Source organism: Nelumbo nucifera, chromosome 4 (genome assembly GCF_055504915.1).
Source record: "Nelumbo nucifera cultivar China Antique chromosome 4, China Antique-T2T, whole genome shotgun sequence".
NCBI classification, from domain to species: domain Eukaryota; kingdom Viridiplantae; phylum Streptophyta; class Magnoliopsida; order Proteales; family Nelumbonaceae; genus Nelumbo; species Nelumbo nucifera.
In genome coordinates this window covers 69,922,298-69,994,386 of record NC_142652.1, presented here as the reverse complement: position 1 = coordinate 69,994,386, position 72,089 = coordinate 69,922,298, and the positions used below count along the sequence as shown (strand labels likewise).

The 72,089-nt window shown below is 41.3% G+C and overlaps 2 protein-coding genes across 2 annotated transcripts; both read left to right on the top strand.

Moving 5' to 3' along the window:
• Positions 1-46,979: 46,979 nt before the first annotated feature.
• Positions 46,980-50,808, top strand: LOC148800693 (uncharacterized). Its single transcript, XM_088903825.1, has 6 exons — positions 46,980-47,325; positions 47,440-47,516; positions 47,781-48,108; positions 48,954-49,159; positions 49,373-49,644; positions 50,142-50,808. Exons 1-6 carry the CDS (start codon positions 46,980-46,982, stop codon positions 50,806-50,808), a joined length of 1,896 nt encoding a protein of 631 aa, XP_088759951.1.
• Positions 50,809-54,752: 3,944 nt separating this feature from the next.
• On the top strand, positions 54,753-56,901 carry LOC104590999 (pectinesterase/pectinesterase inhibitor-like). The gene is made up of 2 exons (XM_019196612.2): positions 54,753-55,816; positions 55,917-56,901. Exons 1-2 carry the CDS (start codon positions 54,811-54,813, stop codon positions 56,612-56,614), a joined length of 1,704 nt encoding a protein of 567 aa, XP_019052157.2. The 5' UTR covers positions 54,753-54,810; the 3' UTR covers positions 56,615-56,901.
• The last annotated feature ends 15,188 nt before the right edge of the window (positions 56,902-72,089 follow it).

Sequence of the window (72,089 nt, the reverse complement as noted above, 5' to 3'; positions counted from 1 at the left end):
TCATGGTATGCTGCTACAGCTAGCAGGATCCTAATGGATTTAAGCATGGCCACAGGCGAAAAGGTTTCCTCATAATCGATGCCCTCTTTCTGAGTGTACCCTTTCGCCACCAGACGAGCCTTGAAGGTCTCAACTTTACCATCGGGGCCCTTCTTCCTCTACCCCGGAGGGCGGATCTACTAGAGTCCAGACTCCATTGGTCTCCATTGAGTCCATCTCTGCCCTCATGGCCTCCACCCACTTCTGGGAATCTATGTCCAACATAGCTTCTGCGTAAGTCACGGGATCCTCCTCACTAGTCAAGGTTTCCACCAGGTAACTATCCTGGTCATAACCATAACGGACTGGTGGCCTGGATGCCCGAGTGGATCTTCTAAGTTGGTCACTACCTGGAACTTGTGGGACATCTCCCACTGCTCCTGAGCTCTCCTCATCCAGAATAACTTCCTGACGATGGGTGTCCAGGATATAGTCGGTTTCCAAGAACTGTGCATTTCGACTGCAGAACACTTTCTGCTCACTTGGGTCATAGAAAAGGTAACCTACAGAGCCTTTTGGGTAGCCTACAAATAGGCAACGGCTGGTCTTAGATTTCAACTTGTCTGCACTCGTTCTTTTAACGTGTGCTGGACAACCCCAAATCTTCAAGTGTCTGACACTTGGTTTCTTTCCGGTCCAAAGTTCATATGGAGTATTCGGAACCGATTTGGTTGGAACCCGATTCAGCACGTAAATCGCAGTCTCTAATGCGTAACCCCGAAAGGATGTGGGTAACTCTGAGTGTATGAGAAGCGACCGGACCATATCTAATAAGGTCCTATTCCTCCTCTCTGAAACACCGTTAAGTTGTGGTGTAGCAGGAGGAGCTAATTGTGATACTATCCCATTGTCCTTTAAGTAGTCCCTGAATTCGTCAGAGAGATATTCGTCACCTCGATCGGATCGAAGGGCTTTAATTTCTCTCCCCAACTGTTTCTCGACCTCTTGTCTAAACTCTTTGAACTTTTCAAAGGATTCAGACTTGTGTCTCATTAGGTACACGTAACCATATCGTGAAAAATCATCTGTGAAGGTGATGAAATACACGTGTTGATTTCGTGTCCTAACACTCAGGGGACCACATACATCAGTATGTATTAGGTCAAGTGTGCCTGTACATCTTTCAGGCTTACCGTCAAATGGCCGTTTCGTCATCTTGCCTTGTAGGCAAGGCTCACAGGTGGGAAGATCTTCTACAGCTAGAAAATCCAAAGGACCATCCTTTACCAACCTTGTGATTCGGTCAACACCGATGTGGCCAAGTCGGTAATGCCACAGACACGTGGGATTAACTGTATCACGGGCTCTCTTCTTGGGGTTTTCAACCGACGTAGTTTCGGTTATGTTAGTTTCTAGAGAAGGATGTAGAACATAGAGACCATTCTCCAGTTCCCCGTATGCGATGAATCTGTTATTCCTTTTAATAGTAATCGTATTACTAAAGAAGACAGAATAACCATCTGCACACAGTTTTGAGACAGAAATCAAATTTCTTCTTAAATTTTGTACATAAAGACAATCTTTCAGTACAAGTATTCCTTCTCTAAAACATAATTCCACGGTTCCTATGGCCGTGGCTGCAACAGTTGCAATAGTCCCCAAGTAGAGTGTTACTTCTCCTTCACTCAGCCTTCTGCTTACCTTGAACCCCTGCAGTGAGTTACACGCATGAGTTGAAGCCCCAGAGTCAATATACCAGGACGCAGAAGCTACCAATAAATTGGTTTCTATAACACAAGTTTCGAAGTTACCTTTCTTGGATTCCAGGTAGGCAGGACAATTCCTTTTCCAATGGCCGGTCTTCTTGCAGAAGTGACAGGCATCCGATGCTTTGTCTTTCTTCTGCTTCTTGCTTTTAGTGGCTTTCTTCTGAGGCTTCTTTGCCTTCTTCTTTCTCTTGCCTGTCTTGCCAGCTTCAACAAGCATGGCTACAGGCTCATCCTTTTTAATCAGTTCTTCAGCTCTTTGCAACATATTGCTGAGCTCTTGTAAGCTGACATTCAGCTTGTTCATGTTATAGTTCATGATGAACGGATTAAAGGAAGGAGGCAAAGAGTTAAGGATAGCATCTATCTGGGTTGCAAGGTCCAGCCCGGATCCAAGAGCCTCCAGTTCATTGATGTATCCCATCATCCGAAGACAATGGTCGTGAACTTGTTGGCCCTTGGACATTTGTGTGGTCATGAACTGTTTCAAGACCTTTTGTCGAGTAGAACGATTCTGCTCTTCATACATCATCCTGAGACTGTCCAATATGTCCTTGGAAAGTTCGATCTGATCGAACTGCCTCTGTATCGGATTGTCCAGCGAGGCAATGATGTAACACCGGGCAAGGGAGTTTTTCTCCTCCCATTCTTGATAGTCTCTCTTTCGGGCCTCAGAAGCCCTATCTCCCGGACGCTCCGGGGCAGGATTCTTTGCCACTTTATCATGTTTTTCAGAAGCAAGGACCAGCATAAGGTTTCTATACCAGTTAGCATAGTTTGGGCCTTTCAACTTGTTGTCATCAAGTAGCTTTGCAAATGATCCGTTTGCCATTTTCTGATAAAAAAGCAAACATCAGCCCACGACCTAATTTTGATTCATGTTCATTTCATAGATAAGGATTTTAATCTACGATCCATTTCCATTTATTCATCTCTGAGATTTCCCTCCTTTCTCAGTGACGGAGACTATGGGTTGTCTCTGGAAATGTGGGAAATCACATAGGGTGCATGAAGCCAACTGTTTCAGCTGCATAACCCCACCACCTTTCTGTGAAGGATCATATCCACTCATCATATGAGTTTTCCCTTTGGCCTCTGTCAGACAAGGTTCAGAGCCGTTTTCAGGTAAACCTTTCTGTCCAGTGAGTGCTTACCCATCATATTCGTGAACGCCAAGGTACCGTGAGAGAGTTCCCATTTTCTGGTGAAGCCCCTCCCACATCGGTCTATGACGCGCCTATCATCTTATGAAACACTTAGACAAGCCCAACAGCAAATGGATAGCCCATTTTCTGGTGCGTTTCCTCATTACTGAAGGACCCATCTTCGTGCTAATGATGGAAGGCCTTTAGAGAGTTCATCATATGAATCTCCCTATCACATGCACTCATATTAACTGGAGGGAACAGATAATTACGCCCTAGTTTTATCTTTAGGTCAAACCAAAGTGGCTCCCACTGACTTTCATAAAGCCAGATTTTGGTGGGCCTAAATCGGCTAGGGTTCCGCACGAGACCTCATGATGAGGTGTGGGGCCCACCACGGAGGGAGGTCATCCAATGACCAAAAGGGACACCATGGCAATGATGTGCATTCAGCCATGGTGTGCGCAAGAGCCACTGTCGATTGAGCATGGGCCAAGCACTTATGGCCCATGTACGTAGCACATCACACATCCATACATCACATGCAGGGATAAATTGATCCAATCAATTAATTATCTGTAAAGCCCATTTGAAGCCCATTTTAAATCCATAATATTAACCATTAACATTATCTAGGTATATGGGCCAAACGGTTCAACCCATATAGCTTTAAGGGTTAAGTGGGCTTTTAGCAGTTTTAACTGTTGAAAACTGGGTCTTTACAGGTTGGGCCGAATTAACCATTCAATTAAATATCAATCCTTAGGCCCATTAGTGGGAAAATTAGGGCTGACTTTCAGCCTTGATTAAACCCTAGATTTGGTCCAAACAGTTTGAACCAATCTTGGTTCGAATGGGTCTAGGGTTTGATTTTTAATTAAATCTTTAATTCAAGAACATAATCTGAAATTAATTACTGATAAAAGAAAAACAACAATCAGTCAATCAGGGCTGTTCGTACAATCCATCCTGCAAAACAGAGGTTAGATCACAGAATGCAGTTTCACAAACTGCAAATCGCAGATAGCGATTCTCCCATCTGCGAAATCTTCTTCTCTGCGATTTCTCCCTTTCTGCGCCGCCATCTTCGATCCAAAATAAAATAAAATAGAAATCCTATTTCTATTAATTATTACATCAGATCGAATGCCTATACATTGAGTCTAAAATTAAAAAAAATTATTTACAGACCAAATGTAATAAATAAATCGGGAAACTGCAAATCTTGCAGGTTCCCTGCGCAAACCAAGATTTCGATCTCCTCTTGTACGAACAGCCCATAAATCAAGAAAATCATAAAGAACAATTCTAAATAATAATCAGATTTATAAAATTAATTTCAGATTATTCGCCCATTAATTTTGGGAACAAAATTTCCCAAAACCCATATCTGCGCAAATCGGGTAGAACACCTTCTGCCCATTTGCGCAGGTTCTGATCTGAAACAAACTGGTTCAAGATTTGAACCATGGCTCTGATACCACTGAAGGGATGAGAGATCCATCCTATGGACGCCCAAAGATTGCGGAATAAGGGGCAAATTTCCAAAATTTTATCTCTTCCTTCAACTGGGAATCGTATTCCCCTTTTAGAAAATCATATTTTCAAGGATCAATCTTGAACCATAAACTGAACCAGATCTGAACCAAAAGGAGTGGGAGAGGATTATACCTGATACGTTGAAATACTATCTCCCAATGGAGGTGTTCACGCCCAAGGAAGGATCCAAAATCTGCTCCCACTGAAGATGGCGCAGTGAAGGATGGAGCAGAATCAGCAATGTTCTTCAAAAGAACTTGACCCTTCGCAAGAATCAACTGGACGGCTTGTGAGTACAGCTCCAATCAATCTTTTCCCAAAAGATTGAAATCAAGATCCAATCTTGATTGCTCCCAAGAACTGGAGATTGAACTGAAGGAATGGCAATGGCAGGAAGGTGGCGGCAGGAGAGAATTCGCAGTATGCAGGAAACCTCTCAATCTCTCTTTCTTTAAGAGAAGAATGCTGTTGATGATGTAAAAGGCTGCCGCCCCCTTCCCCTTTTATAATCTCAAAGGGATCAGCTCCTAATCAGATTAGGAGTTGCTAATCCAAATCATATTTGGGTTAGAAGTCCCTTAGTGATAAGGGATAATCCTTATCTTATCTGCAAATCAGATCAGCTGTCTCCTAATCTAATTAGGAGGTTTCCAGATCTAAATCTTATTTAGATCTTGGACTCTCTGAGTGGATAGGGTCTAAGCCCAATCCTTTTAGCTGACCCACTTCAGAATTCGCCCCCTTTAAATGACTGATCAAATCAGCCCAGTTCGAAATGGGCTTAAGGCCCATTAAGGTTATGTACTCAAAAACCTTCCAAATTGCTGCCCAGTTGGGCTTCCTTGTATGGCGTGGGACCCAAGCATTGATCTACACATCAGCCACATGGGTTCAGCCCAGCCTTTGTTACAAGGCCTGGCCGAATGCACTGTTGAAGATAGTGTACCCCCTGAAACCCATCAAATGAGCTCTATGGGCCCAGCACTTACACTAAGTGGTCCCTGGGCCAAGCCACCTTGTAACACCCAGGGACTGTGGGCAGATGCAAGATTAGCCCATCAGGCATTATCCTCAATGGTCTTACACTTAACCTCTCAGCCCATAATGATCATACACTGCTCGACAAGAGAGGACCTCTCCCTCGGCTGCAAGGAACAGTGTTGCACTCTCCACTTATATGGATCCCGGGAATTAAAACCTTCTTGCAAACAATTTTGAAACCATACATATATACTTTTATATCTTATATAAAATATATTTTGCAAAACAAATCTCAACGGTTGAAATCGGCTGCCGGCAGTCTTGGTTTCCATCAGTGAGAGTGCATCCCCGATCATTACCTTTGTCCGACAAAGGGGCTGATCCTGTCACTATGATCACCCACTCAGATGAATTCTCGGACTGTCCCAACATACCCAGGTTTTGACCCCCTCTAAGGATCTCACTGATTGGTACATCAAAGACAGCCCAATCCGACACCTAGTGTAGTATCATAATCGAGTCTAGGGGTCGGGTGTAACTTTCCAGTTTTGCCCATCAATCTCCAAGGTCCAGGGCAATACTGGAAATCTGGTCCAGTTCAAAGATTCAATTAATCCTACACTGTATGTGCCTAGGGTCTCACCCTGGCAGCTGAGACAAGCCACCCCAACCGACTTGGTGGCACTACAGTGTCAGCCTTGTCAGGATAGGTCTCCCCAGACCGACCCACTGGCTGTGAACATTCTAAACTAACATGAGTCTCATTAAGTGTCCAGTTTAAGGGTATTACACAGAAACATACCAAGGGAACATGAATCAAATATGTATCTTTATTCATTTACAATAAACTCATAAAGTACATCATTCTGATTGAAGCTAAGGGCATACAAAACTGTCTAACACCTGTCACTATGATCCCCCACTCAGATGAATTCTCAGACTGTCCCAACATACCCAGGTTTTGATCCGCATCTAAGGATCTCACTGATTGGCATATCAAAGACAGCCCGATCCGACACCTAGTGAAATGTCATAATCGAGTCTAGGGGTCAGGTGTAACTTTCCAATTTTGCCCATCTGTCTCCAAGGTCCAGGGCAACACTGGAAATCTGGTCCGGTTCAAGGATTCAAGTAATCCCATACTGCATGTGCCTTGGGTTTTACCCTGGTGGCTGAGACAGGCCATCCCAACATTTGGTGGCACACCAGTATCAGCCTTGGTAGGATAAATCTCCCCAGACTTATCCAACGGCTGTGAATATTTAAAACTAACACGAGTCTCTATAAGTGTCCAGTTTTAGGGTCTTACACAGAATTAAACCATACAACATGAATCAAACATGTACTTTATTTATTTCCAGTAAATAACAAAAGTACATCAAATCGGATTGAAGCTAAGGGCATACAAAACTGTCTAACAATAAAGGACTTTAGTACCTTAGCGGACTTAAGTGCCATAAGGGACTTTGAAACAAATCATGGTTATCATGATTAGACAATGATTTCTATGCCTTAAGGCGGAATGATATGACTATCTAGAAGCTAGATGATTTTAAAAAACATGATATGATTAACTAAAAAACATAATTCTTCATATAATGAATGGCTTTCAAATTAAAATTTTAATTGGTCAATCAATCAAGAAAATACAATGCATATTCTTTTTCTTGTAAAAAAATGAAGTATGATTAAAAACCCAAATACACTAAAGATGATATGCAAAATTCCACATTCAAATGATTCAAAGTAATGGATATTCAAAAGGTAGAGTTCTATTTGGGATTTTTGCTAGACTCAAAAAAGTGTATCCACTTCTTCATCGAAAAGTAATGATTGACATATTTCGAATCTCAAAAACATAAACATTGGATATGCAATGATTGAAGATTCACATTGAGAAACACCTATCGGAAGGGGGGCTACTCTAGTTTGGATAGATTAAGAAGGATCACTAATAAATGGGATAATTGCTCAGTTTTGCACAATGAAGATTATAATTCATCAAAATGGGTGCTTACCACAAGTTTCAAATGAAGGATTAAGCTAAATTTGCTCAAACTGGGTTGATTGATAATCTTGCCACACTTTAAGTAATTGATCATTTCACTTGCTTGATTGCCCAGCTTTCCAATGCATGATACATTTACTAGGAGATTCTTCTTTTGGACCATTTTGCCCCTGGTTCAAAGAATCGTTAGGCTAAATTTCTTCTTTACCCAAAAGAAATATTAAATTTTTTTTCTCATTTCTTTTTCTTCCTTTATCTTTCTTTTTTTTTTCTTTTTCTTATTTTTTCTCTTTTCCTTTTTCCTTTCATTTCTATTCCTTTTTTTGTATTTCTATTTTCGTTGATTGAATTTTTTATTATTTTTATTTTGATTTTCTAGATATTTTAATTTTTGTTAATTTTATTTTTTTTATTTTAAATTGTTATATTATAAGAAAATTTTATTTTGTTTTTTTGGATTTTCAAATATTTTCTAGTTTGTTATTATTTATTTTTTACTTCTTTTTGTTTTCTTTACATCCTTTTAAATATATATTTTTGTCTTTCTTTTCTTTTTAAAAACTTCCCCTTTACTTTTTTCTCTCTCTTGATTTTTTTATTTATTATTGTATTTCTTTGGATTTTTATTTGATTTTTAATTTTTTGGGAAATTTGATTATTTTATATATATTTTTTTTACTTTTATTCATTTTTTCTCTTTCTCTTTCTCTTTTTTCTATTTTTCTCTTCTACATTTGTTTTGGATTTTTAATTTATTATTTTTTTATTTTTTTATGTGTATTTATGCTGAACTAACTATTCCTACCCCTTTTATTTCAATTATTTTTTCTTATTTATGATTTTTTATTTTGACTTTTATGTTTTTTAATTTATATACATTTTATCCTATTGTCCTATTTCTGTTTTAGCTTTGTTGGATTCTTGAAATTTTATCTTTTTTGTTATTTTATTTTTTACTTTATGTTATTATTTTTTACATGGGCCCCACAAGGGGATATGCGAACAGAGCAAGTGGGGTAGCTGATATCCTAACTGACTAGGCTAACACATGGAGTGAGATACATAAGGGAAGAGTTTGATATATAGACTCATATGGCTCCAACAAGGTTGTCGGCCTTCAAACCTCCACTCGTAGGACAAATGGGCTTCTTAGGTTGGTGGCTGGTTGAGAAAATTCATCTTAGCCATTAGGTACATAGATCCCGTGGCTTAGGCTTCCGACCCTGTCTTATAGGACAGTAGGATTCTAAATCTAATGTAGGATGATGTGTAGAGTGTGCATAAGCAAATAGAGAAACAATAGAAATAAAGCAATAAAGAACTATCTAATAATATTCAGAAAATAAGCAATTATTATTCTAACAAAATAAAAGCAATAATGAAACACTTATATATATATATATGTATATGTAAGAAAAAGGCAATCAAACCAATTGGGCCCTATGTGGGTCCCACCTATGGTCCAAGAACTCCCTAGTGGAGTCACCAGTCTGTGAGCATCGAAAAATGGCTCACTTGGGCTGAATTGGAGTCACCACCTATCAGATTATGATGTGGAGGTGATGGGACCTCCAAGAATGGTTTTCAAAAATCATTTTTGCTCTAAGAATGACTCCAAAACCCAAGAAATGACTACACTAGTCCAGGTAAGACTCGAACAACAAAGGGAAGGGGTTAGGCACCGACTACATGGGGCACACGTAGAATCCTAAATAAGCATAATCACAATTATTTAATTGAACGAAAACATACTAACAAAGGACAGGAGAAAATCAATAAACTCTATCCTACCAATTATATAATTATTTTATTCTTATTTTATTTTTATTTTAATTATTTATTTATTTTTTGACGCATTTTGTCATTATCTACTACTATTACTTTTTGGTTATCCTTTTATTATCATTTTACTCATTTTTTATTTAATTTTCCTAATTATTTATTTCATATTTTTTCATTATTATTATTTTTTTATATTTTTTATTATCTTTTATTAGTTTTATAGAATTTTTGTATATTTTTTTATTTTTATGTATTTTATTATTATTATTGCTATTTATATATTTTCTTAAATCTTGTATACTTTTTATGTTTTTTACTTTCTCCTTTTTTGTTTTTCTGATTTTAATTTTTTATTTATTTCATTTTTATTAATAACAACTTATTCTCCTAAAACATATCCTACTTATCAAGCTATTTACCTGAATTTATAACCGACATCCATCCCCACTCTCCCAATTTACAAATAAATGATCCAATGTTGTTTTATTAGCTCTTTTAATTCCTCCTCCCCTATGCAATTTCTTTGTTTATTCACCTATTTCCCACCATATTTGTTAACGAGAATATCACATCTTTTAGCATGCCATTTGTAGGACAAAATACAAATCAATTTGATTCAAACATGAACTACTGAAACCTAGCCAAATAGCATGAAAAGGTTAACATCAGACCATATAACCATTCTTAAACACATTAATATGGATTCAAAAAGAGGTGGATCGATGACAACATTAACACATAAATTATCCACACCAGAAATTGATAAGAGACCTAGAAAAAGGATAACAACTTGAATTGTAAACCCTGCATCTTTAGCAGTGTAAACACTATAACAAGTGAAGTAAGTTAAAAACAAAGCCAATGAAAACCATTTCATTAACAACATTCAAAATAAGAAATCTAATCTCAAAGGTAAAACAGAAAGGTAGGAAGAAAATGAAAAAAAGAGAAAAAAATAATTGCAATCTAATCACTACCGAACAACATGTTAGATAGTGTATGCCCTTAGCTCCAATCAGAATGATGTACCTTATGACATTTAATGTAAATGAGTAAAGTACATATTTGATTCATGTTATTATGGTGTGTTTCTGTGTAATACCCTTAAACTGGACACATATGAGACTCGTGTTAGTTTAGAATCTTCATAGCCGTTGGATAGATCTGGGGAGATTTATCCTGGCAAAGCTGACACTGATGTGCCGCCAAGTTGGTTCGGGTGGCTTGTCTCAGATGCTAGGGTGAGACCTGAGGTACATGCAGTGTGAATTTTCTTGAAACCCTGACCGGACCAGAATTCCACTATTGCCCTGGACCTTGGAGATAGATGGGCAAAACTGGAATGCTACACATGACCCCTAGACTCGATTATGATACGGCACTAGGTGTCAAATTGGGCTGTCTTTGATATGCCAATCAGTGAGATCCTTAGAGGGGGTCAAAACCTGGGTATGTTGGGACAGTCCAAGAATTCATTTGAGTGGGTGATCAACGTGACAGGATCAGCCCCTTCGTCGAACAAAGTAAACGATCGGGGATGCACTCTCTCTGATGGAAACCAAAATTGCCGGCAGTCGATTTCAACCGTTGAAATTTGTTTTGCAAAATATATTTATATAGAGATATACATATATATTATTGTTTCGAAATGTTTGCAAAAGGTTTTAATTCCTGGGATCCATGTGTGTAGAGAGTGCAGCATTGTACCTTGCAGCCAAGGGAGAGGTCCTCTCTTGTCAGATAGTGTTTGATCATTATGGGTTGAGAGGTTAAGTGTAAAACCATTGAGGGTAATACCTAATGGGCTAATCTTGCATCTGCCCACAGTCCCTGGGTTTTTATAAGGTGGCTTGACCCAAGGACCACTCATTGTCTCTTACAGTGAATTCGGCCAGGCCTTGTAACAAAGGCTGATGTGTATATCAATGTTTGGGTCCCACGCCATACAAGGATACCCAACAGGGCAGCAGTTTGGAGGCTGAATGAGCACATGGACTTAATGGGCCTACAGCCCAATTCGAACTAGTTTAATTTGATTAATTAAAGAGGGGCGGTTCTGGGATTCAGATCAGCAGATAGGATAGGGAGTTATGATCCACTCAGAGAGTCCAGATCCAAATAGAGATTTGGATCAGGAAACTCCTAATGACATTAGGAGGGCTGATCTTGATCTGTAGATAAGATAAGGGATTATCCTAATCTCTTAAAGAGAGTCCAGATCCAAATACAAGATTTGGATTAGGAAACTCCTAATGGGATTCGGAGAAACTCTCTCTAAAGGCTATAAATAGAGGAGTAGGGAGAACCTCCAAGACACACAATTCAGTTAAGAGGTTAAAAAGAGAGAAGAACCTGCAGTTCGACTACTCCTGTTCTCTTCTCTCTCTCCTGCTCTTGCCGCCATACCAGTTTGATCTCCACTGTAGGAGCGATCAAGAAAGGGTTCATGATATCACCTTTTGGCAGAAAAGCTGATCTAAAGTCATGCTCATTCGCCCTCCATCAGATTCTTGCTCAAGAATCAGGTTCTTGCTGAAGAGCCATCCTACTGATTCTGCTTCATCCTGCACCGTGTCATCTTCGGTGTAAGCAGTCTTTGAATCTTTACTTGGACGTGACCACCTTCATTGGAGGTTATTGTTACTTCGTATCAGGTATAACCCTCCACTCCCTTTTGGTTTTAGATCTGGTCTGGTTTAGGTTCAAAATTGATCCTTGAAAATGCAGTTTTATAAAATAGGGAATGTGATTCCCACATGGGAGAGAGAAATTTTTGAAATTTCGCCCAACCTACCTGCAGGGTTCAGCCATCCATATGATGGATCTCTTCTCCCTTCAGTGGTATCAGAGCCAGGTTCAAATCTTGAGCCAAAAGTAACCAGATCTGGAACTGTGCAAATGGGCACAAGGCGTTCTACCCGATTTGCGCAGATTAGTGATTTTCTAGGAAATCGGTTCCCATATTTTTGGGCGATTGATCTGAAATTAAATTTTATAAATCTGAATCATATTTAGAATTGTGATTTATATTTTTCTTGATTTATGGGTTGTTCGTACGGTGGAAATCGAAATCTTTATATGGCGCAAGAAACCTGTGTTTTTGCTGTTCTTTTACATTCTTGGTTTGTAAATATATATATTTTTTATTTTTTAGACATAATTTATAGGAATTCAATTTGATGTAATATTAATAGAAATTAGGTTTTCTATTTTATTTATTCAAAGTTGAAGCAGAAGGCGCAAGGAGGAGATTTTCGCAGATTAGGGTTCGCCCATTTGCGATTTGCAGTTTTGGAAACTACAAGCTGCGTACTAACCTCTGTTTTGTAGGGTAGTAGACCTACGAACAGCCCCCTTTTCTAATTCTTGAATGTCTTGCATCAGGGATTTAATTTCAGATCATAATCTTGAATTAAATCTTGAATTAAAGATCAAACCCTAGACCCATTCGAACCAGATTGGACCAAACTGGTTGGACCAAATTTGTGGTTTGATGGGGGCTGTTCTCAGCCCTAATTCTCCATTCTTGGGTCCAGGAGTTGATGGTTAATTGCAAGATGCAATTCAGCCCACACCTGTAAAACCCAGTTTTAATGTGTTAAAACTGCTTTAGCCCATTAATTGCATAAAAGCTATATGGGCCGAACTACTCTTTGCAATTCAGCCCATATACCTACATAGTATTAATCAGTAATATTATGGATAATTAAGGGCTTTAATTATTGGTTTTACAGATATTAATTGATTGGATCAATTCTGTTTTTCATGCATGTGATGTATGAATGTGCGATGTGCAACGTTCATGGGCCATAAGTACTTGGCCCATGCTGATACGATAGTGGCTCTTGCGCACACCATGGCTGAATGCACATCATTGCCATGGTGTCCTTAAGATCATTGGATGATCCCCCTCCATGGTGGGCCCCACACCAGCTTCCTCCCTAAGAGGAACCGTGCGGAACCCTAGCCGTTTAGGGTCCATCGAAATCTGGCTTTATGAAAGTCAATGGGAGCCACTTTGGTTTGACCTAAATTAAATTAGGGCGTAATATTTCGTTCCCTCCGCTGAAATATGAGTGCATGTGATAAGGAGATTCATATGATGAACTCTCTAATGGACTTCCATCATTAGCATGAAGATGGGTCCTTCAGTTATGAGGAAACACACCATAAAATTGGGCTATCCATTTGCTGCTTGATCTGTTGGAATGTTTCATAAGATGATAAGGGCGTGATAGACTGATGTGGGAGGGGTCTATCCTAAAATGGAAGACTCTCTCACGGTACCTTGGCATTCACGAAAATGATGGGTGAGCACTCACTGGACAGAAAGGTTTAACCTAAAATGGTAATGAACCTTGTCTGACAGAGGCCAAAGGGAAAGCTCATAAGATGAGTGGATATGATCCTTCACAGAAAGGTGGTGGGGTTATGTAGCTGAAACAGTTGGCTCCATGCACCCTATGTGATTTCCCACATTTCCAGAGACATAATTCGCAGTCTCCATCACTGAGATAGGAGGGAAATCTCATAGATGAACAAATGGGAATGGAATACAGATTAAAAGCCATATCTATGTAGATAACATGAATCAAATAAGGTTGTGGACTAATATTTGCTTTTTATTAGAAATGGCAAACGGATAATTCACAAAATTGTTGGATGATAACAAACTTAAGGGCCCAAACTATGCTGACTAGTACCATAACCTTATGGTCCTGACATCAGAAAAGTTGGACAAAGTAGCTAAAAACCCTGCCCCGTAACATCCGGGAGATAGGACTTCTGAGGCCCATGGGAGGGACTACCAGGAATGGGAAGCCTGCTATTACATCATAACATCCTTAGACAATCCAATACAGTGACAGTTCGATCAAATCGAATTGTCCAAGGATATCCTAGACAATCTAAGGATGATGTATGAAGAGCAGAATCGTTCTACTCGACAGAAGGTCTTGAAACAGTTCATGACCGCGCAGATGTCCAAGAATCAATAGGTTCATGACCATTGTCTTAAGATGATGGGATACATCAATGAACTTGAGGCTTTTGGATCCGGGCTTGACCATGTCACTAAGGTGGACGCCATCCTAAATTCTTTGCCCCCTTCCTTCAGTCAGTTCATCATGAAATATAATATGAATAAGCTAAATATTAGCATCTAGGAACTCAGCAATATGTTGTAGAGGGCTGAGGAACTGATTAAGAAGGATGAGCCCATTGTCATGCTTGTTGAAGCTGACAAATTGGGTCAGAAGAAGAGGAAGGCTAAGAAAAGGCCTCTGAAGAAAGCTACTAAGTCCAAAAGGCAGAGAAGAACAAAGCATTAGATGCTTGTCACTTCTGCAAGCAGACCGACCACTAGAAGAGGAACTGTCCCTAGTACCTGGAGTCCAAGAAACAAGGTAATTTCAAATCCTTTGTCATAGAAACCAAATTGTTGGTAACTTCTGCTTCCTGGTGTATTGACTCCGGGGCTTTGACTTAAGTGAGGGGATGAGAGATCCATCGTATGGACGCCCAAATATTGCGGAATAAGGTGGGCAAATTTCAAAAAAAAAAAATTTCTCTCCCTTCAACTGGGAATCGCATTCCCTATTTAAAAAATCATATTTTCAAGGATCATTCTTGAACCATAAACTGAACCAGATCTGACCCAAAAGGAGTAGGAGAGGATTATACCTGATACGGAGAAATAGTATCCCCCAACGAATGTGTTCACGCCTAAGGAAGGATCCAAAGACTACTCCCACTGAAGATGGTGCAGTGCAGGATGGAGCAGAATCAGCAGTATTCTTCTCCAAGAATTTTGTCCTTCGCAAGAAACAACAGGATGGCATGTGAGCATAGCTTCCTATCAATTCTTTCTCAAAGAACTGATGTCAAGATCGAATCTTGACTTCTCCCACAATTGGAGATCGAACTGGATGTCTGGCGGCTGCAGGAAGGAGGCGGCAAGAAAGATCTTTGCAGGGATTGCAGAAATCATTCTTCTAAAGGCTGCCGCCCCCTCCTTCTTTTGTAAACCCAAAGGATTAGCTCCTAATCCAATTAGGAGCTGCTTATCCAAATCATATTTGGATCAGTCCTTTCTTTAGGTGATAAGGATAAACCCTTATCTTATCTGTAGATTAGATCAGCCTTGTCCTAATCTCATTAGAAGGTTTCTAGATCTGAATCATATTCAGATCTGGACTCTCTGAGTGGATAGGGCTAAGACCCTATTGTTAGACAGTTTTGTATGCCCTTAGCTTCAATCAAAATGATGTACTTTATGAGTTTATTGTAAATGAATAAAGATACATATTTGATTCATGTTCCCTTGGTATGTTTCTGTGTAATACCCTTAAACTGGACACTTAATGAGACTCGTGTTAGTTTAGAATGTTCACAGCCAGTGGGTCGGTCTGGGGAGACCTATCCTGACAAGGCTGACACTGTAGTGCCACCAAGTCGGTTGGGGTGGCTTGTCTCAGCTGCCAGGGTGAGACCCTAGGCACATACAGTGTAGGATTAATTGAATCTTTGAACTGGACCAGATTTCCAGTATTGCCCTGGACCTTGGAGATTGATGGGCAAAACTGGAAAGTTACACCCGACCCCTAGACTCGATTATGATACTACACTAGGTGTCGGATTGGGCTGTCTTTGATGTACCAATCAGTGAGATCCTTAGCGGGGGTCAAAACCTGGGTATGTTGGGACAGTCCGAGAATTCATCTGAGTGGGTGATCATAGTGACAGGATCAGCCCCTTTGTCGGACAAAGGTAATGATCGGGGATGCACTCTCACTGATGGAAACCAAGACTGCCGGCAGCCGATTTCAACCGTTGAGATTTGTTTTGCAAAATATATTTTATATAAGATATAAAAGTATATATGTATGGTTTCTAAATTGTTTGCAAGAAGGTTTTAATTCCCGGGATCCATAAAAGTGGAGAGTGCAACACTGTTCCTTGCAGCCGAGGGAGAGGTCCTCTCTTGTCGAGCAGTGTATGATCATTATGGGCTGAGAGGTTAAGTGTATGACCATTGAGGATAACACCTGATTGGCTAATCTTGCATCTGCCCACAGTCCCTGGGTGTTACAAGGTGGCTTGGCCCAGGGACCACTTAGTGTAAGTGTTGGGCCCATAGAGCCCATATGATGGGTTTCAGGGGGTGCACTGTCATTAACAGTGTATTCGGCCATGCCTTGTAGCAAAGGCTGGGCCGAACCCATGTGGTTGATGTGTAGATCAATGCTTGGGTCCCACGCCATACAAGGAAGCCCAATTGGGCAGCAATTTGGAAGCCTTTTGAGTACATAACCTTAAATGGGCCTTAAGCCCATTTCGAACTGGGCTGATTTGATCAGTCATTTAAAGGGGGCGAATTCTGAAGTGGGTTAGCTAAAAGGATTGGGCTTAGACCTTATCCACTCAGAGAGTCCATGATCTAAATAAGATTTAGATCTGGAAACCTCCTAATTAGATTAGGAGACAGCTGATCTTATCGGCAGATAAGATAAGGGTTATCCCTTATCACTAAGGGACTTCTAACCCAAATATGATTTGGATTAGCAGCTCCTAATCTGATTAGGAGCTGATCCCTTTTGAGATTATAAAAGGGGATGGGGCGGCAGCCTACTACAAAACTACATCATCAATAGCATTCTTCTCTTCAAGAAAGAGAGATTAAGAGATTTCCTGCATACTGCGAATTCTCTTCTGCCGCCACCTTCCTGCCATTGCCATTCCTTCAGTTCGATCTCCAGTTCTTGGGAGCAATCAAGATTGGATCTTGATTTCAATCTTTTGTGAAAAGATTGGTTGGAGCTGTACTCAAGTCGTCCAGTTGATCCTTACGAAGGATCAAGTTCTTTTGAAGAACGTTGCTGATTCTGCTCCACCCTGCACTGCACCATCTTCAGTGGGAGCAGTTTTTGGATCCTTCCTTGGGTGTGAACACCTCCGTTGGGAGATAGTATTTCTCCGTATCAGGTATTATCCTCTCCCACTCCTTTTGGTTCAGATCTGGTTCAGTTTATGGTTCAAGATTGATCCTTGAAAATATGATTTTCTAAATAGGGAATACGATTCCCAATTGAAGGGAGAGATAAAATTTTTGAAATTCGCCCCTTATTCCGCAATCTTTGGGCGTCCATAGGATGGATCTCTCATCCCTTCACCTATCCTATCTATAGACCCATCTCAGAATTCGTCCATATTTAACATATTAAATAAGTCCAGTTCGAAATGGGCTTTAGGCTCATTAAGCTTATGTGCTCACTTAACCTTCCTAACTGCTGCCCAGTTGGGCTTCCTTGTATGGCGTGGGACCCAAGCATTGATCTACAAATCAGCCACATTGTTCGGCCGAGCCTTTGTTATAAGGCCTGGCCGAATACACTGTTATGGACAGGGCACACCCTGAAACCCATCAAATGGGCTCTATGGGCCCAACACTTACGTTAAGTGGTCCCTGGGCTAAGCCACCTTGTAACACCCAGGAACTGTGGGCAGATGCAAGATTAGCCCATCAGGTATTAGCCTCAATGGTCTTACACTTAACCTCTCAGCCTGTAATTATCATACACTGCTCGACAAGAGAGGACCTCTCCCTCGGCTGCAAGGAACAATGTGGCACTCTCTACTTCTATGGATCCCGGGAATTGAAACCTTCTTGAAAACATTTTAGAAACCATAATATATATACTTTTATATCTCATATAAAATATACTTTGCAAAACAAATCTCAACGGTTGAAATCAGCTGCTAGCAGTCTTGGTTTCCATCAGTGAGAGTGCATCCCCGATCATTACCTTTGTCCGACAAAGGGGCTGATCCTGTCACTATGATCACCCACTCAGATGAATTCTCAAACTGTCCCAACATACCTAGGTTTTGACTCCCGCTAAGGATCTCACTGATTGGTACATCAAAGACAGCCCAATCCAACACGTAGTGCAGTATCATAATCGAGTCTAGGGGTCGGGTGTAACTTTTCAGTTTAGCCCATCAATCTCCAAGGTCCAGGGCAATACTGGAAATCTGGTCCAGTTCAAAGATTCAATTAATCCTACATTGTATGTGCCTAGGGTCTCACCCTGGCAGCTGAGACAGGCCACCCCAATCGACTTGGTGGCACAACAGTGTCAGCCTTATCAGGATGGGTCTCCCCAGACCGACCCACTGGCTGTGAACATTCTAAACTAACATGAGTCTCATTAAGTGTCCAGTTTAAGGGTATTACATAGAAACATACCAAGGGAACATGAATCAAATATGTACTTTTATTCATTTACAATAAACTCATAATGTACATCATTCTGATTGAAGTTAAGGGCATACAAAACTGTCTCACAGCTCCCACTTGCACTTAGGTCCAATCAGGTACAAGCTGGAGTCCTAGACTTTCCTTGTGTTTCACAAACACTTTCTGTGTTAGTGGCTTAGTCAATGGGTCTACCACATTCTCCGCTAATGCTACCTCTTAACATCATCCTCTCGTAGGTCCAGTGTTGTCACACAACAGTGAAATGGGTGATGTTCTGAATTCCAAATTCAGGAATGAACACTTTCTTTCATATGGCAGCCTCACTTATGGCAATGCGTTCGGCTTGGGTTGTGGACTGTTAATTTGCTACTCAGGACCCCTGTTTGTTGACATTCAAGAAACAGCACACGATCCTATCGTGAAAATATATCCGGATGTAGACTTTCTATCATCTGGATCCGATTGGAATCCGGCATTTGTATACCCTTGGATCTGTATTGAGCTACCGTCGAATACCAGACAAAACTCTTTTGTCCTTCGAAGGTAATTAAGTATGCTTTTCACAGCAGTCCAGTGCTCCTGCCCTGGGTTGGCCTGAAATCTGCTTACTACACTCACTGCCTGAGCAATGGCAGGACGAGTGCACAGCATGGCATACATGATGCACCCTACGGTAGAGGCATAGGGAACGTCTTTCATGCCATCAATCTCCTCAGAAGTCTTGGGAGACATCTTTTTGGAGAGAGTGACTCCGTGCCTGAAAGGAACATTTCCTTTCTTGGAGTTTTCCATGCTGTATCTTTTGACTATTTTGTCAATGTAAGTAGATTGGGATAATCCTATTATCCACTTCGATCTATCTCTATAGAGTTGAAGACACAGTATATAGGAGGCTTCTCCAAGATCTTTCATGGAGAATTGTTGTGAAAGCCGAACTTTCACCGTAGTTAACATTCCTACATCATTCCCAATGAGTAGAATGTCATCTACATACAAAACCAAGAAGGTAACCTTATCTCCACTGTACTTCCTGTAGACACAGGGTTCATCCGGATTCTGCTTGAAGTCAAACGATTTAATAGCAGAGTCAAAACGGATGTTCCAACTTCTAGAAGCATGCTTAAGTCGATAAATGGATCTATTAAGTTTGCATACCATGTTTTCCTGACTCGCAGCAATGAAGCCTTGCGGCTGCTGCATATAGATATCTTCAGTAAGATCTCCATTTAGGAATGCAGTTTTGACATCCATCTGCCAAATCTCATAATCATGGTATGCTGCTACAGCTAGCAGGATCCTAATGGACTTAAGCATGGCCATAGCGAAAAGATTTCCTCATAGTCGATGCCCTCTTTCTGAGTGTACCCTTTCGCCACCAGACGAGCTTTGAAGGTCTCAACCTTACCATCGGGGCCCTTCTTCCTCTTGTAAATCCATTTGCAACCGATTGCTTTTACCCCGGAGGGCGGATCTACTAAAGTTAAGACTCCATTGGTCTCCATTGATTCCATCTCTGCTCTCATGGCCTCCACCCACTTCTGGGAATCTATGTCCAACATAGCTTCCGCATAAGTCACGGGATCCTCCTCACTAGTCAAGGTTTCCACAGGTAACTATCCTGGTCATAACCATAATAGACTGGGGGCTTGGATACCCGAGTGGATCTTCTAGGTTGGTCACTATCTGGAACTTGTGGTACATCTCCCACTACACTTGAGCTCTCCTCATCAAGAACTATTTCCTGACGATGGCTGTCCAGGATGAAATCGGTTTCCAAGAATTGTGCATTTCGACTACAGAACACCTTCTGCTCACTTGGGTCATAGAATAGGTAACCCACAGAGCCTTTTGGGTTGCCTACAAATAGGCAACGACTGGTTTTGGATTCCAACTTGTCTGTACTTGTTCTTTTAACAGGTACTGGACAACCCCAAATCTTCAAGTGTCTGACACTTGGTTTCTTTCCGGTCCAAAGTTCATATGGAGTATTCGGAACCAATTTGGTTGGAACCCGATTCAGCACGTAAATCACAGTCTCTAATGCGTAACCCCAAAAGGATGTGGGTAACTCTGAGTGTATGAGAAGTGATCGGACCATATCCAATAAGGTCCTATTCCTCCTCTCTGAAACACCTTTAAGTTGTGGTGTAGCAGGAGGAGCTAACTGTGATACTATCCCATTGTCCTTTAAGTAGTCCCTGAATTCGTTAGAGAGATACTCGCTGATGAGACTGAAAGGAACCCTATTTTTGTCCCCTAATTTTCATCTTATTAAATTATTTGAACACTTAAATGAACTCATTACTCTTGTATTTCGATCCAGGCCAATAAAGAAGGCAATTGGAAGAAAACAGGGCAAATCGGGTGATTTTACACAGTTTCGGTGATAGTCAGTAATCTGGGCCTAACTCTCAATTCCACACTCAGAATTGGAAAATTCAAGAAGCATTAGAAAGACTAAAGGAAGGCCCACAACTTTTATGTTTTGAGTTTTGAAAGATTCGGCACGCATCAAGTACGAAAATGAGCCCGATGTCGGAACAAGTTCGCAGCCAGGCCCATTTCACAACTTAAGCCCAACTCGCAGAAGTACCTTGAAGCAGCCCAAGTTTTAAAGCAGCCCAACTCGAATTCAAGAGTCACGAGTCCAAATCTAGAATGTAATCTCTAAAGAAAGAGTTTATCAGATCTAAATTCTTGAATGTAATCCTAGAGAAATTGAGATTAGATCATTAGATAAGAGATAGGATAGAATTAGTTCAAAGAAGATCAAGACTCCCTAAAGATAAGATGATCTCCTAGAAGTAGTTGGAAAACAACCCTCTCCTTGCCTATATAATGAGGGGGGAAAACCAGCTCTAGCATGACTCACTCTCAGATCCAAGAGATCATCAAGAAGATCAAGAAGCTCAAGAAGGCAGTTCGGCTATGGAGAAGAAAAACATGGAGATTTTGCAGATTGTGAGGTTCTGTAGTTAATTTATTTTTTTGCTTTTTAATTCAAGTATTCATTGATTCTTGTGCATATCTTTATTGGATGTTGATGTTAATTAGTTTGACAAACTGAATTAATGTTGATTTTCCAACTGCTATCCATGATTTTGGTAATCCGTAATTGTCACGAATAATGGTACAAGTAGCAATTAGGTTGATATCTTTTTGGGTCAATTGTTCGTGACAGCCTTTGACCAATGTTTTAACATGATTCAACCTAAAGGAATCAATGAAACAAGATTTAGTAATTGCAGCTATCTCAATTATTGTTATTTTGGTTTAATTGTTTTCACAAATCTCAATGGAACAAGATTCTCTAGTTTCAGCTCTAAAGAGGATCTGATTATCTGATTCTTCTAAAGGCTGCCGCCCCCTCCTTCTTTTGTAAACCCAAAGGATCAGCTCCTAATCCAATTAGGAGCTGCTTATCCAAATCATATTTGGATTAGTCCTTTCTTTAGGTGATAAGGATAAACCCTTATCTTATTTGTAGATTAGATCAACCTTCTCCTAATCTCATTAGGAGGTTTCTAGATCTGAATCATATTCAGATCTGGACTCTCTGAGTGGATAGGGTTAAGACCCTATCCTATCTGCTGACCCATCTCAGAATTCGCTCATATTTAACTTATTAAATAAGTCCAGTTCGAAATGGGCTTTAGGCCCATTAAGCTGTTAGACAGTTTTGTATGCCCTTAGCTTCAATCATTTTGATGTACTTTTGTTGTTTAGTGGAAATAAATAAAGTGCATGTTTGATTCATGTTGTTTGGTTTAATTCTGTGTAAAACCCTAAAACTGGACATTTGTAGAGACTCATGTTAGTTTTAAATGTTCACAGCCGTTGGATATGTCTGGGGAGATTTATCCTGCCAAGGCTGATACTGGTGTGCCACCAAGTGTTGGGATGGCCTGTCTCAGCCATCAGGGTAAGACCCGAGGCACATACAGCATGGGATTACTTGAATCCTTGAACCGGACCAGATTTCCAGTCTTGCCCTGGACCTTGGAGATAGATGGGCAAAACTGGAAAGTTACACCTGACCCCTAGACTCGATTGTGACACTTCACTAGGTGCTGGATTAAGCTGCCTTTGATATGCCAATCAGTGAGATCCTGAGTGGGGATCAAAACCTGGGTATGTTGGGGCAGTTTGAGAATTCATCTGAGTGGGTGGTCATAGTGACAGAATCAGCCACTTTGTCGGACAAAGGGTAATGATCGGGAATGCACTCTCTCTGATGGAAACCAAACTGCCGGCAGTTGATTTCAATCGTTGGAATTTTGTTTTTGCAAAATTAATATATTTACATATATATGTACGGTTTCAAAATGTTTGCAAATGGTTTTAATTCCCGGGATCCATGTGAGAGGAGAGTGCGGCACTGTTCCTTGCAGCCGAGGGAGAGGTCCTCTCTTGTCGGGCAGTGCTTGATCATTAAGGGCTGAGAGGTTAAGTGTAAGACCATTTAGGACAATACCTGATGGGCTAATCTTGCACCTGCCCACAGTCCCTGGGTTTTTATAAGATGGCTTGGCCCAGGGACCACTTAATGTAAGTGTTGGGCCCATAGGGTTCATACGATGGACTCAAGGGGTTCATTGAGATTTTCAGTGAATTTGGCTGGGCCTTCTATTAAAGGCTGGGCCGAACCCATGTGGCTGGTGTGTAGATCAATGCTTGGGTCCCACGCCATACAAAGAAGCCCAACTGGGCAGCAGATTGGAAACTAATTAAACACTGAATACTTAATGGGCCTAAAGCCCATTTCGAAGTGGGCTGATATGATCACCCATCAATGGGGCGAATTTGAGATTGAAGTTAGCAAAAAGGATTGGGCTCTTAGCCTTATCCACTCTTAGAGACCAAATTCAAATCAGATTTGAATCTGGTAACCTCCTGATAAGATCAGGAGTAAGCTAACTCTATCTGGGAAAAGGATTAAGAGTATCCCCTATCCAAATACTGATTTGGATTGGGATAACTCCTAATTAGGAGATTTCTTAATCAAGAAGAAAGGAGGAGATTTCGAATGTACCAAGAGGGAGAGAAATCAGATTTCGATCCAAGGGGTTTTGGTAAGCAAGAAGGGTTCCTGCGATTTGAGATTAGATCTCATACTCTCCAGAAAAGAAAACAGTTCAGCCTTTTCGTTTTTGGAGATCTCCTCCTGCCGCCGCCATCTGCATTGTTGCAAGATTCGATCTTTGCAGAAAAGAAAGTCAAGAAACCAGTTCTTGACATCAGTCTTGCAAGAAAGACTGAAAGAATTCAGTGTTTAGTACATCCAGGGGATTCTTGTGAAGGATCCAGTGTGTAGGACGCACCCTGCTGGTTCTGTTCCATCCACAGCTGTGTCATCTTCAGCGGGGACAGATCTTGGAGCATTCTTTGGGCGTGAACACCAACTTTGGGAGATACTGCTTCTCCGGATCAGGTATAATCCTCCCATTTATCTTTTGGTACAGATCTGGTTTGATTAGGGTTCAAGTAGATCCTTGAATATTGTATTCTAAATTCAGGGAATATGATTCCCAGTTGGGAGAAGGTAGGAAATTTTTGAAATTCGCCCCCCCCATTCCGCAACCTTTATGGCGTCCATTAGATGGATCCTACCATTCTTTCAGTGGTATCAGAGCCACAGGTTCGAATCTTGAACCAAAAGAAAATCAGATCTGACCCTGCGCAGATGGATAGAAGGTGTTCTTTCAAGATTTGCGCAGATTGTCTTCTTTTTTTCAAGAAACTGTTTCTTGTTAAGGGCGATTGATCTGAAATTAATTTCTATTAAATCCAAAATTTATTTGGAATTGTTCTTTATTTATTTTGATTTAATGGACTGTTCAAACCTGGAGATCGCAGTGCAGTTTTAGCGCAGATGGTCTGCGCACCCTTTTTCTTTTCTATTTATTTATTTCATTCAATTCGGTCTGTAAATAATTTTTTTTTTTTTTTTTTTTATTTTATTTTTAGACTGAATGTATAGGATTTGATCAAGAATGTAATTAATAGAAATAGGATTTCTGTTATTTTTCTTGATTAAAGAAGATGGAAGAAGATGGCGGCGCTGGAGATTTGCAGATGGAGAAATCGTTTTCTGCGATTTGCAGTTTATGAAACTGCAACCCTTGTGATTAACCTCTGTTTTGCAGGTGGTGCGAACAGTCCATAATTGTTTTGTGTTTGCTAGAAATCAAAACTATTAATTTCAGATCATTCAATAATTAATTCTTGAATTGAAAATCAGTTTTGGACCATTTCGGACTAGATTGGACCAAAACTGTTTGGACCGAATCTGGGTTTCGAAAGGGGCTGTTCTCAGTCCAATTGTCTCACACTTTTGTTCCAAATCTGATGTTCAATTACAGGGATTAATTCGGCCCACCTGTAAAGCCCAGTTTTAAAGGGTTAAAACTGCAAAAGCCCATTATTGTGAGATAAGCTGTATGGGCCGAACTGCTATCTGCAATTCAGCCCATACACCTAGTGGACATTAATCGTTAATGACTTGGTTTTTAAATGGGCCGTTGAATGGGCTTTACAGCAATTAATTGATTGGATCAATTCCTCCTTTACATGTGATGTTTGGATGTTTGATGTGCTGCGACCATGGGCCATAAGTACTTGGCCCGTGATGACTCGTTAGTGGCTCTTGCGCACACCATGGCTGAATGCACATCATTGCCATGGTGTCCCTGAAGGTCATTGGATGACCCCCTCTTTGCCTGGTGGGCCCCACAACCCTGAAAAGGGATGCGTACGGAACCCCTAGCCGATGAAGGCCCACCAGAAATCTGACTTTATGAAAGTCAGTGGGAGCCACTTTGGTTTGACCTAAATTAGAACTAGGCCGTGATTTTGTTCCCTCCAGCAAATATGAATGCAAGTGATAGGGAGATCCATATGATGGACTCTCTAAAGGCCTTCCGTCATTAGCACAATGATGGGTCCATCAGTAATGAGGAAACGCACCATAAAATTGGGCTATCCATTTGCTGTTGGATCTGTTAGAGTGTTTCATAAGATGATAGGGGCGTCATAGACCGATGTGGGAGGGGCTTCACCAGAAAATGGGAACTCTCTCACGGTACCTTGGCGTAACCTGAATATGATGGGTGTGCACTCACTGACAGAAGGGTTTACCTGAAAACGGCTCTGAACCTTGTCTGACAGAGGCCAAAGGGAAACTCATTTGATGAGTGGATATGATCCGTCACAGAAAGGTGGTGGGGTTATGCAGCTGAAACAGTTGGCTTCACGCACCCCATGTGATTTCCCACATTTCCAGAGACATTTCGTCGTCTCCGTCACTGAGATAGGAGGGAAATCTCAGAGATGAACAAATGGGAATGGAACATAGATTAAAAGCCATATCTATGTAGGTAAACATGAATCAAACTAAGGTTGTGGACTAATGATTTTGCTGTTTTATCAGAAAATGGCAAACGGTCAATTTGCAAAGCTTCTAGACGATAACAAGCTTAAGGGCCCAAACTATGCCGACTGGTACAGAAATCTTATGCTGGTCCTAACTTCTGAAAAGTTAGACAAGGTAGTGAAAAATCCTGCCCCGGAACGTCCGGGTGATAGGGCTTCTGAGGCCCGTAGGAGGGACTACCAAGATTGGGAGGATAAGAACTCCCTAGGCCGCTGCTTTGTCATTGCCTCATTAGACAATACAATACAGAGGCAGTTCGATCAGATCGAACTTGCCAAGGACATATTGGACAGTCTAAGGACAATGTATGAGGAGCAGAACCGTTCTACTCGACAGAAGGTCCTGAAATTGTTCATGACCGCGCAGATGACCAAAGGGCAGAAAGTCCATGACCATTGTCTTCGGATGATGGGATACATCAACGAACTTGAAGCTCTTGGATCCGGGCTAGATCTTGGCACGCAAGTGGATGCCATCCTAAATTCTTTGCCCTCTTCCTTCAATGCGTTCACTATGAACTACAATATGAATAAGCTGAATGTCAGCGTCCAGGAACTCAGCAATATGTTGCAGAGGGCCGAGGATTTACTCAAGAAGGATGAGCCTGTGGTTATGCTTGCTGAAGCTAACAAATCGGGCAAGAGAAAGAGAAAGGCAAAGAAGCCCCAGAAGAAGACTACCAAACCCAAGAAGCAGAAGAAGAACAAGGCATCTGATGTCTGTCACTTCTGCAAGCAGACCGGCCACTGGAAGAGGAACTGTCCTACCTACCTGGAATCTAAGAAAGGTAATATCGAAACTTGTGTCATAGAAACTAATATGTTAGTTACTTCTGTGTCCTGGTGTGTTGACTCCGGGGCTTCAACTCATGCGTGCAACTCACTGCAGGGGTTCAAAGTTAGCAGAAGGCTGAGTGAAGGTGAAGTGACACTGTTCTTGGGAACAACTGCAAGTGTTGCAGCTGCGGCAATAGGAACCGTAGAATTAGTTTTTAAAGAAGGAGTCCTTGTACTTAAAGATTGTCTTTATGTACAGAACTTGAGAAGGAATTTAATTTCTGTTTCAAAATTGTGTGCTGATGGATATACTGTTTACTTTAGTAATATGATTACTGTTAAACGGAATAATAAATTCATCGCATGCGGGGAGCTAGAGAACGGTCTCTATGTTCTGCATCCTTCTTTGGAAACTAACTTAACCGAAACTACGTCGGTCGAAAATCCCAAGAAAAGGACTCGTGATACAGTAAATCTCACGTGCCTCTGGCATTACCGACTTGGCCACATCGGTGTCGACCGAATCACAAGACTGGTAAAGGATGGTCCTTTGGATTTTCTAACCGTAGAAAATCTTCCCACTTGTGAACCTTGCCTCCAAGGTAAGATGACTAAGCGGCCATTTGACGGTAAGCCTGAAAGATGTGCAGGCACACTTGACCTAATACATACTGATGTATGTGGTCCCCTGAGTGTTAGGACACGGAATCAACACGTGTACTTCATCACCTTTACAGATGATTTTTCACGATATGGTTACGTGTACCTAATGAGACATAAGTCTGAATCATTTGAAAAGTTCAAAGAGTTCAGACAGGAAGTCGAGAAACAGTTAGGGAGAGAAATTAAGGCCCTTCGATCAGATCGAGGTGGCGAGTATCTCTCTGACGAATTCAGGGACTACTTAAAGGCCAATGGGATAGTGTCACAACTAGCTCCTCCTGCTACACCTCAACTCAACGGTGTTTCAGAGAGGAGAAATAGGACCTTATTAGACATGGTCCGGTCACTTCTCGTACGCTCAGAATTACCCACATCCTTTTGGGGATACGCATTAGAGACTGCTACCTACGTGCTGAATAGGGTTCCAACCAAATCAGTTCCGAAAACTCCATATGAACTTTGGACCGGAAGGAAGCCAAGTGTGAGACACTTGAAGATTTGGGGTTGTCCTGCACACGTTAAAAGAACAAGTGCGGACAAGTTGGAATCTAAAACCAGCCGTTGCCTGTTTATAGGCTACCCAAAGGATTCGGTGGGTTATCTATTCTATGACCCAAGTGAGCAGAAAGTGTTCTGCAGTCGAAACGCCCGATTCTTAGAATCCGATTACATCCTGGACACCCATCGTCAGGAAATAGTTCTTGATGAGGAGAGCTCAGGAGCAGTGGGAGATGACCCACAAGTTCCAGGTAATGACCAACCTAGAAGGTCCACCCGGGTATCCAGACCACCAGTCCGATATGGTTATGACCAGGATAGTTACCTGGTGGAAGCCTTGACTAGTGAAGAGGATCCCGTGTCTTACGCGGAAGCTATGTTAGACATAGACTCCCAGAAGTGGGTGGAGGCCATGAGAGCCGAGATGGACTCAATGGAGACCAATGGAGTCTGGACTCTAGTGGATCCGCCCTCCGAGGTAAAAGCAATTGGTTGCAAATGGATCTACAAGAGGAAGAAGGGCCCCGATGGCAGGATTGAGACCTTTAAAGCTCGTTTGGTGGCGAAAGGGTATACTCAGAAAGAAGGCATCGACTATGAGGAAACCTTTTCACCGGTGGCCATGCTTAAATCCATTAGGATCCTGCTAGCTGTAGCAGCGTACCATGATTACGAGATTTGGCAAATGGATGTCAAAACAGCGTTCCTGAATGGAGATCTTAGTGAAGATATCTACATGCAGCAGCCGCAAGGCTTCATTGCTGCTGGTCAGGAACACATGGTATGTAAACTTAATAGATCCATATATGGACTTAAGCAGGCTTCTAGGAGTTGGAACATCCGTTTTGATTCTGCAGTCAAAACGTTTGACTTTGAGCAGAATCCGGATGAGCCCTGTGTTTACAGGAAATCCAGTGGGGATAAGATCACCTTTTTAGTCTTGTATGTGGACGATATCCTACTCATTGGGAATGATGTAGGAATGTTGACTTCGGTCAAGGTGTGGCTATCACAGCAGTTCTCCATGAAAGATCTTGGAGAAGCTTCATACATACTGGGTCTTCGACTCTATAGAGATAGATCGAAGCGGATAATTGGATTATCCCAGGCTGCTTACATTGACAAAATTGTCAAAAGATACAGCATGGAAAACTCCAAGAAAGGAAACGTTCCTTTCAGGCACGGAGTCACTCTCTCCAAGAAGATGTCTCCCAAGACTTCTGAGGAGATTGAGAGCATGAGAGACGTTCCCTATGCCTCAGCTGTGGGGAGCATCATGTATGCCATGTTGTGCACTCGCCCGGACATAGCTCAGGCGGTGAGTGTGGTAAGCAGATTCCAGGCAAACCCAGGACAGGAGCATTGGACTGCTGTGAAGAACATACTCAAATACCTTCGAAGGACGAAAGAGTTTTGTCTGGTATTCGATGGTAGTTCACTGCAAGTTCTAGGGTATACCGATGCCGATTTCCAGTCGGATCCAGATGATAGAAAGTCTACATCTGGGTATGTTTTCACGATAGGATCGTGTGCTGTTTGCTGGAAAAGCAGCAAACAGGGGTCCACTGCAAACTCCACAACCGAGGCCGAGTACATTGCCGCAAGTGAAGCTGCCAAGGAAGCCGTGTGGATGAAGAAATTCATACACGAATTGGGAGCGATTCCATCCAGCACATCACCCATCCCGTTGTTGTGTGACAACAATGGAGCGATCGCCCAGGCTAAAGAGCCTCGGGCCCACTCGAAGTCAAAGCACATCGAGAGGAAGTACCATGTACTGCGGGAGATCGTTGGTAGAGGGGACGTCCTAATTCAAAAGGTAGCATCAGCGGATAATGTGGCAGACCCATTGACTAAGCCACTGACACAGAAGGTGTTTGAGAAACACGTGGAAAGTATGGGACTCCGGCTTGTACCAGATTGGACCTAAGTGCAAGTGGGAGCTGTTAGACAGTTTTGTATGCCCTTAGCTTCAATCATTTTGATGTACTTTTGTTGTTTAGTGGAAATAAATAAAGTGCATGTTTGATTCATGTTGTTTGGTTTAATTGTGTGTAAAACCCTAAAACTGGACATTTGTAGAGACTCATGTTAGTTTTAAATGTTCACAGCCGTTGGATATGTCTGGGGAGATTTATCCTGCCAAGGCTGATACTGGTGTGCCACCAAGTGTTGGGATGGCCTGTCTCAGCCATCAGGGTAAGACCCGAGGCACATACAGCATGGGATTACTTGAATCCTTGAACCGGACCAGATTTCCAGTCTTGCCCTGGACCTTGGAGATAGATGGGCAAAACTGGAAAGTTACACCTGACCCCTAGACTCGATTGTGACACTTCACTAGGTGCTGGATTAGGCTGCCTTTGATATGCCAATCAGTGAGATCCTGAGTGGGGATCAAAACCTGGGTATGTTGGGGCAGTTTGAGAATTCATCTGAGTGGGTGGTCATAGTGACAGAATCAGCCACTTTGTCGGACAAAGGGTAATGATCGGGAATGCACTCTCTCTGATGGAAACCAAACTGCCGGCAGTTGATTTCAATCGTTGGAATTTTGTTTTTGCAAAATTAATATATTTACATATATATGTACGGTTTCAAAATGTTTGCAAATGGTTTTAATTCCCGGGATCCATGTGAGAGGAGAGTGCGGCACTGTTCCTTGCAGCCGAGGGAGAGGTCCTCTCTTGTCGGGCAGTGCTTGATCATTAAGGGCTGAGAGGTTAAGTGTAAGACCATTTAGGACAATACCTGATGGGCTAATCTTGCACCTGCCCACAGTCCCTGGGTTTTTATAAGATGGCTTGGCCCAGGGACCACTTAATGTAAGTGTTGGGCCCATAGGGTTCATACGATGGACTCAAGGGGTTCATTGAGATTTTCAGTGAATTTGGCTGGGCCTTCTATTAAAGGCTGGGCCGAACCCATGTGGCTGGTGTGTAGATCAATGCTTGGGTCCCACGCCATACAAAGAAGCCCAACTGGGCAGCAGATTGGAAACTAATTAAACACTGAATACTTAATGGGCCTAAAGCCCATTTCGAAGTGGGCTGATATGATCACCCATCAATGGGGCGAATTTGAGATTGAAGTTAGCAAAAAGGATTGGGCTCTTAGCCTTATCCACTCTTAGAGACCAAATTCAAATCAGATTTGAATCTGGTAACCTCCTGATAAGATCAGGAGTAAGCTAACTCTATCTGGGAAAAGGATTAAGAGTATCCCCTATCCAAATACTGATTTGGATTGGGATAACTCCTAATTAGGAGATTTCTTAATCAAGAAGAAAGGAGGAGATTTCGAATGTACCAAGAGGGAGAGAAATCAGATTTCGATCCAAGGGGTTTTGGTAAGCAAGAAGGGTTCCTGCGATTTGAGATTAGATCTCATACTCTCCAGAAAAGAAAACAGTTCAGCCTTTTCGTTTTTGGAGATCTCCTCCTGCTGCCGCCATCTGCATTGTTGCAAGATTCGATCTTTGCAGAAAAGAAAGTCAAGAAACCAGTTCTTGACATCAGTCTTGCAAGAAAGACTGAAAGAATTCAGTGTTTAGTACATCCAGGGGATTCTTGTGAAGGATCCAGTGTGTAGGACGCACCCTGCTGGTTCTGTTCCATCCACAGCTGTGTCATCTTCAGCGGGGACAGATCTTGGAGCATTCTTTGGGCGTGAACACCAACTTTGGGAGATACTGCTTCTCCGGATCAGGTATAATCCTCCCATTTATCTTTTGGTACAGATCTGGTTTGATTAGGGTTCAAGTAGATCCTTGAATATTGTATTCTAAATTCAGGGAATATGATTCCCAGTTGGGAGAAGGTAGGAAATTTTTGAAATTCGCCCCACCCATTCCGCAACCTTTATGGCGTCCATTAGATGGATCCTACCATTCTTTCATAAGCTTATGTGCTCACTTAACCTTCCGAACTACTGCCTAGTTGGGCTTCTTTGTATGGCGTGGGATCCAAGCATTGATCTACACATCAGCCACATCGGTTCGGCCCAGCCTTTGTTATAAGGCCTGGCCGAATACAATGTTATGGACAGTGCACCCCCTGAAACCCATCAAATGGGCTCTATGGGCCCAACACTTACCCTAAGTGGTCCCTGGGCTAAGCCACCTTATAACACCCAGGGACTGTGGGTAGATGCAAGATTAGCCCATCAGGTATTATCCTCAATGATCTTACACTTAACCTCTCAGCCTATAATGATCATACATTGCCCGACAAGAGAGGGCCTCTCCCTCGGCTGCAAAGAACAGTGTTGCATTCTCTACTTCTATGGATCCCGGGAATTGAAACCTTCTTGCAAACATTTTAGAAACCATAATATATATACTTTTATATCTCATATAAAATTTACTTTGCAAAACAAATCTCAATGGTTGAAATCGGCTGCCGGCAGTCTTGGTTTCCATCAGTGAGAGTGCATCCCCGATCATTACCTTTGTCCGACAAAGGGGCTGATCCTGTCACTATGATCACCCACTCAGATGAATTCTCAGACTGTCCCAACATACCCAGGTTTTGACTCCCGCTAAGGATCTCACAGATTGGTACATCAAAGGCAGCCCAATTCGACACGTAGTGCAGTATCATAATCGAGTCTAGGGGTCAGGTGTAACTTTCTAGTTTTGTCCATCAATCTCCATGGTCCAGGGCAATTTTGGAAATCTGGTCAAATTCAAAGATTCAATTAATCCTACACTGTATGTGCCTAGGGTCTCACCCTGGCAGCTGAGACAGGCCACCCCAACCGACTTGGTGGTACAACAGTGTCAGCCTTATCAGGATGGTCTCCCCAGACCGACCCACTACCTGTGAACATTCTAAACTAATACGAGTCTCATTAAGTGTCAAGTTTAAGGGTATTACACATAAACATACCAAGGGAACATGGATCAAATATGTACTTTTATTCATTTACAATAAACTTATAATGTACATCATTCTGATTGAAGCTAAGGGCATACAAAATTGTCTAACATCATGCGTGTAATTCACTGCAGGGGTTCAGGATAAGCGGAAGACTGAGTGACGGAGAAGTAACTCTTTACTTGGGGACTTCTACAAGTGTTGCAGCTACAGGTACATGAACTGTAGAGTTAGTTTTGAGAGAAGGAATAATTGTACTGAAAGATTGTCTTTATGTACAGAATTTGAGAAGAAATTTGATTTCTATTTCAGAATAGCATTTTGAGTTGATTGGTGGGGTCGGATTGGGCCAAGTGGGCCCAATTTGGGTAGATTTGGAAAAAGGCATGGTTTGATCAATCTAGAGCCTCAAAATGGAATTTTTATGTGATGAAGAGGCAAACGAGGGTATTTTGGGATGAAATTTTACAAGTGGGTATTTATGGGTATCTGGGGTCTAGTGGTAATGTTAGATTGGTTTAGGGGGGTTAAGATTATAATAATTTAGGTTAACGAGAGGATCTAAAATAAAATCTTATTTCGATAAAGAGGTAAATGGGGAATCTTGAGCTAAAATTCTATGGGCATATGTTTTGGGGTGTCTAGGGCTCAATCGTATGGTCTGATTAGCTCATATGTGTTTGGATCCAGGGGATCTAGGTTGCTAGTGTTTCAAGCTAACGAGATGGGTCAGAATGGAATCTTTGCTTGATAAAAGGGTAAACAGAGGAATCTTGAGTTCAAATTTCATGGGTATATATTTTGATAGGTATTGGGTCTAATGGTTATATCTGATCAAATGGTTAAGGTGTAAATGAGGGTTGGTCGGGGCCAAGAGATTGGTAACAAATAGGTTTATTGTTGGATTTGAGGGCTATTGGGCTAAAAGTTGGGTTCTTTGAGTATTTAGGCATTTAGAAGAATTTGGATGGGTCTGATTCGGTGTTTGGGGTAAATTGGAGGTTCAAGCGGTGGATTGAGCAAAAATCGAATACTAAACAAGGCTCATGCACCAAATTTGTCACTTTAATTTTTTTTGTCCAATTGCCAAGTTTTTCTTTCATTATTTAATGCTTATTAACTATTATTCTCCTATAAATTCTTAGCTTATAGTTAACTTTTCTTTCTTGTTTAATTTAGTATGATATAACTTTCTTTGGCCAATTTAGTGTGTTATTTATCACTTATTTCTGAAGGGATGAGAGATCCATCATATGGATAGCCGAACCCTACAGGTAGGTAGGGCAAAATTTCAAAAAATTTCTCTCTCTCCCATGTGGGAATCTCATTCCCTATTTTAGAAAATCTGCATTTTCAAGGATCAATCTTGAACCTAAACCAAACCAGATCTGAAACCAAAAGGTAGGAGAGGGATATACCTGATACAGAGTAGCAGTAACTCCCAATGAAGGTGTTCACGCCCAAAGAAATCTCCAAAGACTGCTCCCATTGAAGATGACACAGTGTAGGGTGGAGCAGAATCAACAGTGTTCTTCCCAAGAACCGAATCCTTCAGCAAGAATTCGATGGAGGCTGTGAGCACGACTTTCAGATCAGCCTTTCTCCAAAGACTGATATCAAGTACCTTTCTTGATCGCTCCTATTGTGGAGATTGAACTAGTAATGGCGGAAGCAGGAGGAGGGTGTAAAGCAGAAGATGGCGCAGTCTTACTGTAACTGTCTTCTCTCTTTTTGTGATTTGAAATCTAATATGATGTTGTGAAGAATGGTTCGCCCCCTCCTCCTTTTATAGCCTTAAAGAGAGCTCCTAATCTCATTAGGAGTTTCCTAATCCAAATCTGTATTTGGATCAGGAGTTCTCTTTAAGAGATAAGGATAAGCCCTTATCTTATCTGCAGATTAGATCAGCCCTCCTAATCTTATTGGGAGCTTTCTAGATCCAAATCGCTATTTAGATCTAACCTCTCTTAGTGGATAGGGATAACTCCCTATCCTATCTACTGATCCAAATCCCAGATCCACCCCTTCTTTAACTAATCAAATTAGACTAGTTCGAAATGGGCTTTAGGCCCAATAAGTCTATGTGCTCATTAACCTTCCAAACTGCTGCCCAGTTGGGCTTCTTTGTATGCCATGGGATGCAAACATTGATCTACACATCAGCCACATGGGTTCAGCCTAGCCTCTATTACAAGGCCTGGCCGAATTCACTATTATGGGCAGTGAACCCCTGTGCCCATCACCATGGGCTCTTAGTGGGCCCAACACTTACACTAAGTGGTCCCTGAGCCAAGCCACCTTATAAAAACCCAGGGACTATGGGCAGATGCAAGATTAGCCCATCAGGTATTACCCTCAATGGTTTTACACTTAACCTCTCAACCCATAATGATCAAACACTATCTGACAAGAGAGGACCTCTTCCTTGGCTCCAACGTACAATGTTGCACTCTCTACTCACATGGATCCCAAGAATTAAAACCTTTTGCAAACATTTTGAAACCATAATATATATGTATATCCGTATATAAATATATTTTGCAAAACAAATTTCAACGATTGAAATCGGCTATCGGCAACTTTGGTTTCCATTAGAGAGAGTGCATCCCCGATCATTACCTTTGTTTGACAAAGGGACTGATCCTGTCACTATGATCACCCACTCAGATGAATTCTCGGACTGTCCCAACATACCCAGGTTTTGACCCCCTCTAAGGATCTCAATGATTGGCATATCAAAGACAGTCCAATCCGACACCTAGTGTAGTATCATAATCGAGTCTAGGGGTCAGGTGTTGAAAGGGAGGGAGAAATCCATCGTATGGACGCCAAGAAAGCAGTGGAATGGGTGGGCGAATTTCAAAAATTTTTTCCCTTCAATCAACTGGGAATCGTATACCCTTATTTTAGAATCAAATATTCAAGGATCTACTCGAACCAACCAGACCAGATCTGAACCAAAGATCAGGGGAAGGGTTATACCTGATACGGAGAATGAAAATCTCCCAACGTCGGTGTTCATGCCCAAAGGAAGATCCAAGATCTGCTCCCACTGAAGATGACATATCGATGGTGGGGCAGAACCAACAGTGTACGTCCTACGTACCAAACTCTTCGCAAGAATCCATTGGAGGCTTAGAGCACCGAACCAAATCAGTCTTTCAGCCAAGACTGATCTCAAGAACCAGTTTCTTGATCTTCCCTTCAGAGGAGTTCGAACCAAGTAGTAAGGTGGCGGCGGCTGGAGGAATTCCTAAGGCTGAAAATGGCGTGGATGCAGATTTCAGCTTAGGAAGAAGAGATCCTATCTCAGATTGCAGAAGTTGTTACTGCAAAACCCAAGGTCGAATTCTTGTAATTCAAGATTAGGGTTTCCTCCATTCTTAGTGATTAAGAAATCTCCTAATCCTATTAGGAGTTATCCCAATTCAAATCTGTATTTGGATAAGGGATAATCTTAATCCTATTTGCAGATTAGGTCAGTTCACTCCTGATCTTATCAAGAGGTAACCAGATTCAAATCACATTTAAATTTGGTCTCCAAGAGTGGATAGGGTTAGAACCCTAATCCTTTAGCTAACCCTAATCCCAGATACGCCCCCTTAAGTGGGTGATCATATCAGCCCAGGCCGAAATGTGCTTTGGGCCCAATAAGTAATCAGTGCTCAATAAGTTTCCAAACGGCTGCCCAGTTGAGCTTCTTTGTATGGCGTGGGACCCAAGCATTGATCTACACATCAGCCACATGGGTTCAGCCCAGCCTTTGTTACAAGGCATAGCCGAATTCACTGGAAATTCCAGTGAACCCCTTGAGCCCATCACATGGACTCTATGGGCCTAACACTTACACTATGTGGTCCCTGGGCCAAGTCATCTTATAAAAACCCAGGGATTGTGGGCAGACGCAAGATTAGCCCATCAGGTGCAACCCTAAATGGCCTTACACTAATCCTCTCAGCCCATAATGATCAAATATTGCCCGACAAGAGAGGACCTCTCCCTCGGCTGCAAGGAACAGTGTTGCACTCTCAACTCACATGGATCCCGGGAATTAAAACCATTTGCAAATATTTTGAAACTGTATAAGTATATATATCATATATATAAAACTTGCAAAACAAAATTCCAACGATTGAAATCAACTGCCGGCAGTTTGGTTTCCATCAGAGAGAGTGCATCCCCGATCATTACTTTTGTCCGAACAAAATTCCAATGATCACCCACTCAGATGAATTCTCAGACTGTCCCAACATACCCAGGTTTTGACCCCCGCTAAGGATCTCACTGATTGGCATATCAAGGATAGCCCAATCCGACACCTAGTGGTGTCCAAGGTCCAGAGCAATACTTGAAATCTGGTCTGGTTCAAGGGTTCAAGTAATCCTACACTGCATGTGCCTTGGGTATCACCCTGGCGGCTAAGACAAGCCACCCCAACACTTGGCAGCACACCAGTGTCAGCCTTGGCAGGATAAATCTCCCCAGACTTATCCAACGGCTATGAAGGTTCTAAACTAACACGAATCTCATTAAGTGTCCAGTTTAAGGGTCTTACACAGAAATATACCACACAACATGAATCAAAGATGTACTTTATTTATTTACACTAAATATCAAAAGTACATCAAAACTGATTGAAGCTAAGGGCTTACAAAACTGTCTAACAGGTGTAACATTCCAGTTTTGCCCACTAATCACCAATGTCCAGGGCAATACTAGAATTCTGGTCCGGTTCAGGGTTTCAAGTAAACCTACACTACATGTACCTCGGGTCTCACCCTGGCAGCTGAGACAGGCTATCCCAACCAACTTGGCGGCACATGAGTGTCAGCCTTAGCAGGATAAATCTCCCCAGACTTATCCAACGGTTGCAAACATTCTAAACTAACACGAGTCTCGTATGTGTCCAATTTAAGGGTATCACACAGAAACACACCACCATAACATGAATCAAATATGTACTTTATTCATTTACAATAAATGTCATAAGGTACTGTTAGACAGTTTTGTATGCCCTTAGCTTCAATCAGAATGATGTACTTTATGAGTTTATTGTAAATGAATAAAGATACATATTTGATTCATGTTCCCTTGGTATGTTTCTGTGTAATACCCTTAAACTGGACACTTAATGAGACTCGTGTTAGTTTAGAATGTTCACAGCCAGTGGGTCGGTCTGGGGAGACCTATCCTGACAAGGCTGACACTGTAGTGCCACCAAGTCGGTTGGGGTGGCTTGTCTCAGCTGCCAGGGTGAGACCCTAGGCACATACAGTGTAGGATTAATTGAATCTTTGAACTGGACCAGATTTCCAGTATTGCCCTGGACCTTGGAGATTGATGGGCAAAACTGGAAAGTTACACCCGACCCCTAGACTCGATTATGATACTACACTAGGTGTCGGATTGGGCTGTATTTGATGTACCAATCAGTGAGATCCTTAGCGGGGGTCAAAACCTGGGTATGTTGGGACAGTCCGAGAATTCATCTGAGTGGGTGATCATAGTGACAGGATCAGCCCCTTTGTCGGACAAAGGTAATGATCGGGGATGCACTCTCACTGATGGAAACCAAGACTGCCGGCAGCCAATTTCAACCGTTGAGATTTGTTTTGCAAAATATATTTTATGTAAGATATAAAAGTATATATGTATGGTTTCTAAATTGTTTGCAAGAAGGTTTTAATTCCCGGGATCCATAAAAGTGGAGAGTGCAACACTGTTCCTTGCAGCCGAGGGAGAGGTCCTCTCTTGTCGGGCAGTGTATGATCATTATGGGCTGAGAGGTTAAGTGTAAGACCATTGAGGATAATGCCTGATGGGCTAATCTTGCATCTGCCCACAGTCCCTGGGTGTTACAAGGTGGCTTGGCCCAGGGACCACTTAGTGTAAGTGTTGGGCCCATAGAGCTCATTTGATGGGTTTCAGGCGGTACACTGTCTTCAGCAGTGCATTCGGCCAGGCCTTGTAACAAAGGCTGGGCTGAACCCATGTGGCTGATGTGTAGATCAATGCTTGGGTCCCACGCCATACAAGGAAGCCCAACTGGGCAGCAATTTGGAAGCCTTTTGAGTACATAACCTTAAATGGGCCTTAAGCCCATTTCGAACTGGGCTGATTTGATCAGTCATTTAAAAGGGGCGAATTCTAAAGAGGGTCAGCTGAAAGGATTGGGCTTAGACCCTATCCACTCAGAGAGTCCAAGATCTAAATGGGATTTAGATCTGGAAACCTCCTAATTAGATTAGGAGACAGCTGATCTTATCTGCAGATAAGATAAGGGTTATCCCTTATCACTAAGGGACTTCTAACCCAAATATGATTTGGATTAGCAGCTCCTAATCTGATTAGGAGCTGATCCCTTTTGAGATTATAAAAGGGGAAGGGGGCGGCAGCCTACTACACAACTACATCATCAATAGCATTCTTCTCTTCAAGAAAGAGAGATTAAGAGATTTCCTGCATACTGCGAATTCTCTTCTGCCGCCACCTTCCTGCCATTGCCATTCCTTCAGTTCGATCTCCAGTTCTTGGGAGCAATCAAGATTGGATCTTGATTTCAATCTTTTGTGAAAAGATTGGTTGGAGCTGTACTCAAGTCGTCCAGTTGATCCTTACGAAGGATCAAGTTCTTTTGAAGAACGTTGCTGATTCTACTCCACCCTGCACTGCGCCATCTTCAGTGGGAGCAGTTTTTGGATCCTTCCTTGGGCGTGAACACCTCCGTTGGGAGATAGTATTTCTCCGTATCAGGTATTATCCTCTCCCACTCCTTTTGGTTCAGATCTGGTTCAGTTTATGGTTCAAGATTGATCCTTGAAAATATGATTTTCTAAATAGGGAATACGATTCCCAGTTGAAGGGAGAGATAAAATTTTTGAAATTCGCCCCTTATTCCGCAATCTTTTGGGCGTCCATAGGATGGATCTCTCATCCCTTCAGGTACATCATTCTGATTGGAGCTAAGGGCATACACTGTCTAACAATTTCAAGCCTAAAAATTTTTAAATTTTTCTTGGAATTTTGGTGAAGTAATGGCCAGTTTTGGACATGTGTAGGGTGCCTAACACCTTCCTACACCGTACCTTGGTCTCCAAACTCTAAGAATCTCAACCTCATAGGGAAATAAGTCACCAAGAAAATAAAATGTTTTTATTTTAAAAATCTCTAGTTTTCTTAAATTCCCATTTTACAAAAATTTTGGTGGCAACTTCATCAGTTAAATTCCCATTTTTATAATTCCCTTAAAAATGGTGTAATGTGTGACAAAACTATTGTTATAATTTTATATTTTTATAATTATTCTTTAATTGTATACACAAATTTCTCTCTCATCAATCAATTCCCGCTATTTTATTAATTATTCTTAAATAAGTTTATCAATTAAATTAACTTAATCAAATTAAATTAGCTTACAAAGACCAAACACAAGTTAATTAAGTTAATTGGGATACCTACTTAGTATCTAGCCTTCCCGACCTAATTGGGTCTTGAACAGGACTGCTTTAGTGGGGCCAAGGATGGGGGTAAGGAATAACTAGGATACCTGATCGAGGATAGAACCAGTGATAGGAAGTCTCTACCTTAATGATGGGGATCTCATCTAGGAAACTAGATAACTTTTGAAAATAGTTCTTTATAATTATAATAAGGCCACTACATATAGACGACAAATTTCTATGTAATCTCAGTTATTGATGACAGATAAATGCTAAACCATTTTAGATTATAATATTTTTATTTATTTTACGTATATCTTTTCCTAAACAAATATTTTCATTTAGAAAAGAAGAATTCAGAGATTTGGGTCCTACATAGGGGAACTTGTCTCCATTAGGGATGTAGGTTTATTTTTCTCCCTAATAGAAATCGAGGACAGGATGTGGAGTTGCTTCAAAATTAGGGGTGAGTATGGGAATATGAACCTCACCCTAAGCTCACCTCATTGACATTCATAAAATATGTAATTAGGCATGTCAATAGACTAGATTTGGGTTGGACATCATCCAAATCAGCACCAATTCAAACTGTCCAATAAGAAATATTGAATTGTACTATTCCAGCATTAATGTTCCAAATATTTTATTGGATCGGATGGGACTTGGTCCATCTGTAATAGATTTATATTGCACTCTATTGGGTTATACCAATATATAGTCAATTGACAAAATATAAAATATTGGTAGAAGCATATCGGCCAGTATCGAAGCTCGCTCTCCCTTTTTTGTTTTTCTTTAAACCTAGTTCAAAGGGGTCAATTTAAGGCTGGTCTACCCTTTAAACTAGGTCACACCTCAATACGACCCCTATAGGAGAATATCGTTAAGCCAACAATTTTATATGATAAGCTCGATACCGGATATATCTGAAAGAATGGTAAGATGCATCATATGGATGCCAAAAAGGTTGCGGAATGGGTGGGCGAATTTCAAAAATTTCTTGCCATTCTTCCAACTGGGAATCATATTCCCTGAATTTAGAATACAGTATTCAAGGATCTGACTTGAATCAAAACCGAACCAGATCTGAACCAAAAGAGAAGGGAAGGGAAATACATGATCTGGAGAAGCAGTATCTCCCAACGTTGGTGCTCACGGCCAAAGAAAAGATCCAAGAACTGCTCCCACTGAAGATGACACAGTGATGATGGAACAGAACCAACAGTGTTTGTCCCATGAACCAGGTTCTTCTCAAGAACTCGATGGAAGCAGAGAGCACCACACAAGCCTTCACAGAGAACTCGAACTGGCAGTAGATGGCGGCGGTTGCTGAAGGAGAAGACTAGAGAAGAAGATGGTGAACTGCTTTCTCTTCTCTAGGGTTTTTGAGATCCTATCTCAAGAAGCAGAGTGTTCTGCAAATTCCCTATGGATCGAATTCTTGTAATTCGAATTAGGGTTTTCTCCTCCTTTCTTTGTGATTAAGAAACCTCCCAATCTCATTAGGACTTATCCTAATCCAAATCTGTATTTGGATAAGGAGTTTTCTTAATCCTATCTACAGATTAGATCAACCCACTCCTGATCTTAGCAGAAGATTACCAGATTCAAATCCTAATTTGATTTTGGTCTCCATGAGTGGATAGGGTCAAGACCCAATCCTTTTTGGCTTACCCTAATCTCATATCCACCCCTTTAAGAGACTGATCAAATCAGCCCAGTTCGAAATGGGCTTTAGGCCCAATATGTATTAAGTGCTCAATAGGCTTTCAAACTCCTGCCCAGTTGGGCTTCTTTGTATGGCGCGGGACCCAAGCATTGATCTACACATCAGCCACATGGGTTCGGCCCAACCTCTGTTACAAGGCCTGGCCGAATTCACTGGAAAGCCCAGTGAACCCCCGGAGCCCATCACATGGACTCTATGGGCCCAACACTTACACTAAGTGGTCCCTGGGTCAAGATATCTTATAAAAACCTAGGGATTGTGGGCAGATGCAAGATTAGCCCATCAGGTATAACCTTAAATGGCCTTACACTCAACCTCTCAGCCCATAATGATCAAACACTGCCCGACAAGAGAGGACCTCTCCCTCGGCTGCAAGGAACAGTGTTGCACTCTCTGCTCACATGGATCCCGGGGTTTAAAACCATTTGCAAACATTTTGAAACCGTACATATCTATATATCTTATATATAATTTTTGCAAAACAAAATTCCAATGATTGAAGTCAACTGCCGGAAGTTTGGTTTCCATCAGAGAGAGTGCATTCCCAATCATTACCTTTGTCTGACAAAGGGGCTGATCCTGTCACTATGATCACCCACTCAGATGAATTCTCAGACTGTCCTAACATACCCAGGTTTTGACCCCCGCTAAGGATCTCACTGATTGGCATATCAAAGACAACGCAATCCGAAACCCAGTGTAGTATCATAATCGAGTCTAGGGGTCAGGTGTAACTTTCTAGTTTTGTCCATCAATATCCAAGGTCCAGGGCATTTACTAGAAATTTGGTCCGGTTCAAAGATTCAAGCAATCCTACACCACATGTGCTTTGGGTTTCACCCTGGTAGCTGAGACAGGCCACCCCAACACTTGGCAACACACTAGTGACAGCCTTAGCAGGATAAATCTCCCCAGACATATCCAATGGCTGTGAACATTCTAAACTAGCACGTCTCATTAAGTGTCCAGTTTAAGGGTCTTACACAAAAAGATACCACACAACATGAATCAAACATGCACTTTATTTATTTACACTAAATGTCAGAAGTACATCAAAACTTGATTGGTGCTAAGGGCATACAAAACTGTCTAACAGCTCCCACTTGCACTTAGGTCCAATCTGGTACAAGCCGGAGTCCCATGCTTTCCACGTATTTCTCAAACACTTTCTGTGTGAGTGGCTTAGTGAATGGGTCTGCCACATTATCCGCTGATGCTACCCTCTGAATCAGGACGTCCCCTCTACCTACAATCTCCTGCAGTACCTTGTACTTCCTCTCGATGTGCTTTGACTTCGAGTGGGCTCGAGGCTCCTTAGCCTGGGCGATCGCTCCATTGTTGTTACACAACAACGGGATGGGTGATGTGCTGGACGGAACCACTCTTCATTCATGAATGAACTTTTTCATCTACACAGCTTCCTTGGCAGCTTCACTTATGGCAATGCACTCGGCTTCGGTTGTGGAGTCTGCCGTGGACCCCTATTTGCTGCTTTTCCAGCAAACAACACACGATCCTATCGTGAAAACATACCCAGATGTAGACTTTCTTTCATCTGGATCCGACTGGAAATCGACACCAGTATACCCTAGGTTGGACCGAATTAATTCTTGCAATTAAACATTAGTTTCAGACCTTCAAGTGGGAGAAATCAGGACTGAAAACAGTCTCCTTCGAACCCTAGATTTGGTCCAAATAGTTTTGGTCCAATCTGGTCCGGAAAGGCCCGAAACCAATTTTCAATTCAAGAATCAATTCAAGAAAGATCTGAAATTAATTATTCTGATTATAGACAATCACAAATCAGACATGGGACTGTTCATACCGAATCCACCATCAAAACAGAGGTTAGAACGCAGGGTTGCAGTTTCATAAACTGCAAAACGCAGATTGCGACAGTGACATCTGCGAACCTCTAGCACCGCCGCCAACTTCAATCAAGAAATAAAAAAACAGAAATACTAATTTCTATTAATTAATTACAACTTGATTGAATCCTATACATTCAGCCTAGAAAAATAACAAAAAAAATATTTACAAACCGAATGAATAGAAACTGCAAAAAGAATGCGTAGACATTCTGCACTGAATCTGCATCTCGATCTCTAGGTACGAACAACCCAATAAATCAAGAAATAAATAAACAACAATTCTAAATTAATTTCAGATTTACAAAATTAATTTCAGATCAATCGCCCCACATCCAGAAACAAATTTTCTAGAAATAAAAACAATCTGTGCAAATCCGGGTAGAACAACTTCTACCCATTTGCGTAGGTTCAGATCTGATTTTATTTGATTCAAGATTCGAACCTGGCTTTGATACCACTGAAAGAATGGTAAGATCCATCATATGGACACCAAAAAGGTTGCAGAATGGGTGGTCGATTTTCAAAAATTTCTTGCCATTCTTCGAGCTGGGAATCATATTCCCGGAATTTAGAATACGGTATTCAAGGATCTGACTTGAATCAAAACCGAACCAGATCTGAACCAAAAGAGAAGGGAGGGATATACCTGATCCGGAGAAGCAGTGCCTCCCAACATTGGTGTTCACGCCCAAAAAAAAGATCCAACAACTGCTCCCACTGAAGATGACACAGTGATGATGGAACAAAACCAGCAGTGTTTGTCCCACGAACCAGGTTCTTGTCAAAAATCGATGGAAGCAGAGAGCACCACACAAGATCAAGAACTTTTCTTGATCTTTCTTCACAGAGAACTCGAACTAGCAGTAGATGGCGGCGGCTGCTGAAGGAGAAGACTAGAGATGAAGTTGGCAAGCTACCAAGAAGAGTAGTTCGACCTACTGAGAAGCAGAGCATGGAGGGATCGAAATTCATGAGCAGCTAAGCTTTTCTTTTTTGGTTGAAGGGGGGAGGTTTGATTGTGTCATCGTGAGGTTCTATATTTAATTCAAGTTCTTGATTTTTAATTCAAGTATTCATTGGTTCTTGTGCATATTCTCATTGGATGTTAATGTTAATTAGTCTGACAAATTAATTAATGTTGATTTTCCTACTGCTATCCATAGTTCGGTGATCCGTAATTATCACGAATAATGGTACAAGTAGCAATTAGGTTAATATCTTTCTTGGTCAATTGTTTGTGACAGCCTTTGACTAATGTATTGACATGTTTTAACCTAAAGGGAATTGATGGAACAGAATTCGATAGTTGCAACTAATTGATATGGAATGCTATCGTACCCAGTTGATTAGTGATAAGTGTTGATCGAATGCTGGGTTTGGTCAGCTGAATTAGGAAAACACAAGGTTTATTATGGCTATCCTAATAAATCTAAGGTTAAATGCTTGAATTGCAAGACTATTGAAGTCTACCTATGATCGATGGCCAATTGACAAAACCGAACCCTTGAATTTGAATTCGGTAAGACTGATTTCTATTGTTTGATATTGCTATTGCTTTATTGTTCTTTTAGAAATTTTAATTATTTAATTTTCCCACTCTATTATATTGCGCATTCGGCTAAGAAATTATTCCTTAGCTCCCTGTGGGATTCGACCTAGTACCACTATTACTACAAAAATTTTATTGTGGGACTAGCATTAATTTTGAGGGCTTCGACAACCTGTCAAAATTTTGGCACCGTTGCCGAGGAGCAACTTTAATTTCTTAGCTATTGCCTTCTTTTGTTAACCTTCTTATTTTATTACTCGTGCTTCTCAACGAGTTGAACTCGAGTGAGAGGACTACCCGTCATTTATGGAAGGAGGCAATGCAAAGGAAGGATTGTTCACCTAAAAGGGTGAATTCAGATTTCGATCTACCAACTTGTGATCAACCCATCTTCCAAGAGGAAGAAATGATGGCTGATAGAAAGAGAACATTGAGGGAGTTGGCTGCACCGATTATGAACCAACAGCCCCTATGCATAACATATCCCACTCTTCAGGTAGCTTTTGAACTGAAATCTGGTTTAATACAATTACTACCTATTTTCCATGGTTTCCAGGTGAGGACCCCCATAAGCATCTAAAGGAATTCCTTGTCGTCTGTTTGAGCATGAAGCCCCAAGGTATGATCGAGGATCAGGTAAAATTTATAGCTTTTCCATTTACTTTACGAGATAAAGCAAAGGATTGGTTATATATTCTTCCTCCCGATTCAATACGCACATGGGATGAGATGAATAGAATATTTTTAGATAAATATTTTCCTGCATTCCGGGCTGCAAACATTTGGAAGGAAATATGTGGAGTTCGGCAGTTTGGTGGTGAGACATTATATGAGTATTGGGAAAGGTTTAAACAACTTGTTGCTAGCTGTCCACACCACCAAATACCTGAACAACTGTTGATCCAATACTTCTATGAAGGGCTCCAGCCCATGGATAGAAGTATGGTAGATGTAGCCCGTAGAGGAGCCTTGGTGAACAAAACACCCAAAGCGGCCAGGGAATTAATTTCCAACATGGCCGAAAATTCACAACAGTTCGGCACAAGGACAGATGGCACCATTAGGCGTGTTAATGAGGTAAATCATGCTAATTTAGAAAATCAGATTTCAGATTTAATTGCTTTGGTTAAGCAACTGGCTGTAGGACAATTACAAACAGTCAAGGTGTGTGGTATTTGTTCGATCCCTGGTCATCCTACGGACATGTGTCCATCACTACAGGATGGATCGATGCAGCAAGTAAATGCAGTAGGAGGATTCCCGGGCCAGCCCCAACAAAAATATGATCCCTACTCCAATTATTACAATCCAGGGTGGAGGGATCATCCAAATCTAAGCTACGGGAACCAAGGAGGACAGCAGAAATATCAGCCCCAATTTTTCAATCGACAGCCCCAATTTTCAGCACCTATCACAGCGCAAGGCCAACCCCCATCTTCAGGTATGTCGCTCGATGAAATAGTTAAGGCTCTAGCTACTAACACTCAGCAATTTCAGCAAGAAACAAGAGCCAGCATTCAGAATTTGGGGAACCAAATCAGCCAACATGCCACTTCCATTAGCAAGTTGGAGGCGCAAAACTCCGGGAAACTACCATCACAGACGGTAGTCAACCAAAAGGAGAATGCTAGTACAGTAGTGTTGAGAAGTTGAAAGGAGTTGCAGCCCCGACCAAGCCCACCATCGATGGCAGCCAAGGAAGAGGAAAAACAAGGGTCAACTAACGGCCCCATCAAGGTAATATCCGACCCCCCTTTCCCTAAAGTTACTAATGCAGTTGTACCACCTTTTTCTAGCAGGATGGAAAAGTCCAAGAAAGAGGAATATGAGCAAGAAGTGCTAGAAACCTTCAAGAAGGTGGAGATCAACATCCCTTTGTTATATGCAATAAAACAAATCCCAAAATATGCAAAATTTTTGAAAGAATTATGCACTAACAAGAAGAGGCTGCGAATCGATGAGAAGGTAAGAGTTGGGGAGAACGTTTCAGCCGTTATCAAGAGGACCTTGCCAGAAAAACGTGTTGATCTAGGTATGTTCACCCTACCTTGTGTGATTGGCAATAAACGAATCGAGCGTGCTATGTTAGACTTAGGCGCATCTATCAATGTCATGCCATACTTGATTTACTGTGCCTTAAGATTAGGTCATTTGAAAGAAACTAGAGTTGTTATCCAATTAGCTGATCGTTCTAATGCCTACCCAGAGGGGATTGTTGAGGATGTATTGGTGTAGGTTAATGATTTAATTTTTCAAGCTGATTTCTACATCCTGAAGATGGAGGAGGACACGACCACAAGTTCAGCCCCGCTTCTATTAGGTAGGCCATTCATGAAAATGGCCAAGACCAAAATAGATGTTGACGAGGGTACCCTCTCCGTTGAATTCGACGGAGAGATTCTTAAATTTAATATTGTTGAAGCCATGAAATATCCTAGTGAATGTCATTCAATCTGCTCTATTGATACCATTGATTCGATTGTGCAGGAAGTCTTTGGAGAGGACATGGATGATGAGCTGGAATACAAGGCACAATCGGATAGGGAAGAGGAGTTCGATGCATCCTATGACAGTTCGGAACCAATGCCGAAACAAATGGTAAGCAATTCTGATATTCCATCGACAATTTCTCACACAAAATTGCTGCCTTCTGTTTTGCAGGCTCCGGAGTTGGAACTAAAGACCCTACCTGATCATCTTAAATATGCATACTTGGGCGAAAAAGAGATACTGCCCGTGATCATTGCAAAAGGGTTGACTGAGGAGCAGGAGGAGAGGGTCATCAAAGTCCTAAAAGAACATAAGACGGCGATTGGTTGGACCCTATCCGACATAAAGGGGGTCAGCCCCTCGATTTGCATGCATAGTATCCTTTTGGAAGATGGCACCAAACCTGTTAGAGAGCCACAACGAAAACTCAACCCGGTAATTTAAGAGGTAGTAATGAAGGAAGTACTTAAACTGTTAGATGAAGGGATAATTTATCCAATTTCGGACAGTAAATGGGTAAGTCCTATTCATGTTGTACCTAAGAAAACTGGGATTACTGTAGTAAAAAATCAAAATAATGAACTAATTCCCATGAGGGTATAAAGTGGCTGGCGAATGGTAATAGATTTTTGAAAACTTAACCTAGCCACTCGAAAGGACCACTTTCCCCTACCCTTCATCGATCAGATGTTAGAGAGATTAGCAGGTAAGGCCTTCTTTTGTTTTCTCGATGGGTTCTCAGGATATTATCAGATTGTTATTGCCCAGGAGGACCAAGAGAAAACAACCTTCACTTGCCCATTCGGCACCTTTGCTTACAGATGAATGCCTTTTGGTTTGTATAACGCTCCAAGAACTTTCCAAAGATGCATGATGAGTATATTTTCTGATTTTATTGAGAAATGCATTGAAGTGTTCATGGATGATTTTACTATGGTAATTTGTTTGATGACTGCCTAAATAGTTTAAGTAAAATTCTGAATCGGTGTGTGGAAACAAATCTTGTCTTAAACTATGAAAAATGCCACTTTATGGTGAAGGAAGGCATTGTGTTGAGACATGTTATTTCAGCTAGAGAAATAGAGGTTGACAAGGCCAAGATTGATTTAATTGTGAGCTTACCCTACCCTACAAATGTTAGGGAGGTTCGTTCCTTTCTTGGACATGCAGGTTTTTATCGCAGGTTCATCAGAGATTTTTCAAAAATTGCCTTGCCATTGTCCAATCTGCTGCAAAAGGATGTGCCTTTCGATTTTGGTGATGAGTGCAAGGAAGCATTTGACACACTCAAGAAGCTGTTAACAATTGCACCCATTATTCAACCACCCGATTGGAACTTGCCCTTTGAGATCATGACCGATGCAAGCAACTATGCGGTAGGGGCTGTTCTAGGTCAAGGAATTGATGGGAAGAGCCACATCATTTACTATGCTTCCAAAACATTGAATGCTGCACAGAGCAACTACACAACTACTGAAAAGGAGTGACTGGCTATTGTGTTTGCTTTAGACAAATTTTGATCATATTTGCTTGGCACTAAAGTACTTGTATTTTTTGACCATGCAACTTTGAAATACCTACTACTGAAGAAGGAGTCAAAACCGAGGCTGATAAGGTGGATACTCTTGCTCCAAGAGTTTGATTTAGAGATTAAGGATCGAAAGGGAGCTGAAAACTCGGTGGCGGATCATCTAAGTAGGTTGGTGAAAGATGAGGACTCCTCACCCATCTATGAGTTGTTTCCTGATGAGCAGTTGTTTCACATGAAAGGTATAGTTCCATGGTATGCTGATATTGTGAACTACTTGGTCACCGGATTTTTGCCTAATGACCTTAGCAAATCCATGAGGAACAAAATCAGGTTTGAGGGAAAATAATATGTATGGGACGAACCATATCTATGGAAATTCTGTTCTGATCAAATGATTAGGAGGTGTGTCCCTGAGGATGAGAAGATGTCGATTCTAACCTTTTGTCATATATATGCTTATGGTGGCCATTTTGGGCCAAAGAGGACTGCTTGAAAAGTCTTAGATAGTGGGTTGTATTGGGCAACCCTATTTCGAGATGCATACTTGTTTTGTAAAAATTGTGAAAGATGTCAGCAAACAGGTACACTATCTCGCAGGAATGAGATGCCCCAAACCTCCATTCTTATATGTGAAATATTTGATGTTTGGGGTATTGATTTCATGGGACCCTTTCCGCCCTGTTGTGGTTTTTCTTATATACTTTTGGCAGTCGATTATGTCTCCAAATGGGTGGAAGCAAAAGCCACCAAGACTGATGATTCTAAGTGTGTTGTAGGGTTTATCAAATCTAACATCTTCAGTAGGTTTGGCCTTCCTTGTTGAGAAGGTATGGGGTGCATCACCGAATCGCCACTACTTATCACCCCCAGACTAACAGACAAGCTGAAATTTCCAATAGAGAGGTCAAGTCCAATTTGGAGAAGACGGTGAATCCGGGAAGGAAGGATTGGAGCCTACGTCTAGATGACGCTCTCTGGGCATATCGAACAGCTTACAAAACCCCAATAGGGATGTCCCCTTACAGGTTGATTTTTGGAAAATCTTGCCACTTGCTGGTTGAAATTGAACACAAGGCCTATTGGGCAATCAAGCGATGCAATATGAATATGGAAGAAGCCAGAAAGGAAAGGAAGTTCCAATTGCAAGAACTAGAAGAGTTGAGATTAGAAGCATATGAAAATTCAAGAATCTACAAAGAGAAGACCAAATTGTTCCATGATAATTTACTCTTAAAAAAACAATTTGAAATTGGACAAAAGGTCTTATTGTACAATTCTCGACTCCAACTCATGCCGGGTAAGTTGCGTTCCAGGTGGATGGGTACATTTATTGTGACTGATGTGTTTCCTTGTGGTGCAGTAGAGATCAAAAGTCTCAATACAGGTAAGGTTTTCAAGGTGAATGGGCATCGATTGAAGTTGTTCCATGAGGATGCAAATGTCTCCCCTACGGTAGACATCTCATTGTACATTCCTCGTTACTCATCGGGTTAAAAAAAAAAGCAAAGGAGGACGTCGAGCATAACGACGTTAAACAATTGCGCTTGTGGGAGGCAACCCATTGTGTTTAGTTAATTTTGTTATTTTGTTTGGTTTTGATTTTTTTGTGTTTAGTTGGAACCCAACAAGGCGAACAGGGAAGTACCCCCAAATCTTTCTACTTTATGCATAATCACATACATTGGGGACAATGTATAACTTAATTATGGGGGGATTAGGGAAATTTGGTGGAAATTGGGATAGCCTTAGCATGCTTCGATCATCACTTCTTGACCTTGCCTTTTGAAATTTCTGCCCCTTGGAAACTTATCCTTGAATGATTTCGACTACTCAGGAATCATGTGCTTAGGCTGAATAGATAGGATAGGATGCGAGCATGACTAACTGAATTTTTTTTGGCTGCATATGGTACCTCATTATTTTAATCGATCAATAGGAAGATGCATATAAATTGTCCGCATAAGGGTTTGATTGATTTTCACATAAATATCTATCAAACATGGTTTGATTATTCTAGAACTTGTTGTGTTAGGCATGTTGAGACCACGATCGATGAGTTCATGGATCAAATGGTGATGCCTTGTGATTCGATCTTGTGCAAAAACAAAAAAATAAAAAATCGTGACTTATGTGAGATGGAGCATAAAATGCACTCACATCTAGAAACGAAAGCAAGGGTGAGATGGAGCATAAAATGCACTCACCCTAGAACCCCAACCCCATTCTCACCTTCAGACCCTTGGAACTCATACTAAGTGGTGGAGATGTGATACATAGCAAGCTTATGGCAATAACACACATTGTTTTGACCTAAGAAACAAAGAAAGATAATTGAATCTGGCTGAATTGGTTTGATAAAGCAATGGGTACTTGTTCAGTCCAAGAAGGTTCAGCCGGTGGAAGGCTTGTTTCCTTGACTGTCGATTTAACTTGGTACCATGAGGAATAGTGATTTGCGATCACTCTTGGACGAGAAAAAGGAAAAAAAAAGAAATGGAAAATGGGAAGGTTACCAAGTCTGGACCGAAGCATGCGATGAATCAGGCCTTATGTTGAGAGAAAGAAAGATTGAAAATCAGTAGGTAGTTTCTTTTGTTTTTCTTGAGACTAAAAAGTACCTTATTTTTATCCCCTAATATTCACTCTTTTACATTAGTTTAACATTTAAATGGACTCATTACTCTTGTATTTCGATTTAGGGCAAGAAAGAAGGCAATTGGAAGAAAACAGGGCAATTCGGATGATGTTGCACAATTTCGGCGACAGTCAGTAATCTGGTTATAACGCTCAATTCTGGACTCCGAATTGGACAATTCGAGAGGCATCAGAAAGATGAAAGAAAGACCCACAACTTTTATGTTTTGGGTTTTAACAGATTCGGTCCACATCGAATACGAAACTGGGCCCGAAGTCGGAGCAAGTTCGCAGCCAAGCCCATTTCACAACTGAAGCCCAACTCGCAAAAGAGCCTTGTAGTAACCCAAGTGTTAAAGCAGCCCAACTCGAATTCAAGAGCCTAGAGTCTCAATTTTGAATGTAACCTCCAGAAAGAGAGTCTTATTAGATTTAAATTCTTAAATATAATCCTATAAAGATAAGAAGATTGGATTAGATCACTAGATAAGAGATAGGATAGGATTAAGTTCAAAACAGATCAGGACTTTCTAATTTGAGGTTAATCTCCTAGAGGGAGTTAGAGAGAGCCCCTCCTCCTAAAGCTATATAAAGGGGGGGGGGGGGGCGGACCAGCTCTAGCATCACTTAGGGATCCAAGAAATCATCAAGCAACTCAAGCTACCAAGAAGAGCAGTTCGACCTACTGAGAAGCAGAGCATGGAGGGATCGAAATTCAGGAGCAGCTAAGCTTTTCTTTTCTGGTTGAAGGGGGGAGGTTCGATTATGTCATCATGAGGTTCTGTATTTAATTCAAGTTCTTGCTTTTTAATTCAAGTATTCATTGGTTCTTGTGCATATTCTCATTGGGTGTTAATGTTAAATAGTCTGACAAATTAATTAATGTTGATTTTCCTATTGCTATCCATAGTTCGGTGATCCGTAATTGTCACGAATAATGGTACAAGTATCAATTAGGTTAATATCTTTCTTGGTCAATTGTTTGTGATAGCCTTTGACTAATGTATTGACATGTTTTAACCTAAAGTGAATCGATGGAACAGAATTCGATAATTGCAACTATCTCAATTATTGCTATTTTGGTTTAACTGTTTTCACAAAACTTAATGCTATCACTAATTGATATGGAACCCTATCGTACCGAGTTGATTAGTGATAAGTGTTGATCGGATGTTGGGTTTGGTCAGATGAATTAGGAAAACACAAGGTTTATTATAGCTATCCTAATAAATCTAAGGTTAAATGCTTGAATTGCAAGAGTGCCGAAGTCTACCGATGATCGATGGCCAATTGACAAAACCGAACCCTTGAATCAAAATTCGGTAAGACTGATTTCTATGGTTTGATATTGCTATTGCTTTCTCATTGTTTTAGAAATTTTAATTATTTAATTTTCCCACTCTATTATATTGCGCATTCGGCTAAGAAATTATTCCTTAGCTCCCTATGGGATTCGACCTAGTACAACTATTACTACAAAAATTTTATTGTGGGACTAACATTAATTTTGAGGGCTTCGACAATCCATCAGTGGGACCCAAGCATTGATCTATACATCAGCCACATGGGTTCGACCCACCTCTATTACAAAGCCTAGCCGAATTCACTAGAAAGTCCAGTGAACCCCCTGAGCCCATCACATGGACTCTATGGGCCCAACACTTACACTAAATGGTCCCTAGGTCATGCCATCTTATAAAAACCCAGGGACTGTGGGCAGATGCATGATTAGCCCATCAGGTAGAACCCTAAATGGCCTTACACTCAACCTCTCAGCCCACAATGATCAAACACTGGCCAACAAGAGAGGACCTCTCCCTCGGCTGCAAGGAACAGTGTTGCACTCTCTGCTCACATGGATCCCGGGATTTAAAACCATTTTCAAACATTTTGAAATCGTACATATCTATATATCTTATATATAAATTTTGCAAAACAAAATTCCAACGATTGAAATCAACTGCCGACAGTTTGGTTTCCATCAAAGAGAGTGCATTCCCGGTCATTACCTTTGTCCGACAAAGGGGCTGATCCTGTCAGTATGATCACCCACTCAGATGAATTCTCAAACTATCCCAACATACCCAGGTCTTGACCCCCGCTAAGGATCTCACTAATTGGCATATCAAAGACAGCCCAATCCGACACCCAGTGCAGTATCATAATCGAGTGTAGGGGTCAGGTTTAACTTTCCAGTTTTGCCCATCAATCTCCAAGGTCCAGGGCAATACTGGAAATCTGGTCGGGTTCAATGATTTAAGCAATCCTACACCGCATGTGCTTTGGGTCTCACCCTGGCAGCTGAAACAGGCCACCCTAACACTTGGCAGCACACCAGTGATAGCCTTGGTAGGATAAATCTCCCCAGACTTATCCAACGGCTGTGAACATTCTAAACTAACACGAGTCTTATTAAGTGTCCAGTTTAAGGGTCTTACACAGAAACATACCACACAACATGAATCAAACATGCACTTTATTCATTTACACTAAATGTCAAAAGTACATCAAAAATTGATTGGAGCTAAGGGCATACAAAATTGTCTAACAATATCATTTCGATATTTTGAACCATGGGTGTCAAAGCTAGACCAGGTTTATGTTCAACACAATCTAAATTAAATCAATTTGAATAAGAAACTTGAAAGTGTCTCCCTCGACCGTTTTGTTAAAGTCAAGTGGCGCTCAGTCAATGACCACATATTTAACGGGGCTTTGGTGGTGTTAGTTGATCAAGTAGTAATGCTAAATTGGGATTAACCATGCATGTTATAAACCCCTCGCACACACACAAGCTCCTCAGCCTCAACCTTAATTTGTCAGTTTAAAGGAGCGGGAAAGAGAAAGTGGGCAATTAAAGAAATGAATAAGCTGATAGCCTTTGGTATCTCGCTCCTCCTTGTTGTTGGTACCACCATCAATACTGCCGTCGGACATCATGGATTTTCTGTGGAAGACATTGCCAAGAAAGCAATGTCAGCGACAATGAAAAGTGTCGACGCAATCTGTGCCGCCACTGATTTCAAGGATTCATGCATTAAAACCCTTACCCCCGTAGCCAACAATGCAAGTGCTACCCCTCATGATTACCTCAAGGCCGCCTTTGAGGTCACCGCCCGAGAGGTGCAAATTGTATTGGAAAAGTCAGGCGTCATTGCTAAAGACGCCCACGGCTCCATTGATAAGATGGCAGTCGAGGATTGCAAGGAGTTGTTGCAATTTGCCATCGACGAGCTCCAATCAGCCATATCCATGGTGGGTCACCATGAAAGGCACAAAGCAGCTGATCTGACTGCAGAGCTCAAAAATTGGTTGAGCGCTGTTGTGTCTTATCAAGAGTCATGCATTGATGGATTCGAACACCGAGAGGTGAAGAGATCAATGAGAGATGGACTCCTCAATGCCACTCAGCTTACCAGCAACGCCCTCACCATCATCGGCGAGATGTCTTCAATACTCGAAACCTTAAATATCAACGTCGGCTTCAACATCAAGCCTCGGCACCAACATCACGGACAGCACGGACACCATAGACATCTAAATGCAGATGACTACCCTACTTGGTTTGCACCATCGGACCGTAAGCTTTTAGCTTTGCAAGAAAGTGGACGACTGGCGCCAAGTGCAGTGGTGGCCAAAGATGGTAGTGGGCAGTACAAGACAATTGCTGAAGCAATTTCCGCATACCCCAAGAATAGTGCTTCTAGATATGTTATATATGTGAAAACCGGGACCTACGACGAGTACATTACAATCACAAAAGAGAAGACTAATATTTTGATGTATGGAGATGGGCCAACCAGTACAATCATCACTGGACACAAAAGCAACCGTGATGGCATCACAACATTTCAGACTGCCTCGTTCTGTAAGCAGGATCCAATCAACCTAATATTCCTTTCTCCTTTAGTTCCTTTTTACTTGACTCTAATAAGTTTGTTTTTCATAAATTTCTATTCCTCTTGTAGCTGTTATTGGAGATGGATTCATCGGCAAGTCGATTGGATTTGAAAACACAGCTGGTCCAGAAGGGCATCAGGCAGTGGCGCTTCGCGTCCAAGCCGATAGGGCGGCCTTCTTCAATTGTAGAATGGATGGGTACCAAGACACTTTGTATGTTCAGGCCCATCGTCAATTCTATAAAAACTGTGCCATTTCTGGTACCATCGACTTCATATTTGGTGACTCGAGCACATTGATCCAAGATAGTACGATCATCATTAGGAGGCCTCTAGACAACCAGCAAAACACAGTGACCGCACAAGGAAAGAAATTGAAGGGTGAGAGCACTGCTTTGGTGCTCCAGAACTGCAAGATCGAGCCAGAACCGAAGCTTGTTCCCGAAAGGTTGAAGATCCCTTCGTACTTGGGCCGCCCATGGAAAGAATATGCAGTGACGGTTATCATGGAATCAACAATTGGTGATGTAATCAGACCTGAAGGGTGGTTGCCATGGGCAGGCAACTTTGCACTCGATACTTTGTTCTATGCCGAGTATAACAACGTTGGCCCAGGTGCTAACACCAACCAGAGGGTCAAATGGAAGGGTTTCAAGGTCATTACCAATAGAGACGAGGCTCTTCCTTTCACTGCTGGACCACTCCTTCAAGGGAACGAGTGGTTGCCAGAAACTGGAATACCTGTCACCCTTGGGTTGAGCCATTAAGCCATGAAGCAATTACTTGACAATAGGCAGCAGAATGTTAGAGAATATGAGACATAAGACGTCCCATATTATGTATTAACACATAAATGTACAAATAATGAGACAGCAAGTGAGAATCGTACAGTGTATTATTGTTTTCATTTTTTTTTTCTTTTTTAGTGGGAAGTGAATAATTTCTTCCCAGGGATCCCCTTTTAGGGAGTTTGGAGGGAAGTCTATCCGAACTATGTTAATTTTGAAATTGGTCAATGCTTAATAATGAGCCTTTTATTTTTCATTCATTAAAATCTCAGTTTTATGTTAATTCTAATCTCAATCAATGATGTTAGAATCTATTTAGTTTTCATTAGTTATGTTTCATAAAGTATATTTTCATGTTTAACATGGTAAATTTACCATCACCTTAAAGTAGGTTTATGAGTGGAAGATGTTTTATGAAAGAGGGATTATAGAAATACTTTTAGGTAACTTGGATGGGGATACATGAGGTTTGTCTACATGTCACACACGCTTCAACATTTTCTAAAGAATCTTTATTATTTAGGGAAATTGTCTAAAACTCACCATGAGTTTTCAACATTTCTCTAAAACTCACCATAACTTTTCAAAATGTTTAAGACTCACCATGTTAGTAAGTTTCTATTTTCCAAAGCTCACCTTCCATTGGTGCACCGTTAATGCTTCTTAACAGAGGGTCTATGTCAGCATAAATAACAACTTTCATGACCAAATTACCCTTGAATTGTGAGTTAGAGGAAAAATGGTCTTTTTCAGTTTTCAATTTTCTTGTTTCTTTTTGCTTTTTTAGTGTTTTGTTATAATTTCCAATGCTTTTTATAATTTCTGTTTTTTTTTACATTTTTCTATTTTCTGCAATCTATAAATTTTCTTATTTTTTTGCTATTTATTTGCAATTTTTGTGTTTTCTATAATTTTTGGTGTTTTTTCTACAATTTTAATTTTCTAATTTTGTTTTTCAATTTTTATAGATTCTATAATTTGAAAATGATTTTTAATTTTGTTTGCAATTTTTATAACATTTTATATTTTTTGTAATTTCTATGTTTTTATGTATTTTATATTTGAAAATATTTTTGTTGAACTTTTTCCTTTTTTCATGTCTAAATATTAAAATGATAATATATTAATACCCGTTAGTCTGTTTAACGTCAAGTTAGTGACATGGTGAATTTTAGACATTTTGAAAAGTTGTGGTGAGTTTAAGAGAAATGCTAAAAACTCATGGTGAGTTTTAGACAATTTCCCTATTATTTACTAAAAGAATTTCATCCACATCAAGTGGCCTCTCCTTGTAATGTGTGACACATGTAAACTTATCTAAAACCATTCCCAACCAATTACCTAGAAGTATTCTAGAAATATCTCCACCTCCAAAATTATTGTTTTCAGTTAAAAGCTAAAACTCACTTCATCTCCAAAAAATACTCTCTTAATTTAATCCTAATTATTTTTACTATAACTCTCTCTCTCTCTGATATTAATTATTCTTTCATAATTTATACACAAATTTCTCTCTCTATTGTCAATCAATTCCCTCTCTTTTATTAATTATTCTTAAATAAACTTAATCAAATTAAATTATCTTGCAAATCCCAAACTATCTTAGTAAACATAATACAAGTTAACTTAGTTAATTGGGATACCCACCCGGTATCTAGCCTTCCCGACTGAATCAGGTTTTGAACATGATTGCTCTAGTGGGACTGAGGATGGGGATAAGGAATAACTAGGATACCCAATAGAGGATAGGATCAATGATGGGAAGTAAAGTCTATACCCTAATGGGGAACCATCTAGGAAACTAGACAACTTTTGAAAATAGTCCTTTATAATTAAAATAATGCCATTACATATATTAGACAAATTTCTATGTAATCTCAATAATTAATGATGATAGATAAATGCTAAATCAACTTAGATTATAATATTTTTCTTTATTTTAAGTAAATCTTTTTCCCAAATAATGCTTTTAATTTATATAAAATAAATGAAATCAGGGATTTGGGTCCTACATGCGGGAACTTGTCTCCATCAGGGATGGAGGTTCATTTTCTACCTCATAGAAATCGAGGACATAGATGTGGAGTTGCTTCAAAATTAGGGGTTAGTATGGGAATATGGTCCTCACCTTAAGCCCGCCCCATTGACATTCATAAATTTCTCCATGTCTATATTAAATTAATCAAAATTAAATATGTAATTAGGCATGTCAATGGACTGGATTTGGGTTGGACCTCATCCAAATCAACACCAATTTGATCTCGTTGGACGATCCAATAAGACATATTGAATTGTACTAGTCGAGAATTAATGTTCCAAATATTTTATTGGGGACTTGGTCCCATTTGTAATAGATTTATATTGCACTATATTGGGTTATACCAATATCTAGTCCATTGGCAAAAGATAAAATATCGATATAGGTCGTTGCGTTGGTAGAGGCATATTGGCCTCTACCGAATCTCGATCTTCCTTTTATGTTTGTCTTTGAAACTGGTTCAGAGGGGTCGATCTAAGGCTGGTCTACCCCCTGAACCAGGTCACACCCTGATACGACCCTTGTAAGGGCATATTGTTAAGCCAACGATACGATACGCTTGATACGGGGTATATCGTATCAATATTTTGAACCTTGGGAGTCAAAGGACCAAGTTTGTGTTTGACACAATTTGAATTAAAATCAATTTGAAACCTAGTCCAAAATATTTATCAAATTAGAGTAGACTTAGTTCATCTGCAATGGACTCATGCTGGACCGGATTGAGTTGGACCAATATTCGGTACAAGATCAGTCGAATCCAACACCATTTACCCCTTCTGATAGAATGGTAGGATCCATCGTATGGACGCCAAAAACGATACGGAATGGGTGGGCGAATTTCAAAAATTTTCCTACCTTCTTCCAACTGGGAATTATATTACCTAAATTTAGAATACAATATTCAAGGATCCTACTTGAACCATAATCGAACCAGATCTGAACCAAAAGACAAGGGAGAAATTATACCTGATCCAGAGAAGCAGTATCTCCCAAAGTTGGTGTTAACGCCCAAAGAGGACACCAAGATCCGCTCTTACTGAAGATGACACAGCAATGTGTGGAACAGAACCAGCAGAGTGCGTCCTACACACTAAATTCTTCACAAGAATCCTCTGGAAACACTGAGCACCGAATCTTTTCATTTCTTTCTGCAAAACTGATATCAAGAACTGATTTCTTGATTTCTATTCTTCAAAGATCGAATCTTTTCAGAGAATGGCAGCGGCTGGAGAAGAAGTCATGAGATGAAGATGGCGGATTTTGCTTCTCTTCTCTCTGGAGTGTATGAGATCCTATCTCAATTCGCAAGATGATTTCTTGCACAAAACCCTAGGTTCGAATTCTGTTGTTGTATCTCTCTTAGGGTTTCTCCTCTTTTTCTTCTTGATTAAGAAACCTCCTAATCCTATTAGGAGTTATCCCAATCCAAATCAGCATCTGGATAGGGGATGATCTTAATCCTATCTGTAGATTAGGTTAGCTTACTCCTGATCTTATCAAGAGGTTACCAGATTCAAATCTGATTTGAATTTGGTCTCCCATAGTGGATTAGGTTAAAGGCTTAATCCTTTTGCTAACATTAATCTCAGATTCGCCCCATAAGATTAATGTTAGTAAAAGGATTGGGCATTTAACCTTATCCACTCCAGGAGACCAAATTCAAATTAGATTTGAATCTGGTAACCTCCTGATAAGATCAGGAGTAAACTAACTTAATCTGCAGATAGGATTAAGATAATCCCCTATCCAAATACAGATTTGGATTGGGATAACTCCTAATTAGGAGGTTTCTTAATCAAGAAGAAAGGAGGAGAAAAACAAGAGAAAATACATCAGAATTCGAACTAGGGTTTTGGTAAAAAGAAAACTCCCTGCGAATTGAGATCAGATCTCATTCATACTCTAGAGAGAAGAAAAGCAGTTCAGCCATCTTCGTCCCTGGAGTTCTCCTCCTGCCGCCACCATTCACTCTTGCAAGATTCGATCTTTGCAACAATAGGAAGTCAAGAAATCAGTTCTTGACATCAGTCTTGCAAGAAAGACTGAAGAAGATTCGGTGTTCAGAGTTTTCAGAGGATTCTTGCGAAGGATCCAGTGTGTAGGATGCACCCTGCTAGTTCCGTTCCATCCACAGCTGTGTCATCTTCAGTAGGAGCGGATCTTGGTTTCTTCTTTGGATGTGAACACCAACATTGGGAGATACTGCTTCTCTAGATCAGGTATAATCCTCCCTTTTACCTTTTGGTTCAGAATTGGTTCGATTATGGTTCAAATAAGATCCTTGAATATGGTATTCTAAATTTAGGGAATACGATTCCCAGTTGGAGGAAGGTAGGAAATTTTTGAAATTTGCCCATCCATTCCGCAACCTTTTGGCGTCCATTAGATAGATCCTACCATTCCTTCAGTGGTATCAGAGCCACAGGTTCGAATCTTGAACCAAAAGAAAATCAGATCTGACCCTGCGCAGATGGATAGAAATTGTTCTTACAAGTTTTGCGCAGATTACTTTCTTTTTTTTTTTTTCAAGAAATGGTTTCTTGTTAAGGGCGATTGATCTGAAATTAATTTTGTTAAATCCAAAATTTATTTAGAATTGTTCTTTATTTATTTTGATTTAATGGACTGTTCGAACCTGGAGATCGCAGTGCAGATTTGGCGCAGATGGTCTGCGCACCCTTTTTCCTTTCTATTTATTTATTTCATTTAATTCAGTCTGTAAATATTTTTTTTTTATTTTCTAGACTGAATGTATAGGATTTGATCAAGAATGTAATTAATTAATAGAAATAGGATTTCTGTTATTTATTTTCTTGATTAAAGAAGAAGGAAGAAGATGGAGGCACTGGAGATTTGTAGATGGAGAAATCGCTTCCTACGATTTGCAGTTTGTGAAACTGCAAAATTGGAGATTAACCTCTGTTTTGCAGGTGGTGCGAATAGTCCATAATTGATTTGTGATTGTTTAAAATTCAAGATTATTAATTTTAGATCTTTCATGAATTAATTCTTGAATTGAAAATCAGTTTTGGACCTTTTTCGGACTCGATTGGACCAAAACTATTTGGACTGAATCTGGGTTTCAAAAGGGACTGTTTTTTCAGTCCATATTTCTCACACTTGCTGTTCCAACTCTGATGTCGATAACAGGGATTAATTCGGCCCACCTGTAAAGCCCAGTTTTAAAAGGGTTAAAACTGCAAAAGCCCATTATTGTGAGATAAGCTGTATGGGCCGAACTACTAACTGCGATTCAGCCCATACACCTAGTAAACATTAATTGTTAATGATTTAGTTTTTAAATGGGCTATTCGATGGGCCTTACAGCAGTTAATTGATTGGATCAATTCCTCCTTTACATGCGATGTCTGGATGTTTAATGTGCTGCGACCATGAGCCATAAGCACTTGGCCCATGAAGACTCGTTAGTGGCTCTTGCGCACACCATGGCTGAATGCACATCATTGCCATAGTGTCCCTTAAGGTCATTAGATGACCCCTCTTTGTTTGGTGGGCCCCACAACCCTGAAAAGGGATGCGTAGGGAACCCCTAGCCGATTAAGGCCCACCAGAAATTTGACTTTATGAAAGTCAGTGGGAGCCACTCTGGTTTGACCTAAATTAGAACTAGGGCGTAATTTCGTTCCCTCCAGCAAATATGAATGCATGCGATAGGGAGATCCTTGTGATGGACTCTCTAAAGGCCTTCCATCATTAGCACAATGATGGGTCCTTCAGTAATGAGGAAACACACCATAAAATTGGGCTATCCATTTGTTGTTGGATCTATCAGAATATTTCATAAGATGATAGGGGCGTCATAGATTGATGTGGGAGGGGCTTCACCAGAAAATGGGAACCCTCTCACGGTACCTTGGCGTAACCTGAATATGATGGGTAAGCACTCACTGGACAGAAAGGCTTACCTGAAAACGGCTCTGAACCTTGTCTAATAGAGGCCAAAAAGGGAAACTCATTTGATGAGTGGATATGATCCATCACAGAAAGGTGGTGGGGTTATGCAGCTGAAATAGTTGGCTTCACGCACCCCATGTGATTTCCTACATTTCCAGAGACATTACGTCGTCTCCGTCACTGAGAAACGAGGGAAATCTCAAAGATGAACAAATGGGAATGAAACATAGATTAAAATCCATATCTATGTAAGTAACTTGAATCAAACTAAGGTTGTGGACTAATGTCTTTGCTGTTTTATCAGAAAATGGCAAATGGTCAATTTGCAAAGCTGCTAGACAATAACAAGCTTAAGGGCCCAAACTATGCCGACTGGTACAAAAATCTTATGCTGGTCCTAACTTCCGAAAAGTTAGACAAGGTGGTGAAAAATCCTGCCCCGGAACGTCTGGGTGATAGGGCTTCTGAGGCCCGTAGGAGGGACTACCAAGATTGGGAGGATAAGAACTCCCTAGCCCGCTGCTTTGTCATTGCCTCGTTAGACAACTCAATACAAAGGCAGTTCGATCAGATCGAACTAGCCAAGGACATATTGGACAGTCTAAGAACAATGTATGAAGAGCATAACCGTTCTACTCGACAGAAGGTCCTGAAATTGTTCATGACCGCGCAGATGTCCAAAGGGCAGAAAGTTCATGACCATTGTCTTCGGATGATGGGATACATTAACGAACTAGAAGCTCTTGGATCCGGGCTAGATCTTGGCATGCAAGTGGATGCCATCCTAAATTCTTTGCCCTCTTCCTTCAATGCGTTCACAATGAAGTATAATATGAATAAGCTGAATGTCAGCGTCCAAGAACTCAGCAATATGTTGCAGAGAGCCGAGGATCTACTCAACAAGGATGAGCCTGTGGTTATGCTTGCCGAAGCTAACAAATCGGGCAAGAAAAAGAGAAAGGCAAAGAAGCCCCAGAAGAAAGCTGCCAAACCTAAGAAGTAGAAGAAGAACAAGGCATCTGATGTCTGTCACTTCTACAAGCAGACCGGCCACTGGAAGAGGAATTGCCCTGCCTACCTGGAACCTAAGAAAGGTAACATCAAAACTTGTGTCATAGAAACTAATATGTTAGTTACTTTTGTGTCCTGGTGTGTTGACTCTGGGGCTTCAACTCATGCGTGTAACTCACTGCAGGGGTTCAAAGTTAGCAGAAGATTGAGTGAAGGCGAAGTGACACTATTTTTGGGAACAACTGCAAGTGTTGCAGCTGTGGTTATAGGAACCGTAGAATAAGTTTATAGAGAAGGAGTACTTGTGCTTAAAGATTGTCTTTATGTACAGAACTCGAGAAGAAATTTAATTTCTGTTTCTAAACTGTATGCTGATGGATATATTGTTTATTTTAGTAATATGATTACTGTTAAACGAAATAACAAATTCATCGAATGCGGGGAACTAGAGAACGGTCTCTATGTTCTACATCCTTCACTGGAAACTAACTTAACCGAAACTACGTCGGTCAAAAATCCCAAGAAAAGGAATCGTGATACAGTAAATCCCATGTGCCTCTGGCATTACCGACTTGGCCATATCAGTGTTGACCGAATCACAAGACTGGTAAAGGTTGGTCCTTTGGATTTTCTAATCGTAGAAAATCATCCCACTTGTGAACCTTGCCTTCAAGGTAAGATGTCTAAGCGGCCATTTAACGGTAAGCCTGAAAGATCTGAAGGCACACTTGACCTAATACATACTGATGTATGTGGTCCCCTGAGTGTTAGGACATGCAATCAACACGTGTATTTCATCACTTTTACAGATGATTATTCACGATATGGTTACGTGTACCTAATGAGACATAAGTCTGAATCCTTTGAAAAGTTCAAAGAGTTCAGACAAGAAGTCGAGAAACAGTTAGGGAGAGAAATTAAGGCCCTTTGATCAGATCGAGGTGGCGAGTATCTCTCTGACGAATTCAATGACTACTTAAAGGACAATGGGATAGTGTCACAATTAGCTTCTTGCTACACCTCAACTCAATGGTGTTTCAGAGAGGAGGAATAGGACCTTGTTGGACATGGTCCGGTCACTTCTCGTACGATCAGAATTACCCACATCCTTTTGGGGATACGCATTAGAGACTGCTATCTACGTGCTGAATCGGGTTCCAACCAAATCAGTTCTGAAAACTCCATATGAACTTTGGACTAGAAGGAAGCCAAGTGTAAGACACTTGAAGATTTGGGGTTGTCCTACACACGTTAAAAGAACAAGTGCGGACAAGTTGGAATCTAAAACCAGCCGTTGCCTGTTTATAGGGTACCCAAAGGATTCGGTGGGTTATCTATTCTATGACCCAAGTGAGCAGAAAGTGTTCTGCAGTCGAAACGCCCAATCCTTAGAATCCAAATACATCCTGGACACCCATCGTCAGGAAATAGTTCTTGATGAAGAGAGCTCAGGAGTAGTGGGAGATGTCCCACAAGTTCCAGGTAATGACCAACCTAGAAGGTCCACCCGGGTATCCAGACCACCAGTCCGATATGGTTATGACCAGGATAGTTACCTGGTGGAAGCCTTGACTAGTGAAGAGGATCCCGTGACTTACGCGGAAGCTATGTTAGACATAGACTCCCAGAAGTGGATGGAGGCCATAAGAGCTGAGATGGACTCGATAGAGACCAATGGAGTCTGGACTCTTGTAGACCTGCCCTCCGGGGTAAAAGCAATTGGTTGCAAATGAATCTACAAGAGGAAGAAGGGCCCCGATGGTAGGATTGAGACCTACAAAGCTCGTTTGGTGGCGAAAGGGTATACTTAGAAAGAAGGCATCGATTATGAGGAAGCTTTTTCGCCCGTGGCCATGCTTAAATCCATTAGGATCCTGCTAGCTGTAGCAGCGTACCATGACTACGAGATTTGGCAAATGGATGTCAAAATTGCGTTCCTGAATGGAGATCTTAGTGAAGATATCTACATGCAGCAGCCTCAAGGCTTCATTGCTGCTGGTCAGCAACACATGGTATGTAAACTTAATAGATCCATATTAGACTTAAGCAGGCTTCTAGGAGTTGGAACATCCGATTTGATTTTGCAGTCAAAACGTTTGACTTTGAGCAAAATCCGGATGAGCCCTGTGTTTACAGGAAATTCAGGGGGGATAAGATCACCTTTTTGGTGTTGTACGTGGACGATATCCTACTCATTGGGAATGATGTAGGAATGTTGACTTCGGCCAAGGTATGGCTATCACAACAGTTCTCCATGAAAGATCTTGGAGAAGCTTCATACATACTGGGTCTTCAACTCTATAGAGATAGATTGAAGCGGATAATTGGATTATCCCAAGCTGCTTATATTGACAAAATTGTCAAAAGATACAGCATGGAAAACTCCAAGAAAGGAAACGTTCCTTTCAGGCACGGAGTCACTTTCTCTAAGAAGATGTCTCCCAAGACTTCTGAGGAGATTGAGAGCATGAGAGACGTTCCCTATGCCTCAGCTGTAGGGAGCATCATGTATGCCATGCTGTGCACTCGCCCGGACATTGCTCAGGCGGTGAGTGTGGTAAGCAGATTCCAGGCAAACCCAGGGCAGGAGCATTGGACTGCTGTGAGAACATACTCAAATACCTTCGAAGGACAAAAGAGTATTGTTAGGTATTCGATGGTAGTTCACTACAAGTTCTAGGGTATACCGATGCTGATTTCCAGTCGGATCCAGATGATAGAAAGTCTACATCTGAGTATGTTTTCACGATAGGATCGTGTGCTGTTTGCTGGAAAAGCAGCAAACAGGAGTCCACTGTAGACTCCACAACCGAGGCCGAGTACATTGCCGCAAGTGAAGCTGCCACGGAAGCCGTGTGGATGAAGAAATTAATACACGAATTGGGAGCGATTCCATCTAGCACATCACCCATCCCGTTGTTGTGCGACAACAATGGAGCGATCGCCCAGGCTAAAGAGCCTCGGGCTCACACGAGGTCAAAGCACATCGAGAGAAAGTACCATGTACTGCGGGAGATCGTTGGTAGAGGGGACGTCCTAATTCAAAAGGTAGCATCAGCGGATAATGTGGCAGACCCATTGACTAAACCACTGACACAGAAGGTGTTTGAGAAACACGTGGAAAGTATGGGACTCCGGCTTGTACCAGATTGGACCTAAGTGCAAGTGGGAGCTGTTAGATAGTTTTGTATGCCCTTAGCTTCAATCCGATTTGACGTACTTTTGTTATTTAGTGGAAATAAATAAAGTACATGTTTGATTCATGTTGTTTGGTTTAATTCTGTGTAAGACCCTAAAACTGGACACTTATAGAGACTCGTGTTAGTTTTAAATATTCACAGCCGTTGGATAAGTCTGGGGAGATTTATCTTGCCAAGGCTGATACTAGTGTGCCACCAAATGTTGGGATGGCCTATCTCAGCCACCAGGGTAAGACCCAAGGCACATGCAGTATGGGATTACTTGAATCCTTGAACCGGACCAGATTTCCAGTGTTGCCCTGGACCTTGGAGACAGATGGGCAAAATTGGAAAGTTACACCTAACCCCTAGACTCGATTATGACATTTCACTAGGTGTCAGATCGGGCTGTCTTTGATATGCCAATCAGTGAGATCCTTAGATGGGGATCAAAACCTGGGTATGTTGGGACAGTCTGAGAATTCATCTGAGTGGGTGATCATAGTGACAGGATCAGCCCCTTTGTCGGACAAAGGGTAATGATCGGGAATGCACTCTCTCTGGTGGAAACCAAACTGCCGGTAGTTGATTTCAATCGTTGGAATTTTGTTTTGCAAAATTAATATATTTATATATATATATATATGTATGGTTTCGAATTGTTTGCAAATGGTTTTAATTCTCGGGATCCATGTGAGTGGAGAGTGCGGCACTGTTCCTTGCAGCCGAGGGAGAGGTCCTCTCTTGTCGGGCAGTGCTTGATAATTAAGGGCTGAGAGGTTAAGTGTAAGACCATTTAGGGTAGTACCTGATAGGCTAATCTTGCACCTGCCCACAGTCCCTGGGTTTTTATAAGATGGCTTGGCCCAGGGACCACTTAATGTAAGTGTTCGGCCCATCGGGTCCATATGATGGGCTCAGGGGTTTACTAAGTCTTTCAGTGAATTCGGCTGGGCCTTGTATTAAAGGCTGGGCCGAACCCATGTGGCTAGTGTGTAGATCAATGCTTGGGTCCCATGCCATACAAAGAAGCCCAACTGGGCAGCAGATTGGAAACTAGTTAAACACTGAACATCTAATGGGCCAAAAGCCCATTTCGAGCTAGGCTGATATGATCATGAAGGGATGAGAGATCCATCCTATGGACGCCCAAAGATTGTGGAATAAGGGGCGAATTTCAAAAATTTTTCTCTCCCTTCAACTGGGAATCGTATTCCCTATTTAGAAAATCATATTTTCAAGGATCAATCTTGAACCATAAACTAAACCAGATCTGAACCAAAAAATGGGAGAGGAATATACCTGATACAGAGATGTAATATCTCCCAATGGAGGTGTTCACGCCCAAGGAAGAATCCAAAGACTGCTCCCACTAAAGATGGCGCAGTGCAGGGTGGAGCAGAATCAGCAACGTTCTTCCAAGAGAACTTGACCCTTCTTAAGGATCAACTGGACGACTTGAGTACAGCTCCAACCAATCTTTTCCCTAAAAGATTGAAATCAAGATCCAATCTTGATTGCTCCCAAGAACTGGAGATCGAACTGAAGGAATGGCAAAAGCAGGAAGGTGGCGGCAGGAGAGAATTCGCAGTATGCAGGAAATCTCTCAATCTCTCTTTCTTCAAAGAGAAGAATGCTATGGATGTTGTTGTGTAGTAGACTGCCGCCCCTTCCCCTTTTATAATCTCAAAAGGGATCAGCTCCTAATCAGATTAGGAGCTGCTAATCCAAATCATATTTGGGTTAGAAGTCCCTTAGTGATAAGGGATAATCCTTATCTTATCTGCAAATCAGATCAACTGTCTCCTAATCTAATTAGGAGGTTTCCAGATCTAAATCTTATTTAGATCTTGGACTCTCTGAGTGGATAGGGTCTAAGCCCAATCCTTTTAGCTGACCCACTTCAGAATTCGCCCCCTTTAAATGACTGATCAAATCAGCCCAGTTCGAAATGGGCTTAAGGCCCATTTAAGGTTATGTACTCAAAAGGCTTCCAAATTGCTGCCCAGTTGGGCTTCCTTGTATGGCGTGGGACCCAAGCATTGATCTACACATCAGCTACATGGGTTCGGCCCAGCCTTTGTTACAAGGCCTGGCCGAATACACTGTTAATGACAGTGCACCCCCTGAAACCCATCAAATGGGCTCTATGGGCCCAACACTTACACTAAGTGGTCCTTGGGCCAAGCCACCTTGTAACACCCAAGGACTGTGGGCAGATGCAAGATTAGCCCATCAGGTATTATCCTCAATGGTCTTACACTTAACCTCTCAGCCCATAATGATCATTCACTGCCCGACAAGAGAGGACCTCTCCCTCGGTTGCAAGGAACAGTGTTGCACTCTCCACTTATATGGATCCCGGGAATTAAAACCTTTTGCAAACATTTTAGAAACCATAATATATATACTTTTATATCTGATATAAAATATATTTTGCAAAAACAAATCTCAACGGTTGAAATCGGCTGCCGGCAGTCTTGGTTTCCATCAGTGAGAGTGCATCCCCGATCATTACCTTTGTCCGACAAAGGGGCTGATCCTGTCACTATGATCACCCACTCAGATGAATTCTCGGACTGTCCCAACATACCCAGGTTTTGACCCCCGCTAAGGATCTCACTGATTGGTACATCAAAGACAGCCCAATCCGACACCTAGTGTAGTATCATAATCGAGTCTAGGGGTCGGGTGTAACTTTCCAGTTTTGCCCATCAATCTCCAAGGTCCAGGGCAATACTGGAAATCTGGTCCAGTTCAAAGATTCAATTAATCCTACACTGTATGTGCCTAGGGTCTCACCCTGGCAGCTGAGACAAGCCACCCCAACCGACTTGGTGGCACTATAGTGTCAGCCTTGTCAGGATAGGTCTCCCCAGACCGACCCACTGGCTGTGAACATTCTAAACTAACACGAGTCTCATTAAGTGTCCAGTTTAAGGGTATTACACAGAAACATACCAAGGGAACATGAATCAAATATGTATCTTTATTTATTTACAATAAACTCATAAAGTACATCATTCTGATTGAAGCTAAGGGCACACAAAACTGTCTAACAGATCACCCATGTATGGGGCGAATCTGAGATTAATGTTAGTAAAAGGATTGGGCATTTAACCTTATCCACTCCAGGAGACCAAATTCAAATTAGATTTGAATCTGGTAACCTCCTGATAAGATCAGGAGTAAACTAACTTAATCTGCAGATAGGATTAAGATAATCCCCTATCCAAATACAGATTTGGATTGGGATAACTCCTAATTAGGAGGTTTCTTAATCATGAAGAAAGGAGGAGAAAAACAAGAGAAAATACATCAGAATTCAAACTAGGGTTTTGGTAAAAAGAAAACTCCCTACGAATTGAGATCAGATCTCATTCATACTCCAGAGAGAAGAAAAGCAGTTCAGCCATCTTCGTCCCTGGAGTTCTCCTCCTGCTGCCGCCATTCACTCTTGCAAGATTCGATCTTTGCAACAATAGGAAGTCAAGAAATCAGTTCTTGACATCAGTCTTGCAAGAAAGACTGAAGAAGATTCGGTGTTCAGAGTTTCCAGAGGATTCTTGCGAATGATCCAGTGTGTAGGAAGCACCCTGCTGGTTCCGTTCCATCCACAACTGTCATCTTCAGCAGGAGCGGATCTTGGTTTCTTCTTTGGTCGTGAACACCAACTTTGGGAGATTCTGCTTCTCCGGATCAGGTATAATCCTCTCTTTTACCTTTTGGTTCAGATTCGGTTTGATTATGGTTCAAATAAGATCCTTGAATATGGTATTCTAAATTTAGGGAATACGATTCCCAGTTGGAGGAAGGTAGGAAATTTTTGAAATTCGCCCACCCATTCCGCAACCTTTTGGTGTCCATTAGATAGATCCTACCATTCCTTCAGAACTGTCCTCAGTACCTGGAATCCAAGAAAGGTAATTTCGAATCTTGTGTCATAGAAACTAACTTATTGGTGGCTTCTGCGTCCTGGTGTATTGACTCCGGGGCTTCAACTCATGCGTGTAAGTCACTGTAGGGGTTCAAGGTAAGCAGAAGGCTGAATGATGGAGAAGTGATGCTCTACTTGGGGACTTCTGCAAGCATTGCAGCTACGGCAATAGGCACCGTAGAATTAAAATTTAGAGAAGGAAATATTGTTCTTAAAGATTGTCTTTTTGTGCAAAATCTAAGAAAAATTTGATTTCTGTCTCAAAACTGTGTGCGGATGGATATTCTGTTTTTTTTAGTAATACGATTACTATTAAAAGAAACAATAAATTTATTACATATGGGGAACTAGAGAACGGTCTCTATGTTCTACATCCTTCTTTAGAAACTAACATAGCCAAAACTACGTTAGCCGAAGTCCCCAAGAAAAGAGCACGTGATATAGTTAATCCCACGTGCATGTGGCATTACCGACTTGGCCATATCGGTATTGACGGAATCACAAGACTGGTAAAGGATGGTCCTTTGAATTTTCTAACTGTAGAAGATCTTCCCACTTGTGAGCCTTGTCTTCAGGGTAAGATGACAAAGAGGCCATTTATCGGTAAGCCTGGAAGATGTACAAGCACGCTTGACCTTTTACATATTGATGTATGTGGTCCCCGGAGTGTTAGGACCCGTAACCAACACGTGTATTTCATTACATTCACCGATGACTATTCTCGGTATGGTTACGTGTGCCTAATGAGACATAAGTCTGAATCCTTTGAAAAGTTCAAAGAGTTCAAACAAGAGGTCGAGAAATAGTTAGGGAGAGAAATTAAGTCCCTTTGATCAGATCGAGGCGGCGAATATCTCTCTGATGAATTCAAGGACTACTTAAAGGTAAATGGGATGGTATCACAGTTAGCTCCTCCTGCTACACCACAACTTAACGGTGTTTCAGAGAGGAGGAATAGGACCCTATTAGATATGGTCCGGTCACTTCTCATCCATTCAGAGTTACCCACATCCTTTTGGGGATACGCATTAGAGACTGCGATATACGTGCTGAATCGGGTTCCAACCAAATCGGTTCCTAAGACTCCCTATGAGCTTTGGACCGGAAAGAAACCAAGTGTACGACACTTGAAGATTTGGGGTTGTCCGGCTCAAGTTAAAAGAATGAATCCGGACAAATTGGAATCCAAGACCAGCCGTTGCCTATTCATAGGCTACCCAAAGGGCTTAGTGGGCTACCTATTCTATGATCCAAGTGAGCAGAAGGTGTTCTGCAGTCGGAATGCGCAATTCTTGGAAAATGACTACATTCTGGACAATCTTCATCAGGAAATTGTTCTTGATGAGGAGAGCTCAGATGCAGTGAGAGGTG

What these genes read in the sequence shown, in the direction of transcription:
- LOC148800693 (XM_088903825.1), top strand. Translation starts at nt 46,980, where the DNA reads ATGGCAGCCAAGGAAGAGGAAAAACAAGGGTCAACTAACGGCCCCATC. An exon ending in CAGAGGGGATTGTTGAGGAT is followed by an intron (nt 47,517 to 47,780) that starts GTATTGGTGTAG and finishes TCGATTGTGCAG; the next exon opens with GAAGTCTTTGGAGAGGACAT. An exon ending in TCCATGAGGAACAAAATCAG is followed by an intron (nt 49,645 to 50,141) that starts GTTTGAGGGAAA and finishes CTTGTTGAGAAG; the next exon opens with GTATGGGGTGCATCACCGAA.
- LOC104590999 (XM_019196612.2), top strand. Translation starts at nt 54,811, where the DNA reads ATGAATAAGCTGATAGCCTTTGGTATCTCGCTCCTCCTTGTTGTTGGT. An exon ending in ATTTCAGACTGCCTCGTTCT is followed by an intron (nt 55,817 to 55,916) that starts GTAAGCAGGATC and finishes TTCCTCTTGTAG; the next exon opens with CTGTTATTGGAGATGGATTC.